This window comes from Anas acuta, chromosome 10 (assembly GCF_963932015.1).
Source record: "Anas acuta chromosome 10, bAnaAcu1.1, whole genome shotgun sequence".
NCBI lineage: Eukaryota > Metazoa > Chordata > Aves > Anseriformes > Anatidae > Anas > Anas acuta.
This window is the reverse complement of record NC_088988.1, coordinates 7,227,552-7,299,640: the sequence shown is the minus strand read 5'-3', so window position 1 is coordinate 7,299,640 and position 72,089 is coordinate 7,227,552. Positions and strand designations below refer to the sequence as shown.

The 72,089-nt window shown below is 36.4% G+C and overlaps 1 long non-coding RNA gene across 1 annotated transcript; it reads right to left on the bottom strand.

The window, feature by feature from the left end:
- Positions 1–19,503: 19,503 nt before the first annotated feature.
- LOC137861939 (uncharacterized) lies at positions 19,504–38,382 on the bottom strand. Its single transcript, XR_011099936.1, has 3 exons — positions 34,692–38,382; positions 30,698–30,830; positions 19,504–19,786 (listed from the first exon to the last, which is right to left on the bottom strand). It is a non-coding gene; the product is annotated as an uncharacterized lncRNA (long non-coding RNA).
- Between the last annotated feature and the right edge of the window lie 33,707 nt (positions 38,383–72,089).

Genomic DNA, 72,089 nt, shown 5'->3' with positions numbered 1-72,089 from the left:
CTGCTGATGTCATTAATGACTGATGCCATAAATAGGCAAATACTTGGCACATTCATTTGTTTTTCATCATTTTTCTATTCAAAAGTATCCAAACATATCCAGATGTTCTCAGCATATCAGAAACAGAGCATAAAGATAATATAAAATAAAAGTTATTGGTTGAAGAGGTGACAAATATGACACATCTTTTAAGTTCAGGAAAGGCTCAGCTTATGCCATTAGGCTGAAAAAGATCTTACTTGGACAATCACATAGAACTGGCATTTAAAATAAGGCTTAAATAATTGGCTTAAGTGAAGAAACTTCATTGGTTAGTATGGCATGGAGGAGACCACAATGCACTTGCATGTGGGTGAGATCCATGGTGACAGACAAAGGGGGCAAAATAGTTGCTCAGTTTCCCTACAGTCTTATAATACAAATATGCTAGCAAGATGGCACTTATCTTTTGTTTTAAGTCATCAGAAAACATGTTTTCATTGCAATGGGGATAACAACATGCAAAAATACCTGGACGCTCAGTTCAGACATTAGACTCTTGGTACTTCCTACAAAATCCTGGCCAGACTTTGTAATATATAAGCATCAGTTCCAAAAGAACATCAGAAAAGTAAAAGCTTTATGTGCAGCTCTGGAATCCAGGAAAAAAATGTGTAGCCTTAGGCGTTGTATTTAAATGAGTCTTCCAATATTCTCATGAATGTTAGCTCAGACACAGTTTATCTACCAGGGGGAAACCAGAGATTCAGTTTCACTGCCAGCTTTCTTAATAAACATGAGCCACTGGCATTGTCCAAAATAGAGTAGATAAGCAGAAGTTGCACATCCCACTCATTACTATGCTATATTAAAGCTTAGCACAGTTGAGAGAACAACATTTCAGAAGTTACTTACAGTGATGTGAACTATTTAGTCTATAAACAAATGAGCAATAAATATCCTCATCCAGGAGATTTAAAAAAAAAAATGTTTTTACAAAAAAGTCAAAACATTTTTTCAGCTTTGCTTATCAAAAAAATGTTAGCACTTTGGTTGTGTTTAGAGGGGTTATTTATTTGGCTTATATTTGAACTAGCTTGTGCTTGTCCATGCTAGGGAAAGACTGCTGCTCTTTGATGATATGATACCTGGCTGATATTCCAGCTGATGTAGACTCCTAAAAGAAATTGGATGCAATAGAAATGCTTATATTTGCTTTGCTTTTACCCTTTTAATGGAAAATGTTTTTCATAGTGTTTGGTTTTGTTTTGTTTTGGGATTTTTTTTTTTTTTTAAATACATTCATGTGCTAGCTAATGGTTTGGTTAGCTAGTGAGTCCTCCCAGCAAAATATCTAGTAGAGATACTTCGGCCATGTAATAGGAGCTGTGAATCTTAGTGGAGATCTATAAACACATTCATTTTAGAGACCCATTTCCTTCCCACTTACAGAAGGAGACCACTGCCAGGTCTGCTCCTAAGGAATAAGCGTTTTTGTTGGTGAAGACCGCTGTGAAGTGTAAGGCTTAGGCACAGTATTTGCAGATTCTCTTTTAATTCCTCAGTGTCTGAGTAATGCCTATGTAATTTGTGAACCTTGACTTTGACTCTTTATAGCCTGAAGATCACATCACCTTTCTCCTCTCTATATGTCCTGAGAGTAAATCCAAAAGAAGTACTAGGACTGAGAGCAAATGCTTAGCCTGAAAACGGTTGATGAGGTATTTCACTCTACTGAACCATACCCTGTAGTCCTACCATTTTGATATAGTTTGGAAAAGAGACAGGTATCTCAAGCCCGTTCCCCACCACCCTTGCTTTTATGAGCATTATTTAGGGAGACTGAATGCACAGATAAATTAGTTGTACAAATAAATTATCTGCAAGTAATTTCATCACACAGATCCAGAAACTTAGGCAGTAATGTCAGTGTGTTTTTTTTTCTTTAAACCTGTTATGTGGCACATCAGCTTAGTATTTATATAAATCTTAACCAATGACATATGCTACCAACTCTGTAGTGTCTAGCTAGTTTAATGAACTATATAGGTGTGAAAGTTAGGAGTCCATTTTCAAATATATTGTCTTTGCTTGTCCAAGAAAACTTCCAGGAAAACAGCACTGTTTTGACTTATACATTTACACACATCGAAATGAAGTTGCAGTGTTTATTTTTGTGCCCCAAAAGACGAGAGGTGAAGAGTTTCAGGAGGTACTTGTTTAGGAGACCTGAAATATCTAGGCGTAATGCTAAGGAAAAGATTTTGGCAGTAAAATCATATTTGTGACTTTGTGAAAATCCTGAAAAGAGTAACAGAAAGAATGTTATTTCTTTCTGATCTTTACTCCTACAGAGTCTCTTAATTTTTCATGTAAAATATACTTGAATAAAGTCAAACTATTTTTTGTTTTCTTACAGGAGGCTCTAAGATGGATCCTCTGATCATTGCTAATTCTATTTATTTTTATTTTCTAAATGAGAAAACAAATGACAAAGGAAAATGAGACAAATATGAAATTTTGTGAAAATTCAATAGGCATTATTGTTTTCCCATTTCTTAGCTTCATTGGATATCTTTTTCATCTACCCAGTAATCTAACTTTCTTTACATTTTTTTTTTACTTAAATAAACATTAAACATACATGCCTACAGTAAGCTCTCTTGTTTTATTCTCTTTGCTCTCCTTTCCTGTACAATAAGCCCATTAATTTTTCATATTTTATTTTCTGAGTTTCTCTTTTGTTATTTGATTCTTAATGAATTCTCTCTTAAGCTTACAATATCAATGCTTATTTATTATGGATGTATTGTACAGGAACATTTTGACTGTGATTTTGATTTTTCAGCCAAAGACCTTGAAGCTCACTTTATATGGAAGAAATTACAAAAAAATCCTTGGAAAATAATCCATGCAAAAATAAATATAGATAATTTGGGGGGAAGGGAGAGGAGAAGAGAACAACAATGATAGCAAACTGGAAAATTTATTTGGGAATAATATATATATATATATATATATATATATATATATAAATAAATATAGAAGGCTGCCTACATTAAACAAGACATTTTTAGGCTTTCTTTGAGCCATTCGACCCATTCCAAAAGTTAGTAGTTATTTTAAACAAAATTTGTACATTGTGTTTCATGGAGACTGCATACATCAAAAGACACTTATTTTCTCCATTCATAGTTAAAGTAGTAAAACAGAAAAGATGGTTAGAGCAGAGGGACTAGCACCACCATAGTACTTGTTTAATTTACATTCTTTTAAGAATGTAATTAATATGAAATATAGGCAGAAATAACCTTTAGGCAATTATCTCTACCTGCTTAGGAAACATCAATAGGAGTGTTATTACAGAGACATAAATGACTAAGTCAGAAGGTCTACAGTGCACATTTGTTATATAGTCTACTTCAATCACTGTTTACCTCTTTTTCCACATTTTTCTATCTGTGCTTGGGAAGGTGGGTGTGAAAGAAGATGCAAAGGAATAGTTTGCTTTGCTGGCCATCGAGATGCCTTGAAGCAGAGATTATATTTTGGGAAAAATAATGTTGATTTAATTTTCATCTTTTATAATTACTGCAAAATAATATATATGAAATAACGGTAATTCCAGACATTATCTGGCAGAACGAGAGTTCCGTAAATAACTATTTACTACTTTTTTTTTTTTTTTAATGACATTGCTTTGATTGATTCTAGTAACAATTCCAGCCTAAGCTGGATTTGATATGATTATGGACATGTTGTTTAGCTGTTTTAAGGTATTCTACTTTCCCAAATAACCAGGAGAATGCAAGGATGAATTCATCGCTTAGGAACACTAAACTGAGGCTGTATAACCAGACTGTAGAAAGATGTATGGACTGCAGTAGCTTTCAGAACAGGTGAGTCATGTTAAAATATGTCAACACTGTTTCATTGCATACATGGACAGGGAAATAAATAAAATGAATAAATGAATGGAGTTGGAAAATGCTTGGAGAAGGTTAAATTTTAAAGCAAAGGCTTGCTCGTGGTTTTATAGAGGTATGATAAAATATTTTACAGCACTTAGTAAATCAGAAGGTTCCACTGTATTACACCATCCTCCCTTGTCTATCTTCTATAATTGTGGATATACCTTAAAAAGTTACTGTATGTTTTCTGAATAACAGTAAATAACAAAATCAGGCTGTAAGAAATTGATATAATGATTTTTCATGTTTTGCAAGCATCAGTATTTTTTTTTTTATATGAGTATGAAGAATCCCTTAACTGATTTTCTAAAACAGTATTTGATATTGCAGAAATGCTCTAAGGGTAACAAAAGTTCTGTTTATTTCTTGCTAGAAATTAGGAAAAAATAGATATTTTCATTTAGAGATGCTGTCACTTTAACTGGAAAGGATTCATATTCTTCTGATTATCAGTCTGAGTTCTGGGTGCAAACAGACACAAAAAGCTTAAGAGACAACTCAGTTGGAAGCACTCTTTGTAGCTCCAGCCAGAAATTCACCCCGGGTCACAGCCATACCTTGCTCAGAACGCAAACTGAGCCCTATCACACAGAAGGGCATCTGAGAAGTTCATACCCCTTAACCAGCCTGTCACTGAATTTTCTGTTTATAACAAAGGAGGAAAATTCCATTTGGTTTTGAGTTTTGGTATGAGAGCCTAGCTTATAATTAGTGTGGGCAATCTTAACAGTGAAGTAGGAGAGAGCTACACATCTTTGAATCCTCTTTATATCTAATATATAACAGTATTTGCGTTCTCTGTACTCACTCTAAAGAGTCAGGATAAAAATTGGGTTATTTACTCAAACTTGCCCTGAAGGAAAAATATTTGAAGAGACTTTTCCACTCCTTTGTCTCAGCAGTCATTCTTTATCACTTCCTCTTAAGTTTTGAGAGTTCCTTGTAGCCATTTCAGTCTACATGTAGGAGAAATAACGGACCCAGTAAGTAAATCTCTTCCTCTACACTTGAATCGTGCATATTAAGTTTTGAAGTTTCCTAAGAAACCTCTCAAAGTTTATGCTTGCATTAAATTGCATGTAAAGACAGAGATGGTTTCTCTGCATAAAATATGCCTGATTGTTCTGTCTGTACAAGCTTGATTTTTCACACTTAACATGGATTTTTTTTTGTTTTTTCATGAAGGCAGCAGGGAGGGGAGAAAGGATGTCCTAGCAATTACACAATCAGTTTGATACTGGAGAGAGCTGAGTATTAATTTTGGTCTAGCTAAAACTTTTCATGTAACTGAAAGTCACTTCAGGGCTGCTGTGCCACAACTGCAGGTTTGTCAGCCTGTTCTTACTCCCCTGTGACTCACAGGAGTAATTTTTAGCTGATGATTTCCAGCTGCCTTTGCAAACCCTTTGTGCCAACTGTGCTTTCACTAAAAGCCTTCCTGTGCCATACTGCTCATTCATACACATACACACCCACTCTCATTTCAGATTTGTACAGTCATAAAGTCAATGCACTAAGAAATTATCAAAATTATTCTTCATGCATTGTAAGCACTAATAAAGATGTGCTCCTTTCAGGATCAGCTCTTTGTTAACAGCAGATAGTATGGAATTTAATGCCTGTGTAGGCTGAGATTTTATACAATTTACATCTGATTCCTGCAAATGTTTCTTACCTCTTGGGTAAACATTATCAGGAATATACCATGTTTTTCCTTCAGACAAGGTCATTGATAAGAAATGAACAGAAATGCTGTCAGCTCCCGAATCAATGTAACAGTTTTGACTAGTTGTTTTATAACATGCTGCTTTGCCACAAAACAAGACAACTCCTTTGCCAAATGGGAGCGAGTGTAACAGTTGTTATCTTTCAACAACTCTTCATTTCTGATCAAAAGATATGGAAGTATTTTTTGAAATCTGTTAATCCAAAAAAGCTTAGCTGTTAATAGTTCCCAGAATTCCTTCTATGTCTGCCATGTTCAGTTTTTGCCATGATCAAAAGTAGGGGAACTGTGTTGATCAGAAATAAAAGAACACAGTGTTTTGACGCTTTGATATAAACTTTGCTTTGTGAACTGATGAAAATTCAGAAATTTTACGTCTTCCTGCAACAACTCAGTAAGTATTTTACAGAATGCAAATCTTCAACAACACACTGAAACATCCACAGGGAGAGAGGACTTTGCGTTCTCCTTCAGGTGGAGAACAGGATTTCAAATGCTGTAAATTATGTATGGCCAGATAGTATGTAAGAATAATATTTAATGTTTACACTTAACATGAAAAAATAGAAATGTAAATCTTGCCTCAGGTAAATAGTAGTTCTTGACAGAATAAATTTACTAGTCACAGGAAGAGTTCATATTTACCTTTTAATTTTGGTAGGGAGTGAGGTAGATTGAAATAATCGCTGAAGGATGGCTACAAGTCAGCAGAAAAGAGGATTTCTCTTCAGCCATTTCAGAAAGAGCAGGAGGTCTGTGTCTACTGTAGTCTGAATTTGTTCAGTGTTACATAAACCAAAGATATATTCAGTAACCACCTCTGCTAACATGCAACATTCTAGTAAAATTTTCCTGTATACAACCCTATCACAAATGCTACTCTATACTTCCATTCTAATATCCATACAGAACAGATACGGAATTAATTTAAAAAAAAAAAAAAAATCTCACAAAATCATCAGAAATACCTGCCAGAAAATGCCTACATGAAAAAAAGCTTGTGACATTCTGGGCATGGGAGAAACTAGTCCTGACCATTCTTTACGTATTGTTCTATCAAGGTGAACAGCAGCTTCATTTATAAAATATTGCCAATAGCATACTCACTGTATATTATCCTATGTAGCTTCTGTGGTAAGAGACCAGTTAATTATTTAGTCAAATTTCTGTAGTTAACCTGACACCAGCAGATACTGGCTTCTGTTTCCTTTCAGATTTATTCACCTCCACTGGGGGAGGAAAATAAAGGTTCCTCACTACATTCTGATTATTAACAGCAGCTTGGTGGTGGACTTTCAGCTTCAGATCAAGGAAAGAGTTTTTCCTCATTTGTTCTGATAGACCCAGAACACAGAAAGGTGGTTTAATTTTTAGTGGTGCTTTTTTTTCAGGTCAGCAAGTGGAACCATCAGAATGTTCACCTCAGAGTTTTTATTTCTAAATACACTACATGTGTGGGCTGACCAGAGCTGCACATGAAATCATGTCTATTTCATAAATGTACTTCCACATAATATTGAAAAATATTTATCTTATGCTCTATGTTTGAATCATCCTTCACTTAATTCATCGTGGAAACTCCTCTAATTTAAACCGCCCTCATTCCTGGTTTTAGGAATTGCTGTTGTGGTTGTTTCGCTAACATCCAGTAGAGCTACACTTTCCAGTGGCTGCAGGGCTGTGTGTAATTTTGCCTCTAGTAGTTCTGCACTGTCATGTTCCTTCCTGCTACTTGTCCCTCTGTGCTTTCCAATCCTGTAATCACATTCTCTTGCTTTTCAGACGTGTGTGCTTGGAACTATCCCTCTGATCTTGTATGCAGGCACCCTCTCTCTTCCTTTGAATTCCATACTGAAACATTTCTTCAGACAATTATTTCTATCCTTTATTTATAATCAGTGATCTCTCCTGAACTGTTGCTTCTTGTCTTGTCTTGTTTTTATCTCGTATCAGATTATAAGATCTTTGAGTAAGGGAATATGTCTTACTATGTCTTTGTAAAATGCTTTATAAACTTACAGTGACAGCAACAATAATTCATGGTGTATTTCCACTCAGTTCAAGGAATTACTGCTTGCTTATTCTGGGCAGCATGCATTCCCATGAGCTGGTGAATTCAGGTTTACCAGGGCACTAGACTATCCTGATAATTAAAATTTGCTGTTGTGATCATCAGAAGAGGTGTGACTTTTCCTTGCATTACTGCACCAAAGTTCCTGCCGACCTAAATACGTCTGTCAGTAGCACCGATTCAGCTGATGCAGAGTACACTAGTTTTGCTGCTGCTTTTGTGTGGGGAAGGAGAAGTAGACAAGAAGAAAGAGAGGAGGCTACAGCCTCTGCATGATTGTTAAATGCACCTTTTCTTTCTTTCATTGCACTTGAATAACAATTTTGGTCAGATGTTAAGAAAGGCAAGACTAACTGCAACCTTCCAGCTCAGGGGCAAGGGATCTGCTTGGAAGCAACAAGAACTTCCTCCTAAGGCCTCTTTTTCTTTATGAAAACACAAAAGGGCCAGTTGTTCTTTGGGAATGAAAAGTTGATGAGATATCCCGTTGTACAATTTTAATGGCTGTATATACTATTTGTTTTATACAATTTATCAGAAACTCAGAGCTTATGCCAAGACATTTCAGTGCATTGCCAGAGTGCATTTGAGTCAGAGTTTTGCTACAGTTTCTAAGAGGAAGGCTAATAAATTACAATAAAACATTATATTGCACCTCCAAGTTGTCAGTGACTGAATGTTTAAATTGCAGTAACTTGAAAGTGATATTTTTCTTTGTGGAAAACAATGGAATTTTTCTCCCCAGTATTACAGTATGATGTTTACAGCAAACCATGGGATACGTTCACTTCTATGGATATAATGTGCTAGTAATGCAGATTACAGTCATCATTAAACTTTTAAGAATAGCTACAATATTTGCCAAGGAAACCTCTAACCTGCTTTATCTTATATCCATCAGCAGAAAGCCAAATTGAATCTCTTCATAAAATGAATATACCAATTCCCCTACCCCTCTGTTGTCACCTTTCTTTGTTTGCTACTCAGAAATGGAGCTGGGTCTCTAAGAAACTATGTATATACAAAGGGCTTTGTAAAGTATAATACAGACAAGAGTACCTTCTCAACTACATTTTGTCCCAATAGAAACTCATATTGAGTATTTCATTGCAAACCCATTAGTAGTGATTTGCAATAGTCCAATTTAGAGGTCACTTAAGCATGAAAACAGTGTACAAGAAAGTGTATAATGAAACAATATCGGTAATAGCATATTTTAAATGTTTCATTAAATCTGAATTGTTATATTGTAGTACTGCTGTGAAATAGCTACTACTTTCTGAAACAAGATTTCTTTTATATACATATAAAATAAATACCGTGCATTTGCACAGAAACCAAAGGAGTATAAAAGTCAAAATATTTTTTTATTAATCATGTGTTTTAGCACATTTGTATACTGAATGGCTTGGGTTTTATGTCTTTATGTAATCCATAATCCTAGATTAGATCAAATTAATATAAATTCAATTTCTTTATATGGAAGCAGCATGAAGCTGAATATTTTGTACTCACGTATTAAATTAAAACAATTAAAAAAAAAAAACTTTTTATTGCATTCAGAATACTATTATCACAGCAACATAGATTTTCAATTTCCAGATTTGAAGTCATGAAATAAACAAAACAAGAAAATCTGTAATAATATATCTATTTATCTTATTCTTGCTAAGCAAGGATGTCAAGTTCACTGGTGCTGTGCTTTTGTTTTTGCTGAATAGCACAAGGCAAGCGTCACTCCATGCAGAAAAATCAGGAGTATGACATGGTGAAGATGCATTGCTTCCCTTAATGCTTATCTAGTGGTGGAAGATAAGCAAAGTATAGATTTAATATAAATATAATATAATGTACTCTGCATTACTCTGTTTTGTGTCTCAATAAACATAACAAGACTCAGAGCTTTTCCTTTAATGCAGTCTGCCCTTTGCAGAGGGCCTACCTCAAATAGGAGTGCCACGCAGCCAGTGTCGTGTCTTTAATTCCTGTAATTTCTCAAGAGTTAACTTTTGTGATTGGGTGGTCAAATCACAAAGTTAAAAAAAAATAAAAATCTTAGGGGATTTTGTGTTTCAGCAGGATGAAATTGCAGGGGAAGAAGTATCAAACAAAATATAGCATTTTGGAGCTGTTTGTTTTGTTGGGCATTTCTTTTACAGTGCCTCTGACAAGCAAGGCTTAAAAACAACAACAACAAAAAAAAGGAGAAAAGGAGAAGTTATGAAACTGCAATGCATCTCTACTCTTACCCACACCTAATTATACTATCTTTTCATTGTATTAGGTATTCCAAAGAACCGTGGAAGTTATTGGTGATCTATCATCATCACATTAATAATGCTGTTGCATTACTGCAGGAAAAAAAAATATCTATCTTAAGGTTATTCCTCTTGAAATTTTATGCTAGTTAGGATCAGTCTAATGGACCGTTTTATGATATAATAACTCCTCTCCATTTGGGCTACATCTGCCAGACTTATCAGATAATTTTTGAGGACGTAGTTCTTTATGTATTTTAGTCCTCAAGAGAAGCAGCATGTAACAGCACTGCCAACTGAAGATTACCATGGGGACCTACTCAAACAATTGGATGTTTTTCTCTTCTGAGGGTTAAAGGAAATAACAAAAGTGACAGGCTGGAAGAGGATGGATATATTTGTAAACTGTGACAATAAAAGTTAACATTATAGCAGGAACAAATCACGCATTCAGGCAGCAGCTCTGGCAAGCACACATTCTACAATACTGCAGAAAAGCGTGCTTTCTGATGACAATATCCAGCACCAAATTCACAGGCTAAGAATCCTTTTGTTCCACTTACTTGTACAAAATGAAAATGTAGTACTTAATGCTTGTATTGAAATGCTTCTACATATCTCCTGGATGAAACTTCCAGATCCACTTTCCTGGGTAATTGGAAATAATAGTTGTATTGTCTAAATAGGAACAGCAGAGGAAGGAGAAGGCATGAAAGTAATATATGTGTTTTGGAGATGGATACATGAAATCAACATGTTAAGGAAAGGTGGCACAAAATACACAAGATAACTGCCACAGTGTTGTTGTTTTATTTTTTTATTTTATTTTATTTTATTTTTAAACTGTAGCTTGAAAAAATATCTAGAATATATGATTTTTGCATTTGCATTCAGGAATTTTGTTTGGGTGAAGTTCAAAGATTTTGCACAATTTCCTAAGATAACAGAGCACCTGCCATAGCTGCTAACAGTCCAGAAATCCCAGACATGTTTCCAGTGACTCTGTACAGCATGGCTCCACAGCACTTATGTAGCAACTCTGAAACTTCAGAAAGTAAGCACTGTATTTTTGTATACATGCTGCACAGATGGCCTGCATGCTTCCACTAACTCTGATGGATTCTGAATGCATCAGACTGAGTGCGCATGCACAGGCCATCTGTGCCGTGCAACAGTAGTACATCTGATGCTTTCCAGGAACATTGGACTTAATTTGCATACATGTGTATAGCACAAGGGCATAATCCTGTTAGAAAATCCTGTATAGAAAGACGCATTGAGTATTTATGTGAGGTAATGGGTTTTACAGGAAGTCAGAGGCAGAGATGTCCTCGTCTCAGTCCACCACTGTCACACACAAACATACAATTTCTAACACAATTGCAGTACAAGCCCTGAGGTCAGCACAGGCTTAACCATTTTCTCCCCCACAGCAGACCCTTCCCTCCACTTTCTTATGCTTCCTGCTCTGCCACTGCATAGTTAAAATTCACATTTGTTTGTTTTTCTTTGTCACCTGCCATGTTTTGTTTGATCTGGTTCCTCCTGCCTGATGTGTGGGTGTACTTTTAAATAAGACCTCAACAAAGCCTCTACCAACTTGGCTGAGACTTCATGCTATTGCTCAAGGCCCTTCACCTCAAAATACTTTGAGAAGACTAACTAGCAATAAGGCAACACACACTAGATATGTATGTCCTGCCACTAATGATGGTGGGTAGCTATTATATGGAGGGTATTCTTTCTGATGCCCTTGATACATATACGGTAGGAGTCATTTTCACTGCCAGCTTATCTTTACAGTGTCAGACTTTCAGCTTTAATAGGCTCATTAATCATCTGTGTCACTCACTTTCCATTCCTTCCCTGAAGCTGCTCAGCTAAAGTTCTGCTGCTGCATTTTGCCAATACCTTGGTGTTTTGACAAGGGAATGTAAATTCCACTATCTAGTGGTTGCTGAACCAGAGGAAGGTTTAATTGGGGTCAATAAGCATCACAGTCTTTGGATGCTTATGAAGAGCAATAATGTGCTTGTCTCAAAGATGGACCCAAGGGAAAGAAGGTTCTGTTTATCATCTGAATTTCCCCATTCTAAACATGTATTGTTGGATCAGCCCCTGTCTTGGCCTGTCTGCTTGGGATATTTCACCTTAAGCACCTATCATTTCCTTCTGAGTTAGCTGCCTCTACTATTTCATCCCAGTTTGACTAGACTCATATATGGTAGGGTCTGACTCTCTCAAGATTAATGTTCTTAGATTTCTACCTTTAATTTTCATTCCTGTCTTCACATTTGATCTAATAAAAATATATTTACTGGTTCTCAGTTTTCCATTCACATTTATTATCAATCATACCTGATGTATTACTTAATCCTAAGTCTAGCATTACTCACTTTATGGTGGACCTATACCCTAATAGCCTTGTGTTAGAGCAGAAATCCAGTCAGCAATGGTAGCCTTTCCAGGATACCACAGTCAATGTTATTAGGAGATTTTAAAAACACCAGTACTTTCACACCTTTGTTGAACTATTTCTATCTCATTTGTCTTGTATACAGTTACATTTTGAGTGTTTTGGTTAATGTTCTATTCTACCCCACCCTTATTTTTTATATATCTGTTTTAAACATCTGATAAATGTGCTGGAGGAGGTTTCATCATAGAAAGAGCTACTTTCAGAGCTTAACAGTCACCCTCATAATTCTTCATCCAGCCCTTCTTCATAATTCTGAGACACAATGCATTAAAAGAGAATAGTACACTGAAAAATACCACACTGGAAGTTACTGATTGATTTTGCAACATCAGGTCTCTTGAATCACTGCCCATATATCATAAGATCTGAGTGAGGAATGAAGGTCCTTCACATCAGGCCTCACAGTATCCACAGTTTAGTCCCTGACTCCTGGAATGGAGTACAGATCTAAATGCCTCAGCTCACAGGCACTGGACACAGGATGACAGAAAACTTAGAGCACTATCCATGACAGCCAGAACAAACTTTAGATACCTGGAAAAAACAAAAGAATAACCCTAAGCACTGAAGACTTTATTAAAGGCTTTAGAGAGTTGCTTGAATCTATCTAGGATCCAGAGCACAGAAATTGCTCCTGAATAAAGGTACCTGGATCTCTTTCCTTCTCTCTATTCCTCCTCCTTCTCCAGAGAACCAAGAGCAGGAGCAGCCTTTGCACACTTCTGCTTAATTGCAAAAGCACCAAGGTAAACACACTGCTTAGCCAAGAGAGGTCATTCAAAGCTCTTGGTCTTAGGAAAGCACGCAAGCTACCAAATCAGTCTGTTCAAGGTTGTGGCATCCTATCAAATCTATGCATCTGAACAGAAAATAATTCAAAATTCAGCAGCTTAACCACACAGAAAAGGAATATATGACTATGTGTCTTGGCTTTGAGTTCATTTCTTTAGAAATACAGAAATACCAATTAAACATCTAGTTAAGGCTAAGCCTCAGCTAAGCAAGTGAAGAGAACCAGAGTAGCTGTAATCCCTCCCAGCACCTGCTAGATTCTTGCACTAAACAAAAAGCTCGTTTTTGCGAGTTCCAGGTTTCAGTTCTGATTGCAGTAAAATCAGCAGAAAAGGAACTAGCTAAACTGATTGATCTGTTCTAACTCGATACAAACTTATTAAGCTTTTGGAAAACAATATCAACATACTTTGCTTGGTCTCAAGTGCTGACTTCTATCCTACATGAACCCATTCATCTTGCACAGGATTTTTAATTCATGGCCTATAAAGATTCCATTTGGTTCTGTCAAAAACATCCTAAACTCACTGCATTTTAAGTGGCTTTGAAGTTTCTGCTGAATCTGATGATTTCTGAATCTTTAAGAAATGTCTGCCTATACATGGACTCAAATAACAGTGCTAATAGCAGCGCAATATAGCAGTGTCAAATGCTTCTAAGTAGTGAATGCTTCATTTCAGCTATAAACATATGTTGTCAAAGGTGATTAACTGTCTTATTGTGATAGATTAGGCAGCTTTTCCTGTATTCTGGGAGCTAACAGCAGTTTTTTTTAAATCTATGCTGGACAGTGAAGTGTTCATAGGAAAATTTAAATAGCTCCTGATGGAACAAGGTGGTCCGCAGTCTCTTCACTCTCTACTTCAGGGGTTTCCATACTACGTTTTGTAGTGCTTCACCACCTTCAGGTGGAACAGCTCTGCACTGTTGTTTCTTAATGTTCTTCAATTTTCAGGTACTAAAAACTTCCTTCCCGTTCATCTTTCTTTTTGCGTCTGTTGACAAGTTTAAGAACTATCATTTTTCCCAGAAGTTGAAAGATAAGGGACTCTGTTCAGCACCCAGAAGTCAGCTCTCTGTGGATAAGGGTTTGCTGAAGCAACGCATGACAAAAAAGGCAAAGGAATAAGCAAGACCACTGAACACACACGATAAATTTAAATAGATCTGCTGAAGAAAATAAAGTACATAACCATTATCAGTATGGTGACTTGTGTATTTGTAATAACCAGGAATCATAACGGCCTTGGCTCTATATGTAAGGAAGTGAATATAAAGTAAAAGCTTCTGGCAGAGATAATTAAAAATAAATCAGTCAAATCTAGGCTCTTCTCCTCAGCCCTCAGTCTTCTCCCAAACCGATACTTACTAATTCAAGGATTCCTTTAGAGGGTGGGAGTGGTTTAAAATATCCCAGACTCTCAAGAAGTGTGGTTCACAGAATATGTTTCTCACTGCTAAGAGAAGTTAGAGGCACTAGAAGAACAGGCAGGGACTATTCAGTGGACAGTCAAGACAAAAAACAGTTCTTGGAAAAAAAAATCCAGATTAGGCAAGGTTGTATACTATTGTTAATTAATCAGCAGAAGAGCAGGAGGAAGAGCTAGATGATTGTCTACCAGAATGTGTTCTAATAAATATTCTTTTACCTTATGAACTCAGACTCTTACATTTGCAGGAACAATTTTCTTTGACTTTGGCATAGCCTGTGTGGTAAATGATGTATATTTTCATCAAAGGTGCATCTTCATATATGCTCTGATTAAAGGAATTGAAGGTACCACTTAAGTTTTCAAAAAGTCTTAAGTTGGAAGGATGTGAGCTTCCCCTAGATGAGTCCTGATTTATTCCATATATTCTACATGCCATTTATAGGAGCCAAGAAATACCTGCCTCAGTGGGAGTTTAGCACTTGGCTGGATTTGATACTTTACACCAAAAGGTCCCTTACCATATGGATATCCTCAGTGAGGAGCAATAAGACTGTACAGCATCAAGATAGACTAACTCACCTTTTTTAATTACACTGAAAGGATAAAGTTATGTTGGAATGAAAGCTGGTGTCTTAACTTTGTCAGGTGAAACTTAACAATCAGCAGATGCCAGTGTCAGGATAAGTTTCCAGTAAATTAAATCAGTCATTAGGAGTTAGCAGGAACTTGATTTAACTGCTACTATCCCCAATTTATTTTATTTTAATGATCATTTTAGTTTCAAGTGAAGTGGTTAGTCAGGTTGACATGCCCAGTTTCCTCCCATTCTGAAATGACACACATTTAGTTTTTTATTTTAAAGGCTGTACTTGGAAAGAAAAAAAAAGCCAAAAAGTTGATTTCCTGGAGCTGCCCATTCCTGCTAAGTTCCTCCCATGAAAGGCAGAGCTGTGGTGCTGATCAGATAATCTCTGGGAATAACTGGAGCCATGACATCAGCCATGAGAGGAAAATAAAACTTTCAAATGAAGAGCTGCAATTGGATTATGCACTCTTCTCATTATCCAGATTCAAATGCCTGATGAACACTGTATGTGCAATGAAAAGAATTTCAGTGTTGCATATAAAGCAGCAACTCAAAGCATCTGTAATTCAGCTAGCTCTAGCCTGTGCCTTTAGGCACAGCCGCAAGCAAGGGGCGCTCAGAGCACTGCCCTGCTCCCCAGAAAGCGCAGGGAGGCATTGCGGCTCCTTGTAGGCCCGCGCTGCTCCTCAACTGCTCCAGGGAAGGAAATAAATTATTGCGGCTGACATTCCTCTTCATGCCTGGCCAGCTATTCTGATCATTAGTAAGCAGTGGTGTGGAGCCAATTCTATGCCCATTCTCTGCCAATTCCTTCACAGGGGGAAGTATCTGGAAAGGAGAGCCTGAATGTTACACTACTGCTGAATCCAAGATTGGGCAGGCATTAGCCAGTGGAGGAGAAACTCTGCTTGACTGAATAAAGGAATAACATCTAGAGAAGCTGATAGTAGAGGGCATGTCATTGCCATCTGAACTGCCATTTGTATCTCGACAGAGTTACGTATCTCAGTGAAGTGACAATAACACGATAGCGCTGATGCCTAGGATGACTAGGAGAATATTATAATTTATCTACCAAGATGATCATCTTTGTATCAGTGTGGGTAACCAGACATCTGAGGAGGATTTTATTCAATCTTCCTTCCCTTAGGGTGCAGCTGGGAACTTGTTTCTGGTTGTACTTGACAGAGAGATATCATTATGACATTCTTGTCATAGAGAAGATTCTTGATGAGTATTTACTAGGACTGAAAAGCACTCCTGAGAAAAGAGCAAATTCTGCTCTTACTTTAGGAGTAATTTATTTGTAAAGACAGTAAGCTGTTGTTGCAAAACTCAACTTTTTCTATAAAAACAAAACACACACACACCAAAGAAAAAAAAAAAACACACAGAAAGACACCTCAGCAAAAATACATGGGTGAGAAATAAAACTCTTTAGTCTACTTCATTAGTTTAGCTTAGAGAAATACAAAACACGCCAAAAAGCAAGTTTTCTTTCTGCTGCTATAGTACCATGTAACTTTTAACACTATTTTTATCTAGCTGAACATACTGACACATACAGAAACAAACATTTGGTTTTCCCTCTTTTGTTCCAGAGGTAAGTACTGAATTTTCAGGTGTGTTTTCCCCTGAAACGAAAAGTGGTACGCAGAAACTTTTCAACTTTAGTAGCTCATCAGCTATGACGGAGATTGAGCCCTATATGCATTACTACAAAGACGCTCTCTCAACACAGTTTAAAAAACTCACTGCAGCCAACAGAAGCCTTTTCTTTCATATTAGAAGGCACAAGGTGAGAAGTGAATCATGCATACATAAAAAAATGCCCAAAATATTAGGGCATAAAAGTTACCTAAACCATAACTGACATTCTCACAATAGCATCCAAGACTCTTGCACATGTACATGGTGCATGTTTACTGGATGACATGAAAAAAACTTTCTCCCTCAAAAAAAGTAATGAAATGACATAACACCAGGAGCAAGAACTAAAATAGAAATTTCCTAATATATTTCCTAATTATTTTACAAATAAATAAAGTTTCCCATTGATAGATAATATGAAAATTTGGGGTTATTGCTAGCTCTTACTCACATGTTGGTAACATCAAAGGCTACACGTCCCTGTTTACTTGTTACTAATTGTTCTTGGTCCTCCTTTCAATAAACAGTAAATTTGTGTATTTTTTTCTACCTTATTATCTCTAATCCTTGCATGGGAGGAACGTCTAGGCTGGTTTTGGTACTCTTTAGAGTATAATGTGTTCCACTGCCTAACCTGGAAGTCAGCAGCCAGCCTTAAAATACATATTTGTTCTTTGTCTGTAAAACAGTGTCATGAGATCTCTCATGTTCTTCTCAATGTGCAAATCAATAAATAAATAATGTTGTATCCACTCTTTTGGGCTGTTTTTCAAAGCCAAGATAAACAGCATAAAAATTTGTTACCAAGTGACTACAATACTATAAAAAAAACAATATGTGAAAGTTTGAAGACATGCTGAGAATTTTGTAGTTTGACTAGGAAGTGAATTTATTTCTTGCATACATACATACAGATGTACAGTATTTCTTTGGTTTACTTCTTTTCCTCAAAGGCTATTATAGGCTCACTGAGTGAAGTCTTACACACAAATCTTTCTGCCACATGCATACGTTACTTCAGTCAGCAGTATTGAGCCTGCCTTGAATTTTTGGACCAATTAAGATTTAGTAACTTAAGTTAGTAATGGAAAAACTGTTCTGGATTACACCCCAGTATCAATCATGCAGGCATTTTCAGGAAGAAGCTTCTCCATGGGACAAAAGGAGAAGAAACATTATTTTGTACTAGTTCCTATAGTAATCCTTTTACTTACAAAATGGTGTGAGTGAATAAACTTTCAAAACTGGCAGACATTTACATAGAAAAATATACACGTGCAAGAAGTATTCTCCTGATGAGACCCAAGAGACTTACCTTTACAGGTAAGCATTCTCTAAGCAAATTGCCAGCTTGTTTTTTTTGTTGTTATTGTTTTTTTGTTTGTTTGTTTTTTGTTTCAAAAAGCAGGTGCACAGAACAGGCATGTTGGAGAGGGAAAAAAAAAAAAAAAGAAAAGAAAGAAGAAGAAGAAGAAGCGAGAGAACAGCTTTATGCACACAAAAAGATGTTGAAATCATTCCAAACAAGATAGGGGCAGCCCCATCTAGCAGACTAAGCAAGTGATGCTATAGATTCATAAGCAAGTAACTAAGCCACCCACACTGCCTGCATAGTCTGCCAAGAAGACAGATGGTGCTGCCTGTGAAATATCTTCAGATGTTCCTGATAGTTTACAGCATACATTTTATGGTAGAAATAAATGGAAAAAGTAGTCTTTTATTCCTTACATTTTATTGGCTACAAATGTTAGGTTATGCCCTTTTAAATCAGCCTACAGAAAGATCTGCACTTAATTAAACCCTTTAAATAATTGGTAGATTTTAACTTGCCTGTGGAGATTTGATCTCCATGCTTGCAATTTAATCTCAAAGGCTCAATCCACATTTAGTTTAGTTAATGGTTTTTATAGGCAAATGCCCAATTAGGAACTCTCCATACCTTTTGGGCCTCCCCAGGCTCAAAATACCTGTGCTAAGTAAACATACTTTAAAAAAAAAAAAAAAAAAAAGTGGGAGTGGCTTGTTTTACTGATGTTTGACAATCTGTCTATTAAAAAATACTTGAGCTTGCAGTTTGAAATAATAGTGTAGCATAATCTGCAGATCACTTTGAATACGGAGTATTTGGATGACCATCTCAACTACTAGGAACAGAGATCCTCTACTTCCAGTTACTCATGCTGTACACTTTTCTTTAAACCCACTTGGTTTAAATATCATGTCACTATCATTCATATCATCAAGTTTTATAAGCACAGGTGAAAATAAGTGACTTATATATATACACACACCTTGTCCTGTTCCCATTCCCCCCCCCTCCTCCCCCCAGGAAAATGTAGTATTTACTGTATACACAACAAAAGGATTATACACAGACAGCCCCTCTGCTCTGGTGGAAGTGCAAACTTTTTCATGGAAAACAATACAGTTGAAACTGAATGGAATTCCACAACACAACAAATGAAAAAACTGAATGGAATCCCACAACACAACAAATGAAAAAACTGAATGGAATCCCACAACACAACAAACAAAAACTGAAATAACTCTTACCTCCTTCCAGCCTCGTGGCCCTGACACAGTTAACCTCCACACTTTCTCTCTTTGGAGGGGCAGCCATCATAATACCAGCAATCAGGATGTGGCCACTGTCAGTAACCCTAGGTCATAGATAAGCGTGAAGTGGTGGATCGGTCCAGGGAGCGATGCAGTGCGACCCAAAGCTCAGTTACAGAATTGCAGAGACCACCAGCCAAGTCCTCAGGACTCTTTTACCACAACAGAGAAGAGTTATTCTGTAGTTCTCAGGCTTTGGTACATGATGTAAAGTATTGGTCAGACCTAAAGATAAACATGGATCCAAAATGATTTTTAAAATTGTTTTCCCCATTTTCATTTACATTTTTTTACTTTATAATCTCCCTCTTTTTATCAGCTCTGAATTCAAGTTACTATCAACATTCAGTCAAGGAAAAAAGGGCATGTGGCTCACCCGTTTTCATACTTGTATTATCATTATATACAAATTACTTTGTTTTAGGAACCCATACTGATTCATCACAATCCCACACATTTTTCTACTGGAGAGGATGGGTTTATGGGTAGCTACTATATTTCAGCCTGTATTTAGTAATGGTTTTTAATCTCATAATCACTGACAAACAGGCTGCAAGCTTCATGTCAACAGGCTCGTGTGAAATATCTCCATTCAGAGCAAGATACACCTCTGTTACCTCTGTTTTTGTGGTTTTTTGTTGTTATTGCTGGTCACTCCATGCAGCACAGGGTATTACTGCCCTCCTCCAACATTCTTTAATTCCACTTCTTCTGAGCAATCAGAGTTCAAAAATAAGGATAAAACAAACAAAGAAAAACTAAAAATATAGTCATCCAGTGAATGTTTTAAAAGACTGGTCCCAAGGCCTATTTCCTATTTAATGGTTATTTAGCCTATCTCCCTAGAGCTCAGCCATCTGATGAGAGACACATGTAACCATCCAGCTGTTTCCAGTCCCCAGCTACCACAGAGATTTTTTTTTTCTTTGTCCTCCTTTTCAGCAGGCAGTTGAGCTAAGCTCTCACTAGACTTGATTCCTGTAGCAAGACAGGGTTAATTGGCCCTTGTTAACCCACTCTGAGCCAATATGGCATTTGTAGGACCCCATCTCAGTATGCCTTTATCTTTCTCACCACCAAAACGTCTGTGCAAGTTTCACCTTTTTAATGAAAGCCTTGATACAAATCTCTTCACAGTGCTTGCACCTACACTGTCACAATCAGCCAGCCATAAAAGTGCTAATCAGATGTTACAAATAAGACTCATTAGAATATTGGGTGCAGGTTGTATCTACTTTAAAAGAAGGAAAATTGCTGGAGATTCAGGATTCATATTGAGTCCCTGTTTAATCATTTTTCTTCATGAAAGACAAGTATTAGGAAGCACTTACTCTGATAGGATATAAATCCACTGCCCTTATAGCATTTGTGGGCATCTACGGTGCTGTTTGACTTTTCATAAGAGAAGGTATTCAAACTGCAAGGCAAATTTAAACATTTCAATTTACTTTTGTTTTCTCCCTTCCCATTGCAATTCAGTTCACTATATTATCTTTGTATATCTTCTCTTCTAAATAGCATATGGAACTATATCCACCAGCCTGTGTCTGATCCTACTTTGTTTGTCATGTATTTCAGTTTAAACTAGCCTTGAATAATCCTTTACTCTCTAGGTGCAATGATTAGGATTGTGTATAAGCCCTGCCAAACAGTGTAATAAAAAGGGAGAGTCCCTCTCTCCCTGTGCAAGGTCACATATGTACATGCAGGGACCAACATGATTTGCCTCTGTGAATTCTTCAATATGTTAACTACCAAAACATTTAAGCTAATTAATTCTGACATAATAGCTTAGAAAAAAATCAAGCATTCCTTATTCCAGAAGAGTAGCTGTAGATGCTGGCAAATCAAAATAATGTTATATCTTTAAATGCTACTGGAAAGTATAAATTGACAGCCTGAAGATGAAAAACCTCACTTCATCTACAGAAACAGGTAAGCACAGATCCCCTATTATTTGACATACACAAGAGCAAACACAAAAGGACACTTAGTCATTTTTCAAGGTAGGAACAAATCAACTGCATTCTGCTTACATTTATTATCTACCTAAACACTTTCAAGCTTCCTCAGAACTGCACTTTCTTTTGCTGTCTATAGCAATGGCCATTAATTAATTTTCTCATTTGCATTGTCCCTCCCCTTTGAGGCTCTTTCTCATACTTCCTTAGAAAAATGATTGGCCAGTCACTGGCTAAATGACTGTATTGATTTCAGGAACTGCCTGAGTAAAAGCCAAACAAGCAGCCCCAAGAACAGGGAATTTCCTTGATGCTCTGATTCTTCAGACAGTCTTTTCTCAGCTATTTTGTGCTACCAGCATTTTTGTCCTAAGATAGTTGTGGTGAAACCCAAGTGTAGCCTCTGATTTATTAGGAGGTATGACTAACATCATAACCTGTTTTCAATGCAGCTCCTATAACGCAGGTTGCAGTGAAGTACAATCATTCTGACGCCTCATCAGTTTAGCTGAAATCAAAACAATACATTCAGAAAAAGGAAATTGGCTATTAAATGTAAACCATACAAAGGCTGCATTCTCAAGTCTTCTGTGCCTTCAATTAGATCATTGAAATAAGTGGCATGCAGAATGGAAAGCGAGCCTTCTCCTTAGAGCACTGAAAAGCACTTGAAAACTTGCAAAGAGGGTGATGCTTTTCAAGCTTTTAAGAAGTAAAAAGCACTCCATACATTCTGAAAGGCAAAATGTTGTTTCCATTAAGAATCTTAGTTAATTTTAACATAAAGCAAGTCTAAATATTTTAAAGTAGGGAAAGAATATCTGTTTCAGCAGATACAAACTTTTAGTAGATTAATTCACTCTGTCCCAGAGATAAAACTTTTGATTTGGAAAGCCTTGGGATGCATGGTGATGAATAAATTTCATATTCCAATTTAGTCACAGAATATTGTAACTATGTTTTGCAATATTTTTGAAAAGTAATATCTTTTTTTCCAGCCCTTGCTAACAGCAGTAACAAAGATTCCTATTTGGAATGTATTTTATTTTGTAATTATGCAAATAAGGTTGTATGTTAGTATTAATCATACTAAATGAAGATATCTTTTTCAGTTTCAAAAACTGAATAATTATTTATTAACAATGACTGGTGAAGGAGCTTAAAACAAATAAGATTGCACTTTAAAGAAGCTTGCAAGAATATTTTTGGGGAGGGTTGATTTTATATATTTTGAAAAAGTGTGGTAGGCAAAAATATTTAAAACCAGATATTATTTGTGAGAAATGTGGTACAAATGTCTTTCAAATGCATTTGTATTTATAAATTCAGTATCTGGGTTATGAAAAGGAAGAAAATGTGTAAATATCATTTATTTTCTTTATTTCAAAAAAGATGAATTGGCATCTGTCTCTTTTACTAGTAAATAAGTTATTTCTAATAAATTAATTTAAGAATGGATTTCTAAACAAATGTTCTGAAAAGCAGCTGTGTTACGAGATGAGACTGCTTTCTGCCACTGGAGCTCCGAGTGCGTGGCAGCCTCAGAGCTCTGCTCTTGCAGAGTGCAGCTCATCAGGTCACTCTGATCTGAGGCACTAGCTGTGCAAGCTTTGGTTTGTGTGTCTTTCTCAAAATGAACTCTGTCACTCAGTTCACATGGTTCAGCAGCAAATTGATCTCTCTAAGTTCATACAAACCCAAACTCCTAGAAGAATTTCCTCCTTTCCTTAGACCCTGTGCCTTCTTCATTAACTTTGATACAGGCTCCCTGCCTCACTTCTGCTGTTTCTTGTGCTCATCTTCTTACAGGGTAGTCAGCAGCTTCACCCTTTTTGCAGGCTTATCCAAGCTCACACTGTAAAAGCTGTTCTTGTCCCCAGCTAGGAAGAATCACTCTGTATCAAAGGTGAGGCATGATGCAGCCCACTTCCAGTGGCCAAGCACACGGAGCTGGCAACTAGTGCTGTTAATGGTGATGCTGACTTTGTCTAGGCTAGAGAGAGTTTGTCTCTGCAGCCAGCCCTTCCAGTCAACACATATTTGGTGTCAGCAAATTCTTTTTTTTTTTTTTTTGGCAGTACGACTTCTATCACTGTTCTATCACTGAATAAAATAAGCTGCTTTGGCAATGGGATGAGGCTTCTAACGAGGTAGGAATTTTCTGCCTTGCTAGGCCATGTTAGTCACTTTGGCTATCTGTTACAGGTCAAACAGAAGGATTCTTTTGTAGTCAGTATCAAAAGACAGGATCCTCCAAAATGTGGTTCAGCACACTGAAGAGACACATGGCCAACAGTGGGGTTGGCGAAGTCCTCTCTGGAACAATCTTCCCCAGACTGAAGGGCACAGATGTCTAACTTTTGTTTGACACGTAAAGTTAGCTTAGGCAATTTGTACCCAATTATTTTACAGGTAGTGTGAAAAATCTAACACAGCCATGCTCACACATCTGAGTGCACCGTCCTCTCTGAATAAACTTCAGGTAGGCTGCTTCACGTGCTTCTCAGCATGGTAGCCAGCAGAAATCAAATATGAGCCATGTTTAGCTCTAAATCAAAAATACTCTCTGTGATTTAAGCTTACTTCTTTGACTTTACATCAAAATGGAACAGAGGAGACAGGCTTAAACTGCAATGAATAGGAAAGCAGCAAGTAGAATAGCCTTTGTGCTGAACACAGGAACTAGCTCTTCACTGATACCTGTTCAAGTATCATTTTCCAGGCTCAGTTAGGGTTGCTGGAGTAAACTTTTAAACCCCATTATTTTGTATCTGTATTACAAATTATGGGTCAGGGCCAAGTTTTTCTGCATGCTGTACAAACACCTAACAAAAAGTATCACTAAACAGCCCACGCCTTGATGAGCCTGGGGATCCTGTGAGGGGAACTAAGCAAGGTGAATGTCACCGTGGATGAGAAACACAAGACAGATAAAAGCTGGGAGGAAAAAGGAAGCAACAGAGCAGAAAAATGATCAGAGTCCTAGGTAACAAACATCCTGTGAACTCTGTGTTTCTGTTCTAATCATCTAGCTTGTGGCTGTCTCCGTTTTTTTTTTTCCCCCTCTTCTCTCTCCACCCACGTTAACCTTTCCTTGTGGACGTAAGTCTTTGCCTGTTATGTTTTTATGTGTCATCTGTTTGTTTGTTGGTTTTTGTTTTGTTTTGTTTTTTTTGAGGGGGGGGTGTCTTTAGGTTTTGACAGATACTTGGTTTTCTGTTTGTAGACTTCTGGGACACTACATCGTTTATCTACACTAAATGACTCAGGACAATACAGGATCTGATTTTGATTGATTGTTTGTCTTCTATTTTACTACTAGAAATAAATGTTATTAAATAATAAATTTGATTGTCTTCTTCAAATTGGTTGAATTCTCAAGTCTATTCTTTCTCGCTTTTTAAAATCTTGCTAATATTATGAAACGTATTATGGGAAATTGTTCGCTACACGAGAAGTAGATTTAATAAAGATCTTTCCCTATATTCAATCATAACTGCTTTAAAACTATGCAAGTAAAAATTAAGAACTATCATTCACACTTTTGTCTTCAAGTATATATGGCAGTTTTGTTTAGAAAGTTTCTTGATTTTAAGCTGATCCAGAATGTAGCTTTCTGTTTCACTACACAGGTTTGAGAAGTAATAGAATTTTGATACAGCTAAGTTAGAACAAGGATTACAAAAACATTTTCTGTACTAAGACAAGGGTTTTACTTCTGGTATTTTGTGGAAAAAAAAAATGGGATCAATAAAAGCCTTTACAGTGCATTACTGTAGGGAAAAATAATTTGTATAGAAGTTACTGTGAGCTTTAGACTAATGGTCATAACTGTAAATGATATTGAAAAACAGATAAAATTAAATAAAGACTTGCAAAGTATAAATTTGCTGCTGGCAATCTAAAAAGGATTTTCTTGTTACTCACCCATGGGATTTGGGGTTCTATCAAGGAAGCTTTCCTACTTGTCATACATCATTTCAAAGAGACATATATAGCCTGGAAACTGCTTTAAGGCAGCTGCAAGCAAGTGTCACTTTGAGTTAAATGCATTATTAAACTGTTGGGAAATTTCACATCATGGGTCATTTATCTATGCTAAATGGGTCAAAAGCCTCTACACATGCCTAGATAAATGAGAGAAGAGCAAAATTCTCCCTCGGGACGTAATACGTTGACAACCTCTTAGAATTCATGTTGTTATTTTTAGTAGATATGAGGAAAAATGACTTGCTAAGTATACTAATTCATAAAACCAGGTGCCAAATACCCATAAGAAAAGGTTACCAAATATTTCTGAATTTTGATGTTGCTTCATGCAAGGTATCAGTGAAATGAAGTATAATATGTTTTGATTCTCTGTAATTAATGACTGATTGCTGGTCCCAAAAGATCCATGTGGAATAACACGTATTTTACCAGCTTAGTTACTTTTTGAAGAAATAACGTGTGCACTTTGAACCAGGCATAGAGGTAATGAAAACAGAGCAATATAAAGTTTCCAAAACTTGTACATGTTATTACAATGTGACTAAATTTCCTTGCAGAAGAGGGACTTTGGTTTCCTAAATCCTTCAATGCCTATAGCACATTGCTGAGCATTCCCAGATACCATAGCATGCATCATCAAATAAAGTAGAAGCTGACCTGGTAGCCAGTTTTAGGAAATTAGCAGCAATGTGAAGTAACACAGTGAAGTGAGCTAGAAACAGTTCTTCACAGTGCATTGGTATTCTTTCATGTTGAAAGATGAAGTTTTCCATCTCCTTGCGCATTTGTCCATCGAGCAGAGCAGTCAAAAAATAGTTGAGCAAACAATTGCAAAGGGAGTGCCATCCTTTTGAATTACAAGCAATTTTACTTTCTTGTTAGCTGATAGATTTAAAAGAATATTTGGTATCAGTATTAGTTCATAGCTCTGAGCTGGCTGAGTTCACATGAGCATTCAGCAGGTTTTCTGGCTCTCAGAACACAGACGACCTCTGGAGACGAATCGTGTCAGATCAGGACAAGTCCGTCTCTTCTTTCAGCCAGATGATTATGGGATATTTAAATGAATAAATAATTAACTTCTAACACATCAAGTAGGTTTCCACTAGTGCTGAAGTCAGTGACTGAATCTGTGAAAATAGCATAGTTAGTTAGGTTACTCTCACCTGTGGCAGTGACATTTCTATCAGTACACCACTGGCCACAGCCCCCAGCACAGGGGTTCAATCTGGGAAGCTGGTTCATTTCACATCTTATTTGTTTGTTTGTTTTTTATTGTCATGGTCAAACCAGAGCAACCTTAGAGCACCATCAATCCACCAGATTCAATGCACCAGGATGGGGGGTGATTTTCCTATCAAGCCCCATGAGGGCAGCATGATGATTAAGTCATCTAAATTAATTATTATAAGAAATATCTATGCAATCTGGAGAGCAATGGAAAATTTTTTGATGTATTCCTAATCTAGTTTAATCTTGAAAAACGTTATTTATAACTAGTCACTGGAATGTCTGAATTGCTTTTATTTAAAAAAATAAGGTAATCTCAGGTCATTACAAGGTTTCTGACACAAACAAAAATATCAGTTTGAATAGGATAAATGTATATGGCTTGAGAAAAGACTGGCAGTTGTTCATTAACAGGCTAAATCATTCGAAATATCTTGTTATGAATTAGCCACAAACACCATAAATTAAACCTGGATGAACCTTTCCAATCTTACCTTTCCAATCTTGTATTAACAGACAATAAATTAATAATAAATAGGTGATGCGCTACATTCAACATTCAAAGGCATTTGGCTTTTTTTTTTTTTTTTTCACTTTTCTGGCTCTAGCATAATTTTTGAAAGGACAACTGATGGCAGTCTTAGCAAACACTTTTCCTCTCTTAATCCATGGACCTTATTGCACTTTGGTCTGAATGAGCCCATAAAACATTTCCAGCACTACTTGATAGTTTTGCAAAAACTGTCTCCATGTCTTATTTTGATAGAGTACAGTGTTCATTTAGTCTGTGTCTTGTTATAGGACCTTGAATATCACAAGCATTCATAAAAGACTGACCAAGATTCTGACCTTTATACAGTAACTTTTATATCGTATGATATAAACACATAAGAATTTTAATAGGAATTCTGACAAAGAAAAGAAACCTGAAAAATGTTAATAAAGGATTATGATGTGATTAAAATATATTTTATCTTTCAGATTACTATATGACTCTGAATTCTAGAAAACTTTCAGTTTATAGTATTTATTATAACCATAACATCAAATTCAAATTAAAGTTACATGAATGTAAGCTTTCTCTTTAACTATTTTTCATATTTATAATTTTGTAAATTATTTTCATATGAAGAAGACCTATTAAAACTTTAGTGTGCTAAAAAATTGATGAACCAAACAAAGCAAAGTGTTGCAAGATGTTTGACTGATGAACCAAGCAAAGCAAAGCAAAGCTGATCTGTTTAAACCAACTGACACTACTGGCATTATACCAAAATGTATAAACATGTAACCTGACCTGCCAGTGCATTTTACAAAGATGTCATTGAGAGCAAAATTAAGACATGTCTCATTAAAAATTTTCTCAGACACAGAATGTATATATCAAAGCCATGACATAGGCTCTAAATTAATTAACCTATTTTAAAGTACAAAATCTCTGTGCTAAGGTATTCTCTCTTGAAAGTTTCTGACAAGCTCCCTAGGTATCCTGATAGTATTTTAAGCTTAATTGTCTTAATAATGTAATAATAACTTATATCACCATTAAATTCTTACTTTGCTCCTCTTTATAAATGTACCAGGATGATATGAGAAACAGACACTATAAAACAGTTTCAAAGATTAGAAAATATTCCTAATGATGTTCATCACACAATGTAAGATTGTTTTACAGAGATTATTTTGAACATACTAGTTTTCTTCTATCCATAGCTATTTTAGTGTACAATGCATGTTGACATAACGTATATCAGGCCATTTACAGTGTAAACAATGGCTCTAAATTAAATAAACTAGATTTACTTAATTTGCTCAGTAATAACAATATTACATTATTTTAGCCAAATGTCTATGTCAAACTGAACAGAAATAAGAGGAAAGCAGTAATTAGTCTAGGTTAAAATATATCCTCAAAGGATATTAAATATGCAAGAGCTCATCCATGAAAATTAGACTGCAAGAGGTTACACCATGTATTGGCTTATTTTGTTACATATCAAATTATCTCTCATGAATAAATATATCTAATAATGTTTAACTCTATAATTTAATAGTGCCCTATTAAAAATATTTTCTGAATCAACCAAGCTGTGTATTTGATTTTCTATGATTATCAGATTTTAAGTACACAATAATTAAATGTGCAATTTGTACTGACTTCTGCAAGCACAATTAAAAAGACTGTGCACTTTAATCCCTTAAATAGATAACTTCAATAAATACAAACTCTAGGACCTAGTACTTAACTTGAATAATAATATAAATTAAGGAACATAACAAGGTGTGAAGTTCCCAAAAGGAAAAAGATTAGTTTATATCTCTTTGTTTATCAAAAGAAAAAAAAAAAATCCTGAACTATTAAATTTGTTTGACATGCTTTGCAACATGAGCATTGCTACACTCCCTTTCCCACAGCTACTAAGATCGTAGCTTTCTTAAAGGACTTCAAACCACATCTAATCTAGTGTAAAATCCTCACCTTGCTTGTCATTAGGCAGTGACACAATTTCCCTGTCAAACAGCTCTGAACTTGACTGACCCTCAAAACCTTCACAGAGTTACCCACAGCTGAAAAGGAGCTGATCTGGGTAACCTCGCTGCCATTTGCTGCCACAAAGAACTAAGGGATACTTTGAAAAATGAACTTGGTTAATAGGTGCTGAGGAAGTACAGGTGACTTACAAGTCCCCACATGCAGCATTAACCCAGAATCATCACTGCTCTCTCGCGATGAGAAATGATAGGAAGGACTGTTCTAGTTGCCATGGTGACCTCCACTCAAATACTGCATATCTCTCTCCTTTTCCTCAGGGTGAACGAAGATCTTTGAGGAGTTTTTGTTCTCTTTTCACTGGGCCCTGCCCCAGCATCAGGCCCAGCAACAGTGCTAGGCTGAATGAAGAGTGGGTGCTATTTGCTAATTCTAAAAATTCATGAAGATAAATTAGTCTTTTTCCTATCATGTTCCCTCCACCGTAAGAAATGAAGATGAAGAGTGGAGCAATCAGCTAATTAACCCCCTTTTCCAGGCACAAAGAGCTGCATTACAATGTGACATTGCTCTGCCCTTTTCTTTTTGAGGTGTTTTCATGGCCTATCAGAGTCTGCTCTATGAAAAGACCCTCTGCATCTGCTCTTGCAACCTGCTAATTACAATACTGTAATTAAACGCACACTGAAGCGATTGCCTTCATATATCACTGTTTGTGACAAGCAAAGAGTGACTTTCAGTTAAGACATACTTAGCTCCCCTCTTCCTGCCTGAGGAAGCTGAAGACTTGTTTTTGGCTCACCTGGTTTGACAGCTGCCTGAGGACATCGAAAATCCTGGTTGTCTGAGCTGTAGTTCTGTGAAACACATATGCATACATTCATGCATGCAAATGGGCCAAAGTCACTGTGAGTACCCCAATGTAGTTACTGAAACTGGGTACGGATAACAGAGCAAAGTGTGTCCAGTGTAGTGGTTGCCCCATCTTCCTCTCAAAACAGACAGTTTGTTTCTCAACTACTGTTTCAGATTCCTGCATCTCCCCACAGATACAATGTCACAACAATATCCTGGGTGTTTCTTGCTTTGATTCTTCATCCCTTTTGTGGTTTCAGCATTCCCAACCTCTTTTTCTCTACCACAACAATAGTACTTACTTCTTTTCTAGCAGCACTTCAGTCCCAAGGAGAGCAGAGCTTAAGATGTGATTTTGCTTGGTAAGGAACAAATAAATACATTTTTTGTTATAAGTGGGTTCTTTGGTTTTGATTCATTTTGCTGTTTGCTGTACAGTACACTTTGAGACTGTGTCTGAGCTAAACTTGCTTGAGGTCCACACCAGGAGCATTCAGATGTGCTCAGCTACACAGAAATTTCTGCAAATCACAGTGAGAAACCACAGGAAAAAAAAAAAAAAAAAAAAAAAAAAAAAAAGCCTAGTTAGTGAAGGGAACACTACCTTACCATTGCCAGCAGTTATCTGCAGGAAAGCAAGAGGCACTGAGGAGAAGTCAGAGGACTTGATGGTCACCTCCTGTCCCCCAGCTGCTACCATGCTCTGCTTCCTTACTCTGTCTTGATGGGATCACATCATTATCTGATTTGGGGAAGAAAAAAAAAGTGGCCATAAAATAGCGGTGCCTTTGAAGTGCAGACAAAATGCAGACACATCAAAATGTATTTTTCTTTTCTATACCTTTTTCTTAAATGAAATATAATGGTCAGCTTTAGGCTAGGTGCTGCCATGCGTTGCTGATGGGAAGTGAGAAACAACAGCAATAAATTCAGCTTTCTTCCTGAAGTACTGCTTGCAGCATGAGGCAGCACTAATCAAAGTCAAATCACAAAGGTTTGGATTTCTTCCATTCAGTACTAATACCTAGGGGCAAGATGGAGAATTGTTTGATATCGAGCAGCCATATTCCCTACACTCTTTACCAACCAGTTTAATGAAAGCTCGGTAGGGTTACTCTATAGGAGATTAGAAATGGTATTAAATCATACCAAAACCTATCGTTTGATGGCACTTCTGTAGCAGCATACACGAGTTGGAAGAGTTTACAGCCAGTACTACTGATATGAACAAAATGTGTCTTTTTCCACCAGTGAAACAAAGACAGTTACACCTATGAGTAAGTGTCTGCAGGACTGGGACCTATGATGCTAAGAACAAAATAAGAGGAAACAAACAGCAGGGATGCGATAAGAATGAAGCAGCCTGTGCACAGCATTTCTTTGAAGTATAATTACAGCCGCACTGAAGCATGAATGTAGCCTAACATATTTGCAACCACTGTAATCAGTGTAATCATGCTGCCATTTCATTTACTTTCACACATTCTGTTAAGGCATTAGGACTGCTGTGTAGACTGCTGGAATGATACAGTTAATACTGTCGATTTATTTTGTTCATGCTGATAAATCGTGTTGTTATTCTGCTAAATTCATACTTCTTCTTTATGATTTTAAGGCTAAAGCAGCCCATTTCATAGTAGTATAAGAATTCTGCTTCTAGAATTAGAATAGAAGCCCAAACCAGATTTTGTTGGATTTTTAACACCTTTACAAGACCTCATCTCTGCTGTTAATTAGCAGTATTGGGACCAAATAAAAAGTAACGGGTAACTCCCTCTTGTAAAATTTTTCTTTCTAGTAGTTATTATTTAGTCACAGTGAACATAGTGGGAAAAAAAAAAAATAAAAAGAAAGAAAAAGAGAAGACACCAAGAATTTTAATCTTGATGTCATTCTATACCGTTTCAAGTCTACCACTTCTAGTTTTCTTTCTTTAAGCAGGTGCATTAGCAAAATAAAATAATATAATGTGAATTGCCTTGAAGGTATAGAAGGTAATTAGAACATTATAGACAGCTAAGTGAAGAAAGGGCAGGGAAAAGAAACGTGCAAGGTTTAACATCTGCACTACCATACAGCCCTTGGAAAATAAGATACAAACTGATTTGGAATAAATTATCTTGCTGATTTATCATATTAATTATAAACCTCCCTTCTCTCAGATGGTTCTTCAATGCTGTTTGCATAAACACAACAGAATGAAGTAAAATTACACGAGTGAAAGGGCAAATGATTTTTCTGCTGGTAAGGTGGTCGTGTTGATTTTTTAATTTATCTTAACTATGAATGTTGTATTTGCCTATATTTTAAGGAAAAATTCTGTGATACTTCCTAAATGAGGCCATGTAAAGGGGTAGTGGAAAATGGTAGAGTGAGTTTTTAATGAAAATTCTGCACCTTGATGTCTACCTAGGATCTTAAACAGCTATGTCATAAGCAGACTCACAAGAATGGAATCTATATAACAATTAAAATACTAATGCTCTTCTAATCACTTAAGCACCTAGAGTGTGTATCAAGGTAATCACATTCATTGTAAATTTATATGCTGTTCATATCCTTGTAAGCATTTTGAAAGAAAGTGGTGCAGAAGACACAGGTGCCTAAATTAATAAACATTAGAAAATCAGCAAGAGATTTAACTACACTGGTTATTGTTTTCATTATTAAATAATTAGTTTGAACATCTTTGTACACCTGGTCCCAAATCATGGGATTCAATTACCTTGAATGGCTTTGGGCTGCTATTTGATCACTTAATACTAAATCTGCAAAGTACTGGGCATTAGGAAGGATATCGGGTAGAGGATATTGAGATTTCCCAGAAGTTTTGTGAAGAAGTTCACTAATCAGAACATTTTGTTTTGCAGACTCATGACTATAATTAATAATGGAAAAGCTTTATTAGGACTTTTTTTAAAGGGCAGAGCCAAAGAAAAAGGTGGCAGGCAAAAGGCTGAATAGCATCATTTAAGCATTCTCTCAAGGAAGTATTTTCTTTACAGAACATGTATATTTGATACATAATTTAAGGGATGTCACATGTTCCTCCTGACTTTCCTACCATTTGCTATACATACTGACTAGCTCACAGGTCCTGTCTTGTTCAATTTCAAGAGTACTGAATTTGTTTTATTCCAGCTCCAATAGCTGCCTTGTGAGAATTCTATGCAAATAGAAAATTCTGAAAAGTTTGAATTTAAGACCTCCAGCAGGGTCCTAAACAATATACCTCTGAGCATTCAGATATATCTTTAAAATCTCTTATGCCTTTAAGCAACAAACTGAAATAGTTTGGTGTAAAATTTCAGATTAAAAAAAAAAAAAAAAGAATTTAATTAAAAGCTGTAGTCAAGTTTCACATTGAATCTCAATGTTCTGCATGATGTTTACAATATGTAATTATTTTCCTGTAGAATTCAAGAAACAATAATAAATAAAAAAATAAAAAACACTCCTAAACATACTCTCTTAATGGCTTCAGTAGAATAAATGTGAACTAAATAAATCTAGAGTTAGAGGAAGCAAGTATCCAGTATCTCACTTACTTTTACAGAAACACATTAAATAACCAAGTGCCACTTCCACATATATACCCAGATAATGTATATAATTCCCACAAAAGTTTCAGTAAGTCAAAGCATCCTTTTCCTTTCCAAAGTTTTTGAACATCCACTGATTGCAAAACCCTGTAATTTCACAGAAAATGATTTTTTTTTTCCTCTGCCTAAAAACTCACTAAAAGCAAATTACTGTGACCCTTCGAAGTATGACAGGAAAACAACATGGATGGAGAGTGTTTTCCAAATCTTGAAAAGGGCTAATTGATGTGAAACTATTTTCCAGGTCAAAACACAATAATGTAGGCAAGATTGACAAAGGAGTGATTTCAGTCTTTGCCTGCATCTCTGTAACTTTCTGTTTCTCGTTACTCTCAGTGACACAAAAGCACGGACAATATTGGTGACAACCACTGACATTCTCAGACAATGGTATCCTGTTAAGGTAAGCTCCTGCAACAAAATCACACATTCTGGTATACTTTTGTAGCATCATTTTAAGAGCTACAGAAGCTAGAAGATATTTCAGATCTAAGATTTCTGCAGCATGTATTTCTGAATATGACTGTTCACACTGAGAACAGACATGATGTTCATATTCATTAGATGTTAATTTTTGGTGAATGATGTAGTCTCCTCTCTGGTTAAGGATTACATAAATTACAATTTTCAAATTGATTTGAATTAATTTTAAAAATTTTCCAGGAAAAAAAAAAACACTCCCATGTACTTGTTTAAAATGTACTTTGCAGGTACATTTGTATGAGTGAGGCCTAGAGCTGGGCCATGGAGATGACACAGAAGCTAGGAATTTGGAAATTCATTCTCTCTGTTACACCACTCAGTACCTGTCAAGGATGATGATGATGATAAAAGCAAATTAGGGCTAAAAGGTATTCATCAAACTTGTAATAGTTGCAAATTGATGGGCCTGCTGGAAAACTTCCCAACAGTCTTAGGCCACATTACCGAGACAGCCTAAACAGCAGGGATTTGGTGCACTGTTTTGTCTTATATATTACAAGCTTTTGTGAGATAGTTACCATTTGAACTGATGTAAATTGAGCAGGTGTAAAATTCCACTTCTGTTAAGAGTAGACCTTTCCTGCTCTTACATGATGGATAAAGGATTGCAAGGGTATTTCAGGAATACCTGTTTTTTGAAGAAAAAGAAAGTCAGAATTAGCATATTTGGTACAGTCAGTACAATAAATGTATATACAACGTTGTATTTTTGCATGTGAAAGCAATAAATATTTTAAAAATTATTCACTAATGAGTTTTACTGTCTCAGTCTGTTCTCACAGTATTAGAAATCAGCTCCTTCTAGTGACCATGTAGTCACCAAGGCTAAACCAGGGGTTTATATGCATACATGTTCTTTAGGGGCAATATAAAATATAAGAGGAATGTTTCTTATTTTATTTTGAGTGGGATTTGTTTGTTTGTTAATTAATGGAACAATACTTTGCCCTGGTACACGCTTGGTCTGTCCACCTAATCAGTGTACCTTGGAGGCAACATGGCTTCATGGCAATGAATCAGCTTATCTTAGCTGCAGGCCTTGCAGCATTTTATTTATTTATTTTCCTTCATAGCGTCTCTGAGTCATCCCTGTTGGCACCAGATCCTAGGGTACTTTTCCTTGGGTAGAATTTCTCCCCAACACAAAATAAGACATAACATTGTCCTAAAGTAAATATGATAATTCCCTAATGCTAAAATTTTAAAACAATAAAAAGTCTGCAGAAGTGTCTATTCCTTCTGCAGCACTACATGATTTTAAGTGAGGAAAATCTGCAAGTGCCTAGAAATAATCTGCTTGTCACAATAAGTATTGCACTGCAAAAATCAGAGAGTGGCATTTGCATTTTAAACTGAAGTCTTAAGTTTTTCCTCAGATTTCCAGCATTTTGCCACTGATATCCAAAGTCAGTCACTCAAGTACAGCTAGCCTCTTCAGGACTCTGGTTTATAACAGCATCCACGGAATAGCTAGGGCCATTTTATCTTGAAAAAGTTCCCAGCAGAACCTGTGTATTCATTTAATGCAGAATAATAGTACAAGTAAGCTCCTCACTACAGTCACACAGTAGGAATTATAATACTAATAAAGGTGAGATTTTTGTGAGTCTCTGCAGGGATTAATTAGAACGATGAAGGTGAAAGTGTGTTTTCTGCAGTTGGTAGACATAGTTTTTGCTTTTACAAGTACAGATAGGGGAGGTTTTTGAATATATTCTTTGGAATCTATATTGGGACAATATTTTTAATTGGAGGTCACATGTGTGTAGAGATAAATGCTTTCAGTGAGTGGGCCATGCTAAGGAGGCATTTGACTGCTGACAAGCAGAGAAGTTCACAGCAGTGTTACACTGCTGTTGAAGTTAGGTAGAACTCAAGCTGGCTTAAGCTCTGTTTTGTTCCTGAAGTTTAGTCCAAGTTTTCAACAATAACTTGCTTCAGAATGAAAGAGGAAGGGATAAGGACTGGTTAACTCTAATGTTTTCCATGGGGTTAACCCGAGCAATCCCAGTTCTTCAAAGCAGACCCCAGAAACCCCAAGCTGACCTGATTTATATACAATTTAACATAGAAAATGTGTATGAGAAGGTGCCAGAGAAATCCCAAGACTAAACATTTTAGTGTAAAAATTGTGATATCAAGATTAAATGTTGGTAAGGTTAAGATGAAATACAGCTATAATCTAATTATGATCCTTTCTTATTCATGACATTTTCATTTTGCAGGTTATTTCCTTTATTTCTGTTCTTTTTGTTCTTGTGCATTTAGGATGCAATATCATCGTATGCAATCTCCCAATTAAAGGGCTTCTACTGTAGCTACAATCATCTCAAAGGTACTCTGATAAATGCCTCCATCTCTTAAAATGCTTTGAGATACAATAAGTGCCTCAGAATATGCAACCATAAAAAAGATCAGTCAGCTACACTGACTGTGTGCCATAAATTTTGTCTGAAATCTGAATCATCTGTGAAGATTTAAAGGAGCAGAATCGAATCCTGTCTGGAATCCTTTCCAATTTTCATGTGGAAAAAGTATCTGAATACCATGGAAGTTTACAGTACGCGCAAACCCAGACTGTAAGAGTCCAAAGGAAAAAAAAAAAAAAAAAGTCAAGATAAGGGTGTAAGAACTAAATTGATTCATTCATGGAGGTTGCAGGTTTGGTTAATATAGTCCTGTCTCTTCTGGGATTAGTAAACCAGGTCACTTCTTTTTTCCATCCTTTATCATAAATTGACTTGCTGTTTTGGTTTGCTACATCAGCAGAATCAAATACAAACCAATTTTCTCAGTGCAATGAGGGTTGTACCAGTGAGAGAGTGGGGCTGATACATTAGCATTCCCACAGTCACATCTCCCCTATCCCTTGCCCACAGTATTTTCTTGAGTCGGACTTTCCCTCATCCATTTCCACATCAACTCTTCTCATGCTAGGTTAGCAGTGAGAGGGAGGAAAAAGAGGATCTTCAGGATTTTTCTGTTGATTTTGCTTCACCTGCCTTGAGCTGCACCTCAGGTATAAGAAGGCAGGTGTTACTTGAGAGCTGTTAAGGTAAATACTAGAAACTGCTGGAGTAACAGATGATACTGGCATATTATAATGCAGCCTAGAGGTAACAGGCTTTGGAAATTGCATCTAAAGGCTGCAGTGATTCCTCCAGTAGTAGATTGCTGTTGGTATCCACTGACAGAAAGCATTGAAACCAAGATGCAGAAAAGGAAAGAGTAGTCACTCTTCTTTATATACAGCCCTGCTGGATGTTGGAGCTTTCAGATAGATTTTAAGGGGAAGAATCAAAGTGTGTGAATTTATGTTGCTTCTTAGGACTAAAATAAACTCTTCCTGTGCCTCTCTGCACTTGTAAAGCAAGGCTAGTGGCTCTGCCACTGTGAACTTCCAAGTCAAAGAAGCAGTCACTATGGGTTAGAGAAGCAGGAAATCTGCAAGTAATAAAACAAAAAGGATCAGGGATAGCTTGTCACCCCATCATGGGGAAAGTTGCCTCACCAGGACAAAAGTTCTTTTTAGTGGGAGAGAGTAGTAACAGTGGGCATTAACATCACAGGGAACTCTTGTGTAGCTCCTGACAAGAACTTCCTTGAAAAAGATTTCCTTACTGTTTGAAGTATCTGCCCTGCCTGCACAGCAGACAGCTTGCTTTCTGACTACTGTCTTCCCTGTCTGCCCCCCTATGTGCTTCTCTGTTGTAACACCCTGTATTATTACAGGCACTCTCGGCACCTGGCTGCAGGAGTGAATCAAAGTGTTGTGGAGGTAGCATATCAATTTGGGTTTGTGCCATGGTAATAGTTATTTGACGGTTAAGTGGGATCATTTCAAAGACTTTTTCTTCCTTTTCCCTATTTCTCGGTGTCCAGATCACTGCTTGAGCTGCCTTTCCCCTAAACACTATGTACTCACCTTTTGTGACTGTCTAAAATAGAAAACCTCTGCTCTTGTCAAAAGGATAAACTGAAACAGTCACTTATCTGGCTGAGACATTGCACACCGGAGTGCTCCATAACCACTTCCCAGCGGCCTGCTGCTGGCTGCAGACCCTTGCCCAGCTGGGACAGCTGCAGCCAGCAACATCACCGCATCCTTCCCTGAGACCATCACAGTGCAGAGGATAAGCTGACCTCAAAGCTGTGAGCATCTGAAAGAAGGTGAACACAATCAAATAATCCATTTTGAATTCATGGTACTTACAGAATCTCCCTCAAAAAAAGAAAAAAAAAATTGGATTATGTGTCAACTGACTTCACATTGCTATACAAAAAGCTATTTTCTTTTCTTCACTTTTCTTTCCACTGCAATTATATAGCTAGCTTGTTAGCTGTCTGCACACACACACACACACACACACACACACACACCATTTTTCAGTCCATGATATCTACATGGAAAATACGTAGTACTCATAAGCATAGCTGTGCAGGCTCTCCTGAAAGTTAACAAGATTTTAATAAATTCCAAAGATTGGAATACAGGCCAAATTAATTCATATGTAGAAAGATTTCTGTCTACAATAACAGGAGTAAATGCCACATAAAACCCAGTCCTGCTCCCATCAGAGACAATGGGAATTAAGCCACTAACTTCAAAGAGCAGTGCTCTCCCTGTAGAGTATATTTCATGCTTCTGCAGTCTTGGCTAGATTAGTGCAAATTAAACATTGGGTTAAGTTGCCAGAGCCTATAAGCGCTCCATTAGGCTCTGGAGGATTTGGCTAATTTTAGTCAAATACTTACCTATTTTACAGAATACATGCAAATTTCATCCATGGGATAAGCCCACTGAACTTGATAGAATGCCACTAATGAATTTGGCCTTACAGCTCCACCATCTCTGCATTTATGCAGTGCTTAAAATGCATTGCAGTTTTATGCACCTTATCAAATAAATCTTAAGAAACAACTATTTCATACTAGAGCATACAAAATAATTTAATAAGAGTTGTAAATAAGTGGTTTTGACAAGTGCTAAAGGATCTAATCATCAAATCATATTCAGAGCATACACAAGCCTTTTCTTGCCTGCAGGGCCATCATGGAGAAGGCTGGCTGCAGTATCTCCTTCCAGTACTGCTCACTGTCCTATATCCTTGTGAATGGCAAACTGCCCCAGGGAGCTACAAGCTACATTTTTCAATCATCTCTGCTTTATGTTAAATACACTTACAAGCAGCCAAGTAGCATCCCCAGAGGGCCTTACTCTGACAGAGGGATGTTAACAATATACTTCTGCCTTTTTTTTTTTTTTTTAATATGCTTCAGTTATAGCCATTTCTGAATAATCTCCTAATTAGTGAGGAGGCCTTGGTTTAGAGTCATGGGTTGCAGAGATAGACCTGAGGTGTCTTTTCCTAGCTTCATGCTATAGCATTTTGGACATGACGGCATGGATGAAGCCTTGCCAGATTTTCAAGCCTCATTTCTTCCCTGACTGATATTATTGGCCTCCTTGCTGACTACAGGGAAGCACCTCACTACTGCGTGCCTCCGTTCCCACACATACAAGATGGACCGGCACTGACAATAAAGCATTTTGACATCTTAAGAAAAGCACTAGAGAAGCTCATTACCAAGTGTTTTGTACAATGTCTGGAACCACTGCCTTTGCAACCTCTGTCAAGGCTTCTGGGTGTTGATACAGATACAAATATCATGTACAATGACTGATTAGTCATTTTTAAACGGTAGTCCGTAACAACTCAGACATTTAGAAAAAGCACAAATTCAGGCAATACAGTGGGGAGGAAAAAAAAAAAAAAGCAAAACCCATTGAGAAGGCAGAAAGGTCAAGCACAGTGCTGCTCTTCTCATAAGAAATAATATTCAGAACTTTTATGTGGGACTTGACCACTCAAGCACCTAATTGACAGTGGGATGCCTTGCTGTACACATCTTCTGAGGTGCTTTAATTATGCAATGACACCTTGTCGTCACACAGATATTATAAATAATGCTTAACACTGATGTTTGAAGAAAGTGTTATTTGGATTTTTTTTTCGCATTATGATTCCCCACTGGGGAGAATTCCATGTTATAAACAAGCCAGCACTTCAGCATAGGGTTTTGTTGCTGTTGGGTTTTCCCCTCCTCAAATTATTATTTTTAAAAAGCTTCTGGCTCTATTCCTGACTGTTGTTACAAAATTGAGTACTTCAGCAAATTGCTTGGTTGACAAAAGGGAAAAAAAATGTTGCTTCCAAACAAACAATTATGATGACTTTGAAGCATAACGTAAAATGTCTCATTGATTTTGTCCCAGAGGACTGGTGTAAAGAATGAATAACCAAAGATGCAATGAAGCATGTAATATTAGTGCATGCAACATTACTTGTGCAGTATTGTTTTTAATCCATTTGTTCACCTTTGCCCTCTGTGATCATCTACTATCAATAGGGGAAACACATGTAAGTAATATAAATATTTGATCGCCTCTAAGAAAATAATTTTCTTCCTATTCAAAGACAAACTGGCTGAGTACTGGCAGGGAAAGTACTATTCATTTTCTATGGTCTGAATGGGGCATTTTTTCTATATTACAATTAATAATTTCAACTTTCAGTGCTTGAATTTCTGGCCACTAGAAGTTTTCTTTTGGAAAATACATTTTACATCTGAACTCTGATTACACTGTAGAACTAATACCAAGCAGCACTTTTTCCTTCTCTGCTCTCTATATCTGTAATGATAAGTACACTCTAAAAGGGCACCGTGCAAAAAAGTTACTGGCAAAACTTCACTCAGGTGCATTTTGTTCACACAACCCACTGTTCAAGACGGAGGACATTAGAGTGTTAAAGCCAGAAAAGAAAGCAGTAAATGATCAATGGTAGCAAATGTTCTGCAGTCATTTCTTCAAACACAAGTGATGCAGTATTTTGTCCCAAGGCTGAAATAGATTCAATTCCCTATTAGGCTAGAAAAAACTCAGTACAGCTGTTCTGCTACCTTTGGATATGGCTCTTCTCTAATAGATCATCTTATCTGCAGCCAAGGTATTTGCTTCTGTGATGGAGAATCTCTGACTTGTAAGCTTCCATTCAGCAGAGCAAATTTAAATTGATAAAAAAAATTGACATTAATCAGATGGTAAAAAATAGTTGAAAACAATCAAACAGTGGCTGTCAGTCCAAAGTTTGATTCCTGTTAGTCATATTCATCTCTCTAGATATGCCTGAAATCAGTTTCCATCACTGAAGTGGAACAGATTATTTATTGTCATGGGTTTCTCAGCATCTTTTCAGTGCTCAAACAATTCTACACATCTTTCCACTTAGCTTCACTGGTTTGGGATTATCATATCTCCATTAGCAAAACCTCAATCTTAGATGTAGATCCTTGTTTTTTGCTAGAAGGATTCTGTTTAGAAACTGCTGGTACCCCTTTGCTACAAAGATCCAGCCATACTGAGCTATGACCTCTTCTAGACACAGTCAGAAATATTTTTGTATTACTACATAAGAAAGTGATACAGCCAAGAAGCCAAGATCATTATGATAGGCAATCCACTATCTGTGTGGTTTTGTTGCCTAAATACTTCAAAATATTTCAGCCTTGTTTTTATGTTCCTGGACGCCTAGTTGTTCTAAATAACCGCATTAACAGTACAGAGAAAATAACCATTTCCTGTGGGAGTGACTTGATGATTTTGTTTTCAGAGTAGTAGACTGACAGAAGATATATCTATTCAGCTCTGCTGGGAAGTGGTGCCCAGCAGTAAACAAAATTAGCCCACACCATGTTATTTTAACTATACATTCCATACCTTGCTTTCAGGTTAGCATATGGCCAGAGAGGATTCAAAGGAGAAAGTAGAGTTTCATCACACTTTTCTTCCTGGGCTGATTACTCCTCCAATACTTCCAGGACCTGTTCTATGACAGTTTAGATCACAGCACTAACTGACCATGCTCAAATCTACCTTGGTAGCAAACCAAGGTAGATTTGCTTTGCAGGTTTGCTTTAGCATCTATAATAGATGAGAACAAAAAGGAAATCATAAATAAGATTGTATAGCTAGGGAACATGCAGAACTGAAATAACTTAATATGTATTTGTAAAAAATGTAATAAGTCAAATGTATAAATGGAGGGAATTAAATGCCATGGTATATTTGCACAAAGCAATGTTTAAAGCAGAAACTGGAATAAATATAAAATAGATAAGTAGTAATCCTCTCCCTGCTTAACAAGGCCATTAATAACAATTTTCAAGGACAAACTGCAAAATATCTTTTAAAATATGTGCATTATGTTGGGGAAGTGAAAAGACTGATACAAGGAAAACAATGAACAGAACCTTGTTTTGCCTCCAATTCTGTATCCTAGGTACAACAGTTACTGCTGGCAGTCAACCTATACTATCAGTTACCATACACTGAAACATGATGACATTATCTGTTTACATTGATCTTGTTCTTTCAGTAATTTTTTTTTCCTATCATTTACTGTGGAGAAGCATAGAGCATTTGGCTGTGTTTTTTTTTTTTTCTTTTTTTTTTTTTTTCTCTCTGAAGAGTATACCAGAAAAGGATTTAGAAACAGAAAGAAAATATTCTATTCATTTTGGTCCTTTGAAATTAAGCCACTTGCATTTATAAAGAAGCTATTGGAGATGACAAACCTGACATTTTTTGCCTTGTATAAGGCTGCAAAGATAACCGCTTTACAAAGACAATCATTCTTAAGAGTGCAAGTATTATTAGGTTTTCTCTGCTGATCTTCAAGGTGTAAGTGACAGGTAACTTAAATGCCCTGCCAACTGCAAAATTTCTTTGCAAAACATCTCAAAAAATATGATTATCTGTTTTACATAAGACTTCACAATTCATATTACATCTAATCCTTTAACATGTATTCTTCTGTTTTCTCTTTACCTGCAGGATTTCTTGTGAGCAGTGCATGTGGCTTTAAGTATTAGAAAAGTAAATGGTGCCTTGAAGAGCAGAATTAAATTCAGAAGCATCCTGCACTGATAGAAAAATTACCTCTACAATATATTCCTGCAGGCAGTTGTTCTATTAATTCCTGGAAACAGACAAATATCGATCTAATCCCAAAAGTAACAACTGTCAGTATAGCGAGTTCTCTGTGACCCATATCGTGTCTCTAACTCTGACAAGACAGATGAAGAGTTCTCCAGCTGGGAACAGAATTATGCCACCATTTTCTGACATTCTCTTTGATTTTTTTTTTTCCTGTCAGCCTAGTTGATTGGTAGGCGATGTATTAATATAAGCCACCCAGCTGAAACAGGTTCAGAATATGAAAGCCATGAAGACAAGAGAAAAGAGAGAGAGATGGGTCAGACCAACTTAGTTTTCTTTTTCTTATAAGAAGTTTCTTTCTTCAGGCATAAATGATAAACTTCATGTTCTTTCCTTCCATAATGCTGGTCACACTGACAGATTTCAGACAACAGTAAAACAAGCATTTATCAAACCACCTCTTTGCCAGTGCAATAATCCAGGATTGGGTGAGAGCAATCAAACAGAGGTAGGGTAATGAACAGTGAGAACTAGCACGTGGTGCTTGCAGGTTGGCTAAGCACTGTTGAAATCAGCTGCACAGAGCAAACAAAAGCAGCTTGAGGGTCTGAAGGTGCTGTCAAGGACATAGTCTGAAAACAAAACTGTTTAATTAGTGAGCTGAGATCCCCCAAATCTCTGAGTCAGCCCTTCAGAGCCTCCAAAAGCATATCTGAGTCAGCCTGAAAAGAAAAATCTTCCTGGAGGAAGATAAGAAGAAAGGATCTAGCTTCATGCATCTAGCAGTTACAAAGGCAGGACTTCAAGTTTCTTCTGCAGCCAGTGGAGGCTCAAGAAGCTACCTCTGAAAGCTCAGATACAACTGTGAAGCAACCCCTCTGCTAACCTAGGCACTTTCAAGCCTGAACTAATCCGCTTAAATATGCCTCCTTCCTCCACAGTGTGACTAAAGAACAACAGCACTGACATCCACTCTTGTATCAGATCTGTGAAGGCTGCCAGTGTTGTTTGAAGTTTACCAGCCAGATGGGAGTTCAAACAAAGTCAAGCACTGAGCAGTATCATCTCATTTTGGATGTAAGCACAAGGTGAAATCGAACCTTTCACGTAGGAACACTTTTAATCAAACCAGGAGCCTTGTCTGTGGACTGCAGTAATGATGGGACATTAGGTCAACAGCAGTGGTCACTGGTAAGGGGTCTAGTATCTTTTCAGAGATACTGTTAAATCCAGTATTTCTTATTATTTTCCAGTGCTTCACTCAAAGTGAGGTACTGATTTACAAGTAGGTTTAGGACTTGAGGGAGAGAGATCAATAGCTTTTTAGTGAATACTAAGTGCTATTTGTGACAATTTAGAATATAAAACAGCCCCATGCTGTCCAGCTCTCATAGCAAGAGAGAGAGAAGCAAGACTCATTGACCTGAAGGACGAGAAACCGATTCTGAAATTACTTTTTCATTTTCACCCAGACCTCTGACTTGATGGCAGGATTGGGTGATTATGTACCACTGGACAAAATGCAGAGTACAGGGATACTGCACTCTGTTGGAGAAGTCTCAGTTTAATTTAGGACAGTCATATATGTTCCTAGGATTACCTAGGCAGACTTGGTGAGTTGAGTATCAGTTAAGATATGCACAATCAGACTGAAGCTTCTGGGGAAAAAACTTATTCCCCAGGCAAAAACTTGTTGCTCTTGCACGGCACAGCCAGGCTTTGTGTGCAGAAAAACTTGAGACGGATCAGATCTAGTGTATGCACATCTATGGACTGTTACAGCCTGGGTGCACAATTTCAGTTTCTAGATAAAAATCAGGTTTTCTGCAGCCATACTGTATGTTTCCATTATGTATTAAATCATTTTGATGCTCTTCTGAAGTACATGACCTACTTTACAAATACATAGCACTGTATAGCAAATGCATGGTAGTCCAACACACTTTGGAAACATAGGACTAACTGAATCAGATCATAGATTTGATCTGTGGATGAACTGTAGAAATGTTGTACTTAATACCTGTTATTAATAGAGTATTATGAGTAGGTCTGTTTAAAAACATTTGTGTTTGGTTCAAAAGGGCTAAATCCTCTTTACATATACAGAAGCTCATGTTCCCCAAAGGAACAGAGGAAGGAAGCACATTTAGGTTTTCACTTCCTGGGCACAGATATTAATTAAAATGGATTAATTTAATTAACAAGAGTCGCATCTTCATTAGGAGAATTTGAGCTACATTCCCAAGAAGCTTGCAATTCACTGAAAACGTTTGGAAAATAAAACATTCAATTGCGATGATAGATATTAAAAAGTGAAAAAAGAGCTTGTTATTAAAAAAGAGAATTATTAGCACTTAATCCCATCTGTTTCTTGTGCTCATGGAGTTTAGATTAAACTACTTTATTTCTGTCTACTAATTAGGACTATTTATTACTGACACTTCTCAGATATTTATACAAGAGCTTGAATTACAATAGTTATTTTAATATGGTATAAACACAAATAAAGAATGAGTCTTGAGAATCTCTGAAAACACTGAGTAATGTCAAACCCTAATGAAACTGGTGGCAGTCATCATGCTTGGAAGAAACTCTCAGCGAGCTGTAGGATCAGTCTTTGTCAGCTGAATTCTGGTTTCTCATTACACTGGCTAAGCACAGTGCACCCGGGATAGCTAACCTACAAATCATAACTGGGAGATCAACTGAAAAGGAAATCTGAAAATTATTGTAATAATTATGAAGTTTGTTTCAAAAGCAGTAATAGTGAGTTTAGAAATATTTATTCCTGAAACCTAATTAGAAATTCAGCTAAGTTGAAGTGAAAAAGATGATCAATTTTTTACCTAATTAGTATGCTGAATTGTGGGACTAACCAATTATAGAAAAGTGTTTCTTTATGGCTGCTTTCAAAAACACTTTGTCTGTGTTGAAAAAGCAGAGTGGAAGGCAAATAGTTAAGTGGTACAAATCTCTTAGCAGCACTAAAGGTAGGTCCTGTATTGTGGTGCTTCTCATAATTGTAACATTCAAATCGGTGGATCAGAACCTCAAAATTCCCACTTTTATCAGGAACCTTGATGCAGCGAGGTTGATGGAAGCAATATCACCAGCTGCAAGTATGCAAACAGGAAGACTATAATAATCTCAGGCCTTTATGGTAGTTTTCCCAGCTGTTTCGGAACACTGATTCACAACAAAGGCATGTATGGAGGAACACCAAGGGAAGGAAAGAAATAAGATACAGCTATCAAAGTAGAGAATGAACCCTGATAAAAACATTAGATGAACTGAGATACAGAAAGATTTAAAGAACTCAAAAACACACACATACACTAAAAAGTGAAGAGTATTTTTTAGTATTTTTGTCAATACTTGGGTTTGGTAAAAATTCTTGTTCTGTCCATTTGGTCCTTTTCCATACGAGATTTTAAAGAGCCATTTCTTATTGGCAGTAAGTCACTAACATCATTCTAATCACTCTCATCTAATGTTAAGGATTTTTTCCTTACTCCAAAGTGATAGTAAGTCCCATTCCACCAAATTGAAATACTTTAAAATTTGAAAGGACAGACTTACAAAATTTCCAGGGAAGACTTATGCTATAGCCCCCAAATAACATTTGCATAATTTCTTTCTTAATTATGCTTAACTTAAACAAATATCCTTGTTTCTATAAGCGTATGTCTACAACACAGAAGTCTGAATATGATGTTTATTAGAAGTACAATTCCAATTATTAAAATAAACAGTTATTTTCTGTGGTGTCCCTCAAAGACAGCTGGAAGCATTTGCTACCAAATCCATTATATCCTCAACAGGTTTTATTTTTTCTTAACCATTGCTTTTAACTCAAATAGAACCACTAATCTGCATGTATTAATCCCAACGTTAAAATTCATCGCTCTGCAATGTGAGCAATACACAGATTGGCAGAAAAAAATGCATTTTGGCCAGATAGCAAGTATGGTGAAACCCTGGAATTATTGTTATCCAGCCTTCCTAACCACTTGGGTGGAAAGGATTCTTGAGTGGCGATGCTGAGTTGACATAGGCATTTACAAAGGCAGGGAAACCCACAGAAAAATAAGGAGTAAGGCAGTTTTGGAACAGAGTGGGTTAGATCACAACCTGATTAGAATACCAGAGCAATCCCAAGGAAAATTTAGAGCTGAAAGTTTACTTCATAAGAACCCCTTCAGAAAGTACAACACCATGCATATAACAAAGTAGGTATTATTTTCATATTTTGCACATAAGCACTTTATATACATCTACCTTACTTACCTTGTGCTGAGAGTGGTATTTCAGACATACTCCAGGCCTTTGAGACATAAGGCTGTGGCAATCTTTAGAACAGCTGTCATGAAACACTTACCAAAACAAGTGTCCTGACACAGAACTTCTTTATGTATTGTTTCAAACAGTAACATCAGATGTGCCCTTACTGAGGCATGCAGGGCTTTATACGGAACTGGTATCTTCTGCTGAAAAGCATTAAGCAGGTGTTCCCTGCTAGCAAAATAGGAGAGTAAAAGCATGAGCTTTTAGGGTAAAATAAATAAATAAATAAAAAATACTCCTAACCAAATGCAAGTTTTATACAAGGACAGACTTACATGAAAGGAATTCTTGTACAGTTTCCACACTGTGCTAACTAGGTTAACTGAAAGGTATGTTAAAATGATTTCAGTGTAACTTAAGTCAACCAAAACTAACAGTATTAGCTCTCAAGCAGTCACTCAAGCATACATGCAAACCAGCCTGTAAACAGTAGTTTTTTCTGATTCAAGCAGAAAGCATGTTGCTTTGTAGATGAGACAGTCAAATACAACAGTATGTATGATATACACAGTAACAATTAGGGAAAAAAATAATAAAATAAAATAAAATAAAATAAAATAAAATAAAATAAAATAAAATAAAATAAAATAAAATAAAATAAAATAAAATAAAATAAAATAAAATAAAATAAAATAAAATAAAATAATAAATAATAATAATAATAAAGAACAGATCAGCTTTCAGTAATAGTCTCATATGCCTTTAAAGAGTTTCTCAGTGTAGTGACTGGTTTCCCTCCCTGAAGGTTGCTGAAGTTCTGATCGTAAGACAACCTTTCCCAATGTGACCCAGAGAACTGATTTGAACCTCGTTTATGTAAATCATGGAAACAAGGACATGAGTTTCCTGACTGCAGGCTGACATGGTCTCCATTCTGAATTTTTCCAAAACACTTTTTAACTATAAAATTATCAATCTCTTCTCTCCTGACATCCTGTTGAACATCTGTTTTCAAGTCTGAACAAAGGCTGTCAAGTCCCAGTTCATTTGCTTTGGGGCTGTTCTTGTCCAGTCTCTCCACATAGGATGAATAACCTTCACTCAACTACAAAACACATGCTAGAGACACCTTTGATTTCAGAATACTTCTGAAAATTTCCATTTTATGGATAAGAGGCCTCGAATTTATAGTATATTTTTTTTTTTTTTTTGCCTCAGGAAGATCTTGTTCTGCCACGGTTTTGACTATGAGACAAGTCCCATTACCAATGGATGGATTTTCCAGCCAGTCACATAAGAAATGGGGACAGCACCCTAGTGAATAACTTGACTGATCTGGTACTTGTCCTGTGTCAAGAATGCAAGGAAGGGTGAGTGTGCAGTATCCTTGGGAAGCTTGAGCCTGAGAGCACTTTCATCCAGTGCTTTAGATATTTCTAGGCATGTGAGCTGACGTGGCAAAGGGGAGGACTGGTTAATTCTGTTTGATATTGACTTATTCCATCACAAAAAAAGTGAATATTCCCTATGCAACTCACAGTTTTCTTGTATTGTTTTCCCCCTTTTTTTTTTTTTTTTTTTTTTCCCTGTGTTGAAAATACTAATCTATTTTATCTGTCCTTGGACAAAATAAATTCTGCTCTTTGTCACCCATCTCTGTACCTCTAGTTTGATTTTAGCCTTTCTGAGATGGGTAAGCAGTACCACAAAGTGTATTCAAAATGGAAACATACATTTTCCACTAATCAGCTGGAGGGTGTTTTTTTCTTGGCTGAAAACTCACAGAGGTGGAATAGAAGACAAAGAGTCTATTACATTTAAATACTTTAAGTGGGGTAGATTTTAATCAACATTTTGAAAACATGTTTCCTTGTGGAGGAATGGTTAAGTGAGGCAGGACATGTGAATGTTGAGCAGTTGGGAGACAATGGGCTGGTGAAGCACCGTACTCATCTCACATGAGCCTTGGCACGTATGCAGCTGGCTGAGAGCCAATCAGGCTCAAGGACACAATGCCCTTGGGTGATCGGGGGAAAGTCCCTAAGGTGGGACAGGTAGCCAAAAGAAGGAGGACCAGACTGAAAAGCCCGGGAAGTGTTAACCAATCCTGAGCTTAGTTTCTGCAATATGTATGAGTTGATTATGTTCGAACTAGATAAAAGACGACTGAACTATCCATTAAAGTTGAAGTTCACTGTTCACTCATATTGAGCGTCTGGGTCTTCCTTCCGTCGGCAACATTTCCTAAGCTTTAAGAAAGCTGCTAAGAACCCTTGAACTGCATTACCTTGAGAAAATCAGGCATCTCCACAGGATCAGGCTGTAAAATGTTATCTACACCCAGCTCCAATGACCCTTTTATTGCACTGCCTTTAGATTTAGTAGAAAACAAAATAGAACCCTGGAGGGTTAATATTTTCAAAACCAGCCCTAGTTGAAGACAATCAGTGCAGCTTTTGATAAAACTGATCAAAGGGCACTTCTTGACAGCTTGGAAACCTGAAATTCTATTATTTGCCCTCTTTTAGTTTTGCTCTTTGTTCTCAGAAGACCACTGTTTGTTTTGCATAGTAGGAAACATTATTCCTCTGTTGTTTGACTTTTGCACAAGGGCCCTCATTTCATTACACCAGAGGAAAAGTAGTGTGAGATTAGAAAGAGGTTCTTTGTGCTCTGCTATATTAAAACCTTTTTTTCAATTTATCTTTCTTTTCTTTCTCTCTCTTTTACCTCTTGGCCACAATTTACACATCAGCATCTTCTGCTATTGTCTTTATATTGGATGAGAATCCTCTTGAAATACTCCTACAGAGTTGCTATTTCTCCTCTTTTCATTGAAATTGAAAAGTGTTTAAGATAATGTAATTGGCATTAGATTTAGAAAGAAAAAAAAAAAAAAAGGAATGGGGTGAATTGCTATGATCCTCTCAAGGATAGTTTGTGTTGAGGCTGCAAGGCCAGTGTAAGAGGGCAAAATCATGATACTTTCAAATCCTGGTGCTGATCAAGGGATATATAGATCCCCCATTGACAAGTAATTAGGGGCACCTTAAAACTGCTTTCCTTCACACTGAGTACAAAAGCTGCAGGGCATACATCTCAGCTCCATACCTTTTCACAGGAGAGGACATCTCATCTGGCCATTTAACCCTTTACAAAGGCTGACTGGAATTTAGTCTCTCTTTCATAATCGTTAATTAGTCACCTCTCTCAGCACCTTAACATTTTTCATTCATACCATTTGAAATCAGGACACTTCGCAGAGAATGGCATACAAATTAAACTAAGCATTTAGTCAGTAACAGTCTGCAGTCAGTTTGAAAAGCCTTTCGGGCACAATGTCTGCTCTCTTACACTGGTGGAAACCTACAGGAAGTCTAAAGATCTCAGTATCTAACCTTCCTCCTTATTCAAGAATGCTGCGGCTGTAAAACACAATTCAGTCCTCATAATTCCTTTGAACCAAACATTGACATAACTAATAGAGAAACGCTTAACTGAGAGACCAGCTAACAGTGATAATTTCTATGCTATCAAATCCTTATATTAGTTATCACCCTCAGTTAAGTTTAGAATTGCTTTTTAAGCTTCTCTATTTAAGCTCATAGCTTTAAAATGCAAGTCACTGCATTCTCAATTCGTTGCTGCTTATTGAGTATTTGGGGCATAAAGAAGCAGCATTGTTTCCTAATTTGACTTTAGAATAGGGAGCAAAAATAAAATCTTACAATTCACCACAGATTTTCACAGTGGGGACCTCAGCAAGCCATTAAGACCTTCCTGCTCCTCAGTTTCCCCAGTCATATAATGGAGTTGAAAATCTTACCTTACTTACCTGGGATACTGCATATAAACCAGCTGGTGTTTGGTAGGGGGTTTCAAGAGAACATTTTCCAAATGCCAAACATCATAATTCCCTGGGTAAAAAATCTGTGAAAGCTCTTAAAGTAACACCCTACCTTTGAACACATTTACAGAGGACTTGAGTGGGTGCGTTTCCTATTCAAATGTTGTTTATTTGTTTATTTTTGGCAAGTAGATGTTTCTGCTTACACTCCAAAAGGATGCAAGTCACAGTTTCAGCAGTGACTTTGGGAAAAAACATTAGTGTCAGTGGCAACCCTGAGAAAAATGTCTTCCCTTTCATGGGAAAAGGACAAGTCTTCCTAGGAGGCAGAGTGTTCTCCACAGGGCAGAGGATTCAGATAACTGTGCAAGGCCTCATTTTCATTTTTCTTAAAAAATGAACCAAAAGAAAAGAAAAAAAGTCCTCCAATGTTTTTAAATGATTGATTTTTCCCATTGGAACTGACATTTTTCATTAAAAATGCTTTTTGGCAGAACTGTATCTTTCAATTGGAAAGCTTTCCACATGAAAAATTTCAGACAACTGTACTGTAACAAATGCAGCAGCAGTGTCTGATACAGGGCAATTTCATAACTAACAATACAGAGAGCTTGGTTTTCTAACAACAGAGTATTCAATTTTATATAATGCTCATGATTAAGCTGTGTGGCTTCAGTATGCCCACTCACTGTACACAGTACCCGAAGAAACGACATTCTTAGGAGATAATGAACTTTCTCTTCTGCTAATGTGTCAGGAACAGCCAAAAAGGGCCATTACAAACCAGGGCAAAGCTTGTAGTTGAGTTTAGCCCTAACATTAGACCTTCTGTGTATTTGCCGCAGCTGAAATACATGATCTAAGGAAGGTGCTCTAGACCTGAAAAGGACTTGAATCTAAATGCATGACAGTAGATCCAGGTTCTATCCCTGCATGATGGAAAACAATGCAGTGTAGCAGGGCACCAAGCAACTTAAGTCCAAGGCTTTTAGGCCATTCCCACCAATTCCTTCCCAACAATTCTGTGGAGTCACTGAAGATCAACCCACTGCTATTGGTGGGTCCTGGATCAGACTCTGAGTGACATTCCTTTTCAAGGTGGTTGTCATTTCAAGTCAATTAATTTCCAAAATGAATGGATTTAGACGTAATTTCCCTCTTTTCTGCCTTGCTCTTAAAATAAAGTAATCCTATGGACCTGGGTGTTTTTATTTCCTACCAGAATCACCACAATGGATTAGACTCTATTTGCTTTCTACTGTACATGGCATTTGAACAAATCCCATCTAAATTCCTTTCTTGCTTTAATAGTGACTTTGGCAATTAGATTTATAGGCCATCTCTGCTCTGGCATTTAAAGTCCCTTAGTACAAAAAAAACACTACTTCTTATGAAGAAATCTTCCCTCTTTTTTATCATTCAATAATCTTAATGACATAATGCAAAATTGTTTATTCAAAAAGTAACATTTCATTCTGCAGAAAACAGTGAGAAAGCAATTTCATTATATACAAGTCAACATACTTTTAATGTTGTTCTTAAAAGCTATCTGTTTCCTCATTTTTCACACACATCTTCATACATCTTGTAGGCTATAAATTATTCTAATTATTGTATTTACTACAAACATATATTACTACACATGCATTCGCTGATGACTAAACTTAAGAAGTAAGAACTTAAATTTACCTGTTACAATTTTCCAGGAGACTCAAGATATTTTCAGTTTATCTTTATGAGCAAGAACAAACAGTTCTTCCACTTTATTTATTTATTTATTTATATATTGGCCTGCAACATCCTCCTAACAGTATCTCTGTCTTACCAGCTGTCAATCTCATTCCAAACTCTTTATGTGTAGTGGTCTTTGCTGCTGGTAAAAAAACAAGCCTCCTCCCCAGCTCCCCTAGTGTTGTTGCCCTTTTGCACTAGCCTTTTTCATGCTTGCTCCTTATTGCCCTTCCTTCAACCTCTGTAATTTAGAAGACTATTTCTAAGTGGCAGTGCCATTTTAGTGTAATCATTGGTTTAATCCCTTTAAAAGTCTGTGATCTCTTCACTGGATAAGTATTGAACATCTCCTTGAAAAAGTAAGATTTTTAGATCCACTTTCACTCTCTAATCTATAGCTATTAAAGACATTCAATGCTTTTCTTTTAGCCTCATGCTTTTCTCAGACCAGACACTGATGGAAGTGGCCTATTCTATTTTTACTTCTCTCGGGCATTGATATATGATAATATCAGCTCTCCTTGCTATATACCATGAGGCTGCACCTGTCACCCTGCTAAAGCTCAATATCTCCTTTTAAGTGTGGTCCAGACTATTTTTAACTGATATAAACCAACATAGCTCCATTGAAGATGAGTTCAGGAACTGGGGAGGTGTCTGCATCACTACTGTCAAAAGGACTTCAGGTGGTCAAGGCTTGGGCAAAAAATATAGTATGTGTAGGTGATCTTTTAGGTATATTTACGATCTGAAGCTAAAATCTGAATTTCTGAGCTAAAATACTAAACACTTTCCTGTGTGTCCATACTCAGCAGAAATTGAGATGCAGAGCCATGAGCAGAGACATGTGGGATGTAATTGTTCTGTGCAGCCCTACCTGCACCCAACACACCAGATGCTGCTGCCTGGTAGAGCCAGTCTGCCTGTGCACAGCGCTGCAGACAGCGCTGCCTCCTTCCCTGCCAGCCACTGCATGCCCTCTGAAGGCACTGTCCTCCCTCTGTTGCTCCAGCTTGGGCCACACTGCCCACAGTGAGCTCTGCAAAGCTGCAGCTAGGAAGTTATTACTGCAGAGCTGCCATCTACATCATCCACAATATAAATCCCAAAGTGAATTTAGGAATATATGCTCAACTCCATCATCTTTCAGTTGCATCCAGTGTGCCATACTTTGTCTCCCAAAAGCTTTTGGGAGAAGCAATAGCTGAAGAGGGAATGGACTGCTTTGTTGTTTGCCTCTGCAAAAAGTCCTCATGATCTTCTTTTGCCAACAGCTAGAGGTTAGATCTATTTCTGGAGTCAAAATTTGGTATGATTTAGTGTGCTTGACAATTGAAATACAACCTTTAAAATACATATTTACTCTGAAAATGTAGTAATCAATTATGACCTTCACACCAGAAAATGAAAGTAGTTGCAATCAAGGAACCTGAACGTATAAGATAAGTAAAAAATTTAGTTGTCACAGAAATACTGGAAAAGCACTCAAAAATGTTCGGACATTTGTGACTTCATTACTCACTGAAATATTTGAGACAAATTGTCAGAGCCAGAAGTAAATTGTCATTTAAAATACCAAATGGAAACTTCCTGGAATGGCTGTTTAACATATAAAAGTTTTTTTTGTAACTTCTTGGCAGTGTTTAAACATGAATGGTGACAATAAGGCAAGACTTGGCTGAAGACACCCACTGAGAGTCCCTAATGGGAAGGTACAATGTCTTCAAGCGTGTCAGCAGCCACAGGGAATTTTCCCCACCTCTCAGTGCTACCCCACCCATGGCCCACTGAGGCTTTAGCCCTCCTCGGGGTCTCTCTCTTCAAGCATGCACTATGTCTCAGTTACACTTGGGAAGCTGGGTCCTCAGATGGTGTTTTCAACCACCTCAAATACCATTTACCTCACATATACTTAAATAAGCAACCAAAGAGATTACTTGTGACAGGAAGTAAGAAAGACTTAGAAAAAGTGTGCTGAAACTGACTTTCAGAGGTCATTTTTGGTTAAGCCATGCTTTTTGGTTGTTTGAACTCACTTTCAGTGAACGCACAGAGTGCATGAGATTTACTTAACAATGGTACTAACAAAACATGATAATATAATCAGTTACAATGTTCACATTCCCCCAAAGAAAAACCTAGAACACACATCTGATTACAGTATATGGAATGCTAGATTATTTGTTACATTACCAGTCTAAATGCAGAATTTGTACCATGTGCTTAAATATAATCAGACCCACATTGTCCCATTTTACTGACATTAAATTCTGTTCTATACTGCCAGGCACATTTATTTTAGCATAGCATTTGCATGACATGATATTATATCCAGTAAATAAAAGCAGTACCTGCAAAGGCAGCACTAATTGGCTTTGCCAGAAAAATTCCTTTGTTGAGAGGGGCCAGTGCAGTTTTCTGCCAGGTTAGTGGGCTGAGATGGCTCAGTGAAATATTAGACAAATACCAGAGTTAGAGCACAATTAATACTTTTAGTAACAGAAACCTAACATATTAGCCCAATTATTAGAAATTAAATTAATTAAATTAGAAATAAAAATTCCGTATTTTTTCCCTCAACTTCTCCCATCATTAAATGACTTTGATTGAGTCACTTTAACTGTATTACCCCTCAAGTTTCTTCTCTGTTTAGTATTAGTGAGCACCTAGTGAATCACAAGAACCTAAACCAGGCATCCAAAAGCCCATAAAATCTTGTTTGCCGATATAACCCAATGATGTCTTTGTTCGCTGTTATAAATTCAAAGACTTTACATAAATTACTTCCAATGTGGATCTTCATGAGATAAAAATGAGGTCAGAAGTAAATAGTTAATCAATCCTTTATTGATCCAGTTCCAGATATTCACAACAAGCTATTTATAGATACCAAAATACAAAATATGATGGAAAATAGACTGGTATGTCTACAGGGTGCTCACAGATATTTCAAACAAAAAAGGGTAAAAGTGATTATGCCAAGTGACTTATTTGATCATTAATTTTGGTTCAATTCCTCTCACAAATCATAAGGACTTTGCTGGATAATTTTTCTAAGTAAAATGAATTACTGGCATGACATAGTCCTTCCATGACATTTGCTAATACATTTCTCTGTCAAACTGTGAAGTTAAGTGTTTTCATTGTTGAGCTAAAGAGGCTTAACATTAAAAACTTATGGAAATGGCCTTAATACTGAGATTTACTTCTAGAATACTTTTGAAATGTAATATCCCCAGGTACTTTATAAAAAAAGCTAGACTCCATTTTCATTGGCATTTGCTGAGTTTTTATCTGTATTCATAATCCAGAATGTGCCTTTATAAATAATGAATCAATCAGCATCTGCTATGCTCACAAAACAGCTGTACCTCAATATTTACTGTTGGCCTGATCCTGCACCTCTGAGGTGGCTAAGAACTTTGCTTCTAACTTCTGTCAGAAGACAGTAAAGCATACAGCAGCAGTCCTCATCACAGTCTTAGGGTGTGCATGTACAGGTATATACATTAGTAATCTGAGCAAGCCAATGGAATCCTTTTTCTGGCTGGTACCAAAATGCAAATATCATTTGAAAAGGTACATTTTAGGCTGCCACTCCAGGAGTATAATTATAAATATCATAGAAATGAGAAGAGAATTAATGTCAGTTTGAGACCTCACATTATGACCTCAAACTCTCCTTCCCCAGGCTTTGCCACCCAAGGGCAATATAATGTTATCCATGTGGTACTGTTGCCCCCCACTGTTGGAAGGTATGGTTTCCAGAGACTCAATTCTTTGAGGCCTTCATGTTCAGCATGAACATTAATCATACATCTATTTTGCCCTGATCCATTTGCAATTGATGGAATCCAGCTGAATTTAGCAAAGCACAGCTATCAAATTACCATGACCCAATAAACACTGATAAAATGTCCTGTATCAAATCTTACCTCTTTCAAATCTGTCTTTGATGCCTTTTCAGCCTCATATATTAATTTATACATTCTGCCTTTACACTCCAAATGAATTTAAATATCCTATAAAACACAAATGGTTATTACAGTCTGCTGTTAAAAGAAAAAAGAAAACATGGTGGAAACCTTGAGTGCATTTGATTAGCTGATACATTAGAAAACAACACGCTTTGGACTGGCCAACTATGCTGGGCATCTAAAGGCCTAAAGAAAGCCATGTGTACACTAGTTTCTCTTCAAAAGTGCTATACATGTTTGTGTAACAGCATGTACAGTTGTAGGTTCAGAGATGTAAGGCCCTCAGATGTCAGCTCTCTGATGAGCTCTCTGGCTCATCAGTGCCTAAACCAATTCTTGAAGGAGTTTTTTACAAATAAGATAACAAAACCTTAAAAAAATGAGAGCAGACAGCAACTAGTTTATTGCCATTTTACCCATAGTTACAGTTTCCTTAATTTAAGTTCTGTCACCCTCAAGTGATGTTCCAACCAATGCCTACCATACTGTCATCACTCTTATTCAAACTTTTTTAACCTGTTTTTGCAAAATTCATAGAATTTCCTGTCGAGAAAATGCTTGCACTGCAGTGACCTGGTTATAAGATATACTGTGTCCTGGTGAGCCCTAAAACACCCCATTGTCATCTCTCATAGGACTCTTTAATACAAAATATAGAAGTCTAGGATTTTGATTGATAGACGGAATATACTGTGGCTGATTTTATATATAGGTAAGAAAAAAAAAAAACAAAGTTTTTTAACTCTTTATATAATTCAGATACTTTTGGTAAATTAAAGCCCCAGCTAGCATGAAGTTCTCTCTCAGTGTTACCTGCAAAAGCCTTATTCTGGGCTACATTAGGAACTAATTCTTAGATTTGACTCACATTTACTTTTATCACAATGTAATCTTGCCACTTGTCTGTTTATTATTGTCCAAAATCTTACACTTTAATAGTGAATAAAAGTAATCTTATGTTTTAAATGTTTCCAGTTTCAATAAAAATTGCTACTTTCCTTTCATCACTTACTCAGCAACAGCTAATACACAAATACAAATTTTATATAGGCAAGAGCATTGGAACTAAAACTACTGCAAAGGCATCTCACATTTCTTATAGTTATGCCCCTCATTTTGCTAGTTAGTCACATATTTAATGGCAGCAGAGATCTCTTCAGAATTGGCTTTGCTTATTTTGCTTTGTGCAAGATACTGCATGATCATTATTCAGGGTTGTAAATAATTCCTAATTACATCTCAAGGGGTCCATTTTGCCTACCTAATTCTTGAAGAAACTACTCTCTTCTGTTTATACAAGCTTGGGCCATATATTTAAGCTGTAATGGTACAAACATTTACCTGCACAGGAACATGTCATAGTGGGACTACTCCCATTTTTGCATGACCCACCTGCACCAGCATACAGGGAATGAGAGTATGAGTATGAAGGTTTCTGTCTTTTACAAAGAAAGAAAAAAAAAAAAAAAGTAGTCTAAACATGATTCTGTTCTGCCTTGAGCACACAGTACTCACAACCAATAACATGTGGTTAATGAACAAAAGCCTTTTACTTTTTTTCCTTTAACTCAGGCTGTCACTATCTGCGTGTTTATTTGCCAGATGCATCCCAGCTGCTAATTAAGCTTGAACGAATTAAGGTGAATTGAATCTTGCCTGAGCATCTGCTGTTCTCCTATTAGCATGGAAGGCAATGAAAAGAAGATGATACTACATCTTTAAAAACACCGTTTATAGTTAGAAATATTTCTTGCAATACACTAATACAGATTTTTTTCTTATAACAAATACCTTGTAACAACACAATGTCTTGCAGCATGTGCCAATGGGTTGACTTGTTTTAGCAGTTTCCTGGTAGATTTTCATCATACGCAAAACTAGAACTAAAATTTTAAATTAATTTCAAAGAGGAAGGAAGAGATGAGTTGCTTGGTCAGGGGTGACAGAGGTATAGTTTCAATTCCTCTGCTTTTGCCAATACTCTAACAAATGAAAAATTTGAAGTTGTGCTAGGCAGTATTCTGCGGGACCTTCTTTCCTAGAGAAAGAAAACAGCTTTCACAGCACCTATGTGAAAACAGTCCACTGTGTAGTCTATTTGAGTTTTCTGCAGTCTTCAAAGGTTCATCCTCATGATGCAGAAAAAAGCTTGGTGAAGTGATGTTTTTTTTCAGCAAAATGATATCCATCAGATGAGATAACGATCTAAATGGAAATAAAGAAGGAAGAGATCTTCATGGCAATATCCTGTCAAAGTGGGGATTCATTTAATTTACAGTTTGGAACATAAATACCTTTACTACATTTCTCTTTGGTCTAGATTCATTTCAACCTATGGAAAAGAGTGGGAAAAACTTACACAATTCATATCTAGGAAGAGAAAAATTGGGTGAGTCCTATTATCTAAGCAACGATATAGATATAGATAACAAAATAGATATCATTGTGAATTATGCTACAGAGATACTGCCAGAGTGGCATGAAAGGTAGAAAAGACCATCTCATCACCCTTCTGTAGATTATTCCTTTATGCAGTACAGTATCAGTACTGAGGTTTTCCTTTATGTTTAACAAATACCTATCCTGTGATACTTCTGTAATACGCAACAAAAGGAAAAACAAAACAAAACATAAAATAGAAGGTAGGACAAGATGCTTGACTAAGTCTACCTGTGCCAAATACAGTTACTGCTTAAGAAGCTTAAGAGTTTTGCCCCCTGTAAAACCACCGTTAATATAGTATTAAAAATAATGATAATAAAAATTAAAAACAGTTATGAAAGAAAAGCAAAAAGTGAGTCATTTTGATCTTAGAGACACTTTTAGGTTATTTTAGATGCACAGAAAATCTTCATAAAAGAAATATAAAAATGATTAAAACTCCGTGCCTTGTGAAGGTGCAGACTCTGCTTTTTTTTACATTTTTTTTTTACAATTTGCAGCAAGTCTTTAGAGTGATAAAATCTTGAATATTAGATGTGCATCCCTTAGGGCTTTCATTTCATTTTTATACTGAAAAAAGGCTAATGCAAGTTCATAGTAATCAAAAATGGTGATAATTGCTACTACTAAAATTCTCTGTAAAAAGTTTGTGCTGTCTTATCGAAAAGCAAGTGAAAATTAACCAAAGCTGTCCAAGTTAACAAATTTACTTATTGCACAAGAGACAATTGGAATGTGAAATTTATAAATGTAAATGTCTAGAATTTAGAAATACTGTTTCTCATTTGTAAGCATGATAAATTTAAGTTCTGTAAATGGTGTATTTTGGCAATTAAAACTAAGGGTATTCAATGGTAAAACTGCTGAAATAATGTTACTTGCTACATGCCTTCCCATAGGAATGTACTGTTGAAAGAAAATCTAATGGACTTTCTATCCAATAATGAATGTTCCTTTGCTAAAGACAAATGAGAGTCTAGTACCACTTCCTGACTAAATATGATTAAGTATTAATGCCCATTGAGTTAAAAAACAAAACAAACACAAGAGCTATTGATCCAAAATTGGACAAATGTATTTGTTTTATTAAAGTTAACTGAATTTTGCCAGTTCATAATGGTAAATTGAGCACCATGAGAAGAGTAGTTAATGATAAGACTCTGGAGATCTTAATGATGCTTGGCTTGTCATGAGCATTACCTGAAACACATTTAACTATTTGGGTAAATTAATCTTCATCACTAAGTTCTGTCTAGGTAAAATAAACCAGGGAAATGGCTCTAATATGCAAAGTGAGTGAATCTTAAATATACACTGCAGGAATTAAATATTTCACCCATATTTAAATGAAATCTGAATATTTCATCAAATCTGAATATTCTTTTTTTTTTTTTTCATCAGATATAAAACAGTAAAAAGTTGATTGTTTTTCCTCTTTCACTGGCACATCATGAGTTTAAATAAGCATGAAAAAGAATATCAAGTGGAAAATTATTGCCATTTTTTGTTGAGTCAAGGTTCATATACTCTTCTTCATAATTTATTTTTAAAGTGCATTCAGAACAAATCTGACCCTTTTCAGCTAAGCCATGCAGTATTCCCCAAAAAAGCCTTAAGTATCATTTTTGGGGGGAATATTTGTGTTGAACAACAAAAAATGATGAAGCCAATAACAGCAAGAAATTATTGTGACAATCAGGAGACAAGACTTCCAGAGCCAGAGGACTAGTTGCAAATAAACAACACAACACATTTTGGATGTTAAATTTCAAAAATTAAATTATTCATTAATTCTTGAATAATTCATAAATCATACTTCATAAACACAATGAATAATAATTATACATAAAACATGCAGGAAAAGAGATTGCAATTGATATTGAAGAGATAACAATTGATATTGAGTTGATAAGAAATGAGAAATACTCAATACATCCTTCCTTACTGAGCCGCTAATCTCTAAATTACATTTGATACTTATACTGCATCATTTCCATAAGAAGACACAAATTCTTCATACCTGCCTTCTCATGGATCGGAACTGTTTAAGAGAAGACTTTTTTGTATAAATTTAAAGCTATGAAAGAAAGAATTTAGGCCTGAAGTAAATGCATTCATTCTCCCTTGTAACAGGCCTTAAATGTAATCAAAGTTCCAGTTTAGTTTAAGAAATATGTGCATGGTTTAGTGATGGGAAAACTGTTCATCACCACCATTGCCAAAGATGCTCACAGTGGTTTATTTATGTCTATGGGCATTCTTTTCAACACCCACCTGTGTTGCTCAGGTCCAAGTTGCTAATGGACTCAGTAATACCAATATGCTCCATCTCAGGAGTTTCCCAACCTTCATCGCTAATAATAGCTAGTGGTCTTCAATTACATAGATTGGCACTTTCATACAGAAGTGCCAATATGGAGAAAGCTATTAGTTTGAAACACAATTTCCCATAAGCATCCTACAATGCTAGGTATTATATTATTACCCTGTTTCTTCATTTAAACATGAATTTTGCAGATGAAACAAAGGAAGTGTAACATTCATGGACCAATTTGCTCTGTGGCTTTGCAAGTATAATTGCTAATTGAGTTCTACACAAGTAAGTTCATCTAAAAATGAAGGCCTATGGTAGTTTTTTTGTTTAACTAATAATGACACCTTGGAAAACAAACAAGCTCTCATTTCCAAATCACAGAAGTTGTTACTTTTTTTATTTAACCTTTCAGTAAATAATAAAGTTATTGATCTCTATATTGGTAAAAAAAATTGAAAATAAGTAACAATCAAATATACATATGAGCATGCATAGGCATTTTATTTAGAGATGAGAAATTCTTATTTTTTCTTGTTAAATTTCAATGTATCTGTGAATATGTCAAGATGACAGAATCTCATTTAAAAGCTGTGAAGACAGCTGACAGAAAGTGCATTAAAAATTAGATTTTGAATTCAAAGAATGAAAGCTTTAAATCACTACAGGCATGTCTGTAGGACAAGATTGATACCAGATGCTATTTAGTACATGTTATTAACAAACCATTCAAGCCTTGAAGGGACCTTGTCACTACATAACTTCTGTCTATGTAAATAAGATTGAAGCAAGGATTTATATTGCTAGCGATATCAAGCATCCAGTACATCAAAGAAACAGGACAGAAAGTACTGCTCAAGTTAAAGAAAGTACTAGAGAATACTAAAATCTATGACTTTCTCCTGACTTTGCTTACACACATAAATCACTCGACAGTGCCACACAAAATCTATTCCATGGAAGCACTGCCTTGCAAAGCAAGAACAAACACTTACAACTGTTTCTGTGCTAAGAAAAAAAAAAAAAAACAATACTGTTGTATTATTACAATGCAACACTTATTAATGCAGATTCAGTTAAATCGTTAATTGAAAATATATACACTATAGAACTTGCCAAAAATTCCTTCTTTTCTCTCTGACTTTCAAAGGTCTCCTTGTTAACGCTTTTCACTAAATACGCAGTAACATTGTGTTTCCAAACACTTGGTGCTTTGGGGAATATTTTGATAGCAGTCTAAGAGGCTAAATTCTGCTCTTCCCTGAAAATCTGGTCCATAACCTCCACTGGCATATTTATACTATGCTAATTTGACACTTTTCCCTTTTCCTGTGGTCTAATTTATCAAAACCAATTTTCCCTTGCTTTCTACCTTAGTCATCATATGCATACGTATACACAAGTCACTTCAAAGTGATTGCATGTCCTACCAGAGGATGGTGATCTTTTATAGTGATACCATAGATATTTTCTTGGATTCATAATTTTTAAAAGTGAGGAAACCACTTGGAAGTCAGTCTGACCTTCTGTCTCAACACTTTTTGAATTAAAATGTTTTCTGAAACATCCAGTGTTGATCTCAAGACTCACTGGAAGAGAATGCACTGCACCTCTACACAAATTTATGAATGGTTATCAACAGTATAACTGTTTTTATCTCTGTTTTGGCCTGTTTTTTCTCATATAAAATTTTAAGCACTACGTAAATTAATATTTGCTATAAACCTTGAAGAATCCCAGTCATCGGGAGATTTTAAGAAGAATTTTGATGGGTTGGGATTTGATCTGTAAGGTCCTATGTGTTTTTTGTCTGGGATGCTGCTTTCCCTGTGCTGGCCTAAAGCCATGGCAATTGCAGTACCAGCAGATCATTCTCTGTAAGAAGAAACTTTGGAACCTGCCCTGAAAAATCCTGATATTTATCTTTGTTCATTATTAGGATACTTTACTGGGGTTTGTTTGTATTCCTTAAGTAGAATTGCAGTAGAGAAATGATGCACTTTGGAGCACATGAAAGTGATGGAAATCTCTGAAAGCAGATACCATGACTCCAGGCTATATTGCCTGTTCCAGATGACTTCTCACCTTGGTGACTCTCTATCAGTAATCAAGATGAGTTACACTGGAGTCATCCTGACCGAACAAGTGGTAGCCTGATCTGGCACAAGCAGCAACAGAGTGACATGGATTCATCTGCAGGATTTCTTCATTTCGTGGCTGAGCTCAAGGGTCCAATCTTGACTTCTGAGAGATGGATTAGAAAGGAGTCTGCAAAAGGATCAGTACTAAGGTTCACTCCTCCAAGCTTCTCATGCTTTTTAATGAGGTTATCTGGCCTATGTTAATTACTGCTGGATATATTCAACATTTATCTGCCTACCCACATGACAAATAAGGATACTGGTATTTCATTGAAATTCAAAACTGCAAGAAACTCTGCTTGCTATCTCTTTGATGAATCCAGCCTAGAGACTTTACCTTAAGGTGATGCCTACAATGTGGATTTGGTGCAATTCTGGAACATTTCACTTTTCTGTTCTACTATTATTATTTTATTTTAGCCTCCTACTGATCTGTCAATTTGGAATTACAATGTTACTGGATTTACACATATTGTTGAAATATGGGGATTTATTCAGTGCTATGTTAGAAAGGATGTCAAAATACAGGAAACTAACTTTACACTGCAGATGTGTATGTATATATATATATATATATACAGACATCTACATATGACATGTCTTTTTCTGGTTGCTTTTAAATTAATCATTTTCTCTTTGTAAGTCTATTCATTGTAACATCATCCCCTAATGTGTCTTACATTCTCATCCCAGGCTTTACTGAAATCTGTATAAATGCCCTTGATTTGAACAACATCCAGCAGATTTAAATTCTGCAATAAATTTCAAAAGGCAGGATTTTATTAGCACTTCAAGTTCTTGTGAATTACTGAGATTGCAGAATGCAACTGTATTTGATCTATTCAGCCCACAGGGCATATTTTCAGAGACTGTTGATAAATGCATTGAGGGGGAGAAGACATTTCTGTTTGTTTCCCAAGTACTGAAAATAATTTTGTTTTATTTTACTTGGAACAGAAAGTGAATTCTAGTTTGATTTTTAGGACTGTCATAAAACAAAGATGACCTTTCTAAGAGCATCATTTTTTATAAAAACTTAACCTCTGAACACTCATTCAGAAGTGCTTCCCCCACCCTACTCTTGGTTATGAAATGGTTATACAGTTGTATGGATGGTTATAAATAATACTGACGGGGCTCTCTACCCTTTTTCAGTTTCTAGGAGGACCACGGGCCTAAAATTGCAGCCAGGTGTGTTCAGATTGCAGATGCATTTTCTTCTCATTGATATTCCTTTAGGGGCATGACTGGCTTTTGACAACACAGTAGCCTTAACTTTTTCTCTTCATCTCAGGAGGTGAGATATCTTGTCCTGGATAATTCACACACTGCTTTTAGTGGTGGAGTATAAAGTGACTTCTGTACACCACAGGCTTATTAAAAAACTGTCAAATTGTAGCATTTCTGGGGCATTCTGTCAGTACATAGATGCCCTGCTTAGTTGAAGTACTGTTGCAACAAACAAATTTAAAGCATAAACCTAAATCTTATGAGTTGAGGTCAGCTCACATGATCCGTGCAAAAATTAGAATCACTGAAATGAAAATATATAAACACAAACCTCCTCCCTTCAGTGACTGTTATTAAGCAGAGATGTACAACCAAAGCCCTGTCGTGTTAAGGTTGGATGTATGTTTCAACTAACTATTTCAAGCATTAAGTGATATATTTTATAACATATTGAATGATTGCTTTACTATGCTGGTAATACATATTTCACTGAAAAGGAGTAAATTCATTTTTGACCAAAGTAAATTCTAACCTTCTGAAATGAAAGTCTGATCTTTGAATTCTGTGGTCCCATTTATGGCATCTTCTTTGATAAGATAGTATGATTATTATTATTTTCTACAGAACAATAAGAAACTCAATGACTGTGAAACTTTGAAAGCAAAGTGGAATCTAAATTATGTAACATCAACTTGAAATTGGCACACAGTGTTTTCTATATGATAGGGGACAATTAAATCAGAGATAATAGAAGGAATAAACTAATCCAAGCACAAATCACTAGAGAAATTACTGAGGAAATGTAGCATACCAAAACAGGTGAGAATGAGCAAATAAATATTATAACTTCAATTAAAAAATAGAGTATTTAATGGACTGGAAAGGGATGTGGGAATTATATTGGCTGATATATTTCAAACCACTGAATTAGATCTATAATATCTGTTGGTGTCGCTGTATTTTAATGTCTGTGGTTGCTTGGAAGTCATCTTCTAGGAACAGAAAAAAAAAAGAAGATGTCAGTATGCCAGTATGACTAAAATAGTGCTAGTTACTGCTGTCAGAATATAATTGGAACTATTTTGTGCAGCCACACATGTCAGGAACAACACTACAGTAATACTAGTTAAAAATCATGCTGATTTTGGGAACAAAGCTGTTGCACTATGGACTTTGCACATGGGAGGGAATAAGCAGTCTCAAAAAAAAATTCATCAGTTTCTTCAGCAGAAGCTAACAGTTCAAAATATAGGTGTTGGAAAGAGCTGCTGAAGAGCCCAGCTGCATTTGTAAGGGGTCTTCGTTAACATGAAGGATTCTGTGCATGGATCTGTTGTTAGCAGAAGTGTGTATTAGAGTGGATTGTGTATTGCCACAATGTGTATTAGAGTGGATTGGTTTTCTGAGCCTGAAATTCTTTCCTTGAAATTATTTCAAAAACAAAATCTCTTTTCAGCTAAACAAAAATATCTACAGAAATGTTTCACTAGCAAAGAGATTTGACTCTGTATCAAACTGATACAAAGAAAATATTTCACTGTTGAATATCAGGTACTGGCATGCTGCCTCACAGGTGGAAAAGTGATGGCAGTATTTATTTTCTATTATTTATTCAGATTGCTAAAATATTCCCTAGTTGCACATCCTATGCACAGGGTGCCTTTTCCACTGCTTAAAGTGAGAACACACAGCAAGACAAAATAAATGACTGCACCTCACATCTTTAGGGTATCACTGAACAACGTTATTTTTTTCCCCCTGAGACTGTAGTGCTGAGTCCAGTAGAGAGAAATAACAAACTGTGTGTTGCTGAATTCCATCATATGAACCTAAATTCCTTATTTCAAATACATTTGGTAGGTTTCTAGTATGGTGATATTTGATGATTCTAAACACAGCTCTCATTTAAGATAACCAAATCTACATTATTCCTGGGGGTTTCATACATTGATGGAATAGCCATAAAACTAGTTTTCAGTGGCTCAATCTATTGTGCATTATTGATAATTTGAAGCTTTCTTTTGCTCATTTTTGAGTGTCTCCCAGACCTTATTGACTATTCTTGAATGTGCAGGGTGCACAAGCATTCAGCACTCATTTAACAAAACGCTGAATGCACTCTGTGTGTGGGTAATGAGGAATTTAGTTATAATCATACCATTTCCACTTCTTTAAGGCACCTGATACATATAAATGGAACAAACAGACTCAAAGAGAAAACAAACCTATTTGGGAAGATATCATTTGGAACTACATTTCCTCTGGTTGTCTTCCTTAGTAAAATGAAGAAAAAAATCATCACCTCTCAACAGGAAAAGCCTTTGTAGCACACCAGTTTTCCTTAGATTAACATTAGGTTTAAAATGATCAGCAAGCCTGAAAAATATACATGTATTTTGCCTCACATATTCAACACATTTTATTTTGTACTAATAAATACTTATTATTTCATATTTTTAAGGCTTGGTTGCAGAACACAAACAATGTATTCCTGTGTTGCTTTATTATTTTGACTTGTCTTGAAGAAAACAAACAAACAAACAAAAAAACAAAAAACAAAAAAAAAAAAAACAGCAGTTGAGTACTACTTAAATATTCAAAATACTACTTAAATATCAAAAATATTCAGGCTTTCCAAAGCCTGACCAAATTACATTGCACATTCAATTTCTCCTACCTTCCGGAATAAGCAAATTGAATGTGATGTGTTGTAAGAGGAATAGGCTCAGCACTTCTATAAACTTCAATATTTTTCTGTTACCAACCACCAACTTGTTAATTAGAGAATGATTGAATCTTATGGACTGGAGCAGTGTAGGGAAGCTCAGCTATTTATACATGACCTGGTCTGAAATTAAAACTGAAGTAGGGGAAAAGGAGCTATCAGGAAAGCGGAAAAGAACATAGTTCACAATTAATTTTATATATTGTACTTTTACATATATATATATTCTTGGAAAAGCCCTCTGATAGTAAGTTTTGTTTGGATTTTGGAGGAAGGAGATTATTTTTATTCATTTTTTTAATTCATTGATGATAGCAAAGATGTAGAATGGTTGTTAGAGGCATTGTGCTTGGGGGTCCTGAGATCGTTGGACAGAGAGCAAGAGCAGTGCCCAAACTGAATTTCAGCTGGTGTGATTGGAATACAGCTACCCAAATAACCACCTGAAATTTTACCACCTGTCCACAAATGCTACATAAAAATACAATTAAAATAGATTAAAAGGATATTCAGCTCTGAATGTATCTACCTACCTTAGGCATTTATTTGACCCTTATTACTGTAATATCAAAGCACCTCACAATCTTACTACTTTTATCCTGAACCTCCCCCTCCCCCTCCCCCCCCCGTGAGGTTTTGCTGTTATCTCTGTACTCATGCTGACACTTTATATTTCAAGGAAGTACAAAATCAAACTGATTCAAATGGAACACTTTCCCTTTGGCCTTCGAGGCCCAAGGCAGCTCTTTCTAAACATGATTTCAATCATGTTTCACAGATTAAATGAATTATTCAGGTCTGTAAATCTACATTTTGCAGAAGATTTTGCTCAGCTTTAAGATCAAGTTATAAAAAGTCATCATTGCTCTAAACTGACTCGTAATGGAACAGTTTTAATAAAAAAAATCATGTAAGAAGTACACATCTTTTAAATGCATGCTGGTTTTACAATAAAGGGCAAAACTATTTACACTTACATACTTTAAGGGGAAAAAAACAAACAAACAAACAAAAAAAACACAATTTCAAAGGAGGATCTGTAATTAAAATTGAAAGGAGGGACCTAATTTGTACATCTGATAGTTAAAAAAAAAAAAAAAGAGGTTAGAGCTAGGATTTCCTAATCCCATTTTGTCATACCTCTTTTGTAGCTCACTCTTTTTCAGAGTTTGAAGACATTACATACAGTCCTTGGTAAACTTGGAAGGGATTATATATTCTCAGATAGGAAAGAGAGAAAAGCAGAGTAGAGAGGAGAACTGATTAAAGGGTTAAACTCCATTAAATGAAACTTCATATTTTCTGTTATTTTGTTTCCCCAATAAACCATGATTTACAGTTTTCCCTTTTGTTGTGCTGGATGCAAACTGAAAGAAAAAAAAAAAGTATGGAGAATTGATGGAGAATTGATTGTGGTATGAGAGATGGAATGTTTGGAGACAGCAGTTCTTTCAGAAAGGCACTGGAATGAGCAAAGGAGATGACTTTTTTTTTTTTTTTTCATCAGAGCATCAGAGTAATCCACTTTCAGTAGTGAAGAGGAATGTACCAGTAATCAAGGTGTAAATTGACAGGGAAGTTGAATAACAAATCACTGGAGAAGACTCTAAAACTCTAAATTTAAACTGTTTGATATTAACAATGGTTGCTATAATATCCTTTTCATGCTGAGGACTGATGAGCATTTTTCTCAAAGGATATTGATGACTGGCTGTCCCTGGCCTCCCCTCTGCTCTCCCTCAAGTGAGTTAGGACAACTGTTTTGGGACCAAATAGAGACGCAGATCATGAAGGTGACAAGGTTAATAATAACAATTATTATGATTACTATATATTTCATATTATATGTTACATATGAGTACAGTTCCCCAGTTCACTTTACTATTCAGTCTCAAACTTCTTGTGTGCACTCAGGAAAAGGGGTTTGTAAGCAAAGAAAGAAATACACCAAAATGGGAGTCTGGATCTGTTGGAAAGGACCCTTACAAAGCAACTGCAGTGCAAAGAAGGGAGGATAGCCTTCAACCATGTGAGCCTCTCAACAGAGTTGCTCTCCATCTTGTTCCAGCATGAGCCAGTTATTCACAACTTGTCAGACGACGGGACAAACCAATTGAGATATGAACTGTTCTGCAAGAGGTTTGGGCTTTTTCAGCTGGAAGCTGCATTAAGTTAGTGACATTAGCACCTGCGCATCCTGCCCTCGATGACCAGGGAGCAGAGGCTGACGGAGAGCAGAGCGTCCCTCTGCACTTCCCCTCCTCAGGGAGTTGCAGAGAGCAGTGAGGCCGCCTCTCAGCCTCCTCGCCTCCAGACTAGAAAACCCACGTGTCCTCAGCCACTCCCCATAGGACATGCCTCCCAGCCTTTTTACCAGCTTTGTTGTCCTCCTCTGGACGCATTCAGACCTTAACATCCTTTTTGTATTGTGGAACCCAGAACTGCACACAATATTCAAGGTGAGGCTGCACTAATGCTAAATATGATGGGACAATCACTTCTTCAGACTAGCTAGCTATGCTGTGTTTAATGCATCCCAAAATGCAGTTTGCCCTCTTGGCTGCCAGGGCATGCTGCTGTCTCATGTTGAGCTGCTGTCACCAGCACCCCCAGATCCCTTTCTGTTGAGCTGCTCTCCAGCCACTTGTCTCCCACCCTGTACCTGTGTCTGGCACTACTCTGTCCCAGGTGCAGCACCTGGCATTTACCTTTGTTCAGTTTCATGACACTGACAATTGCCCAAAGAAGAATAAGAACTGTTTGTTGTCTTAAGTGTCTGCTCTTGCCAGTCAGTTTGTCACCTCCTATTTAACTATGTTTTACCTATGAAATGTTCAAAGACAAAATTTTTCAGTCAGCATGTGTAGGGTGGATATATCACTAGAAAAAGCACTGCAGGTACAATCCTGAGTAAATTGTTTGATATTATGCATGTTTCTTCTATCTCTGTTTATCTGCAATGTTGTTAACATCTATTCTAGGAGGCAATTAAAGTATTTGTTTCAAATTATAGTTACAAATGTGACTTCTTTTTAGGTAGTTACTTCAATATTAACCTGTCAATCCTGATTATTATTAAGCAAACTATTCATTTCGTCAGTTCATTGCTGCTCATGTATTCCATCACTGGTCACCAAAGGAACTAGGCTACTGCAGCTGCTCCCTGAATGGAGATCTGAAAGTTTTCAAATGCGAGACCATCAAATAATTGACACTAATTGTCAAATTAATTACACTGGATGTCATACAAATATTAGGATTCATGAAGATTTTCATAAACATGCAGTAGTTATCTGAGCTCTCCTGAATAACACTGGCATGTTAATTACAGTGAGCTAAACACTGCATTTTATTCATTCAGCTATTCATGTCAATCGCCTGGCATTTGGTGAATTCTGTTTCTTCAAAAATCAAAACAGCTTTACTCTGCTCTTTGTATTGAAACCCTTATATTGTAGTCTGATGGACATTATATTTGAAATCCTTTTTATTACTGCACACAAAGTAATTACACAATATATTCAAAAGACCTCATTTTCCATTTGTTTTTTCAACTGAGTTTTTAAAAAGTTATTATTGGCTCTATTAATAGTGACAATTGAAACAAAACAAAACAAAACAAAGAAGCATAGGAAATGTATCCACCTGAATAATACTTAAATTTAGAAATTTCTCTTAAAGATCCATATTTTTAAAGAAGTGTGCTATATTGTTCCACACATGTAGCACAAGATTATTAGCAACTGCTCATTCAGATGAGGCACTTTGCATCTAACTGCCTACAAGCAGTTAGTTGACTATGAAACTGCCCAGTTTCTGTGTGTAATCAAAGTAACTGTGTACACATTTGGCATGTAATTACGTTTCTAAATTGATTAAAATCCAGCCCTGAAACGACTGCAAGCTAAGGCTTGGCTCCAATGATTAGTTCTTAAAACTTCTTTCACAAGCTTGAACAAATAACACATTTGCCAAAAAATGCTGCCAACTGTGAAAGTTAATTATGATAAATGTAACACAGTTCTCTCATCAACAATGTACAGAGAAAGGCTTTTACCTCCTCTAACTTTATTGTCCATCAAGTCAAAGATGGCGCTTGAGGTTTTTTTCCTTTAACAAGGACAGATATGCTCATGAGTGACAGTTAAATTTGTTGGAGGTATTAAATTGCTAATGCTAATGCATTTTACAATCTCCTGAACTGATTTAATATATTAGACTGTCACT